The 65520-nt window shown below is 50.8% G+C and overlaps 8 protein-coding genes and 3 non-coding genes across 23 annotated transcripts in view; 7 read left to right on the top strand and 4 right to left on the bottom strand.

Annotated features, from left to right (window-relative positions):
• The window catches only part of RPL3L (ribosomal protein L3 like), a 10776-nt gene extending 2078 nt beyond the window's left edge, over positions 1-8698 (bottom strand). The window contains 6 exon segments of the mRNA XM_066379996.1: positions 1-59; positions 2121-2256; positions 4792-4960; positions 7883-8075; positions 8569-8647; positions 8649-8698. The exon segment at positions 1-59 is cut by the window's left edge and continues 128 nt beyond it. Of these exon segments, the coding sequence (XP_066236093.1) occupies positions 1-59; positions 2121-2256; positions 4792-4960; positions 7883-8075; positions 8569-8647; positions 8649-8698 (686 nt within the window).
• Positions 8699-19726: 11028 nt separating this feature from the next.
• Positions 19727-19833, top strand: LOC136404597 (U6 spliceosomal RNA). The gene has a single exon (XR_010751319.1). It is a non-coding gene; the product is annotated as a U6 spliceosomal RNA (small nuclear RNA).
• A 1755-nt stretch (positions 19834-21588) lies between these two features.
• On the top strand, positions 21589-23903 carry NDUFB10 (NADH:ubiquinone oxidoreductase subunit B10). The gene is made up of 4 exons (XM_066382916.1): positions 21589-21861; positions 23027-23165; positions 23334-23473; positions 23741-23903. The coding sequence occupies exons 1-4, from the start codon at positions 21714-21716 to the stop codon at positions 23848-23850; spliced, it is 537 nt and encodes a 178-aa protein (XP_066239013.1). The 5' UTR covers positions 21589-21713; the 3' UTR covers positions 23851-23903.
• A 109-nt stretch (positions 23904-24012) lies between these two features.
• Positions 24013-26021, bottom strand: RPS2 (ribosomal protein S2). Its single transcript, XM_066382915.1, has 7 exons — positions 25813-26021; positions 25638-25727; positions 25240-25347; positions 24811-24984; positions 24570-24729; positions 24202-24293; positions 24013-24119 (listed from the first exon to the last, which is right to left on the bottom strand). Exons 1-7 carry the CDS (start codon positions 25987-25989, stop codon positions 24039-24041), a joined length of 882 nt encoding a protein of 293 aa, XP_066239012.1. The 5' UTR covers positions 25990-26021; the 3' UTR covers positions 24013-24038.
• LOC136404680 (small nucleolar RNA SNORA64/SNORA10 family) lies at positions 25051-25184 on the bottom strand. The gene has a single exon (XR_010751393.1). It is a non-coding gene; the product is annotated as a small nucleolar RNA SNORA64/SNORA10 family (small nucleolar RNA).
• A 141-nt stretch (positions 26022-26162) lies between the features above and the next one.
• On the top strand, positions 26163-32509 carry RNF151 (ring finger protein 151). 3 transcript variants are annotated; one of them, XM_066382914.1, is made up of 5 exons: positions 26163-26410; positions 26670-26718; positions 30927-31072; positions 31374-31470; positions 32025-32509. In XM_066382914.1, the coding sequence occupies exons 1-5, from the start codon at positions 26214-26216 to the stop codon at positions 32475-32477; spliced, it is 942 nt and encodes a 313-aa protein (XP_066239011.1). In that variant the 5' UTR covers positions 26163-26213; the 3' UTR covers positions 32478-32509. The 3 variants fall into 3 exon arrangements, 1 of the variants encoding a protein (XP_066239011.1); XR_010751186.1 differs by lacking the exons at positions 30927-31072; positions 31374-31470; positions 32025-32509 and adding an exon at positions 27226-29636 and having other exon boundaries at positions 26338-26410; XR_010751185.1 differs by lacking the exons at positions 30927-31072; positions 31374-31470; positions 32025-32509 and adding an exon at positions 27082-29636 and having other exon boundaries at positions 26346-26410.
• On the top strand, positions 26471-26594 carry LOC136404758 (small nucleolar RNA ACA64). The gene has a single exon (XR_010751452.1). It is a non-coding gene; the product is annotated as a small nucleolar RNA ACA64 (small nucleolar RNA).
• Positions 32510-36573: 4064 nt separating the features above from the next.
• Positions 36574-43255, top strand: TBL3 (transducin beta like 3). 2 transcript variants are annotated; one of them, XM_066382902.1, is made up of 22 exons: positions 36586-36706; positions 38510-38561; positions 38644-38739; positions 38827-38874; positions 39018-39159; positions 39255-39339; positions 39423-39593; positions 39677-39752; positions 39834-39927; positions 40012-40193; positions 40280-40421; positions 40499-40557; positions 40641-40744; positions 41258-41405; positions 41495-41725; positions 41798-41868; positions 41951-42107; positions 42186-42244; positions 42514-42617; positions 42719-42790; positions 42878-43036; positions 43117-43255. In XM_066382902.1, the coding sequence occupies exons 1-22, from the start codon at positions 36666-36668 to the stop codon at positions 43224-43226; spliced, it is 2403 nt and encodes an 800-aa protein (XP_066238999.1). In that variant the 5' UTR covers positions 36586-36665; the 3' UTR covers positions 43227-43255. The 2 variants fall into 2 exon arrangements, with proteins under 2 accessions (XP_066238998.1, XP_066238999.1); XM_066382901.1 differs by having other exon boundaries at positions 36574-36706; positions 38510-38739.
• A 124-nt stretch (positions 43256-43379) lies between these two features.
• On the bottom strand, positions 43380-48595 carry NOXO1 (NADPH oxidase organizer 1). 10 transcript variants are annotated; one of them, XM_066382903.1, is made up of 8 exons: positions 45589-48595; positions 45404-45509; positions 45152-45276; positions 44789-45043; positions 44531-44712; positions 44323-44436; positions 43935-44052; positions 43380-43852 (listed from the first exon to the last, which is right to left on the bottom strand). In XM_066382903.1, exons 1-8 carry the CDS (start codon positions 45960-45962, stop codon positions 43585-43587), a joined length of 1542 nt encoding a protein of 513 aa, XP_066239000.1. In that variant the 5' UTR covers positions 45963-48595; the 3' UTR covers positions 43380-43584. The 10 variants fall into 10 exon arrangements, with proteins under 10 accessions (XP_066239000.1, XP_066239001.1, XP_066239003.1 ...); XM_066382904.1 differs by having other exon boundaries at positions 44329-44436; XM_066382906.1 differs by having other exon boundaries at positions 44863-45043; positions 45152-45227; positions 45589-48590.
• A 4129-nt stretch (positions 48596-52724) lies between these two features.
• On the top strand, positions 52725-56201 carry GFER (growth factor, augmenter of liver regeneration). Its single transcript, XM_066382900.1, has 3 exons — positions 52725-53312; positions 53700-53896; positions 55618-56201. The coding sequence occupies exons 1-3, from the start codon at positions 53049-53051 to the stop codon at positions 55778-55780; spliced, it is 624 nt and encodes a 207-aa protein (XP_066238997.1). The 5' UTR covers positions 52725-53048; the 3' UTR covers positions 55781-56201.
• A 3697-nt stretch (positions 56202-59898) lies between these two features.
• On the top strand, positions 59899-65073 carry SYNGR3 (synaptogyrin 3). The gene is made up of 4 exons (XM_066382899.1): positions 59899-60351; positions 62754-62991; positions 63198-63340; positions 63426-65073. Exons 1-4 carry the CDS (start codon positions 60253-60255, stop codon positions 63633-63635), a joined length of 690 nt encoding a protein of 229 aa, XP_066238996.1. The 5' UTR covers positions 59899-60252; the 3' UTR covers positions 63636-65073.
• Positions 65074-65520: the final 447 nt, after the last annotated feature.

The following is a 65520-nucleotide window of genomic DNA, read 5'->3' as shown; positions in this document are numbered from 1 at the left end:
CCATTCAGCTGGATTTCCATGATGTGGGCCTTCTTCTGCCGGAAGGGCAACAGCTTCATCTGCAGGGCACAGAAAGGCCAGTCAATTTCCAGAGGGTCAAACCCCCATCTGCAGACATGGCATGACCGGCTGGTACCCCTAGCAGGCTTGCATGCATACCTGCATTCATTCAGCATAGGTTCCTGTGTCTGGTCTGGCTATATGCCATGTCCTGGGCTAGGCACTGGGGTAACAGCACAGAATGAAGCAGACAGAGCCCCGGTCCCCAGGGAGCCACCTAATTGGGGCACAGATGCCTAGTAAACCCTTGGAGAGGGTTTAGTTTTCTTTTTTTCTTCTTATCCAAGTGAGAGGAGGGCAGATAGAGAGACAGACTCCCACATGTGCCCCCACCAGGATCCACCTGGCAACCCCCATCTGGGGCCAATGCTCTGCCCATGTGGGGCCATGCTTGCAACCGAGCAATTTTTAGCACCTGAAATGGAGGCTCCACAGAGCCATCCTCAACACCCGGGGCTTATGTGCTCAAATCAATCAAGCCATGCTGCAGGACAAGAAGGGAGAGAGAGAGAGAAGGGGGAGGGGTGGAAAAGCAGATGGTCGCTTCTCCTGTGTGCCCTGACTGGGAATTGAACCCAGGACATCCACAGGTCAGGCCAATGCTCTACCACTGAGCCAACCTACCAGGGCTGAGAGGGGTAAACTTTCTGATAATTACACACAGGATGGTCTGGGATGGCCTCTCTGAGGAGGTGACACCAGTAAAAAGAAGGAGCCACTAGGTGAAGATCTGAGAGCTTTTGAGGCAGAGGGAACCACGAGTGCAATGGTCCTGAGACAGGGAAGATCCTAGGAAGTTGGAGGGGCAAAAAGGAGACCAGTGTGTCCAGACCATGGGGAGCAAGGAGGAGTAAGTGCGGAACGGAGTCAGATGTTAGCAGGGCCCTGATCAGGCAGTCTTATAGGGAAGAACTCGGGGTTTTGTTTTTTTTGTGTGTGGGATTTATTTTATTATTATTCTTTTTCTGAATTGAGAAGCGGAGAGGCAGAGAGACAGACTCCTGCATGCACCTGACCAGGATACACCCGGCATGCCCACCAGGGAGGGGGCGATGCTCTGCCCATCTGGGGCATTGCTCTGTTGCAACTGGAGCCATTCCAGAGCCTGAAGTGGAGGCCATGGAGCCATCCTCAGTGCCCAGGCCAACTTTGCTCCAATGGAGCCTTGGCTGCAGGAGGGGAAGAGAGAGATAGAGAGGAAGGAGAGGGGGAGGGGTGGAGAAGCAGATGGGTGCTTCTCCTGTGTGCCCTGGCCGGGAATCAAACCCGGGACTTCTACACGCCAGGCTGACGCTCTACCACTGAGCCAATCAGCCAGGGCGGAACTCGGGTTTTATTGCAAGTGCATGGTCTGATGCAATCTGATTCATGTTTTTAAACATCTCTACCTGCTGCTCTGTGAGGCACAGGTGGAAGCAGGAACACCATTAGGTCACAGCATAGTGCTCAACAACGAGTACTTATGGCACACCTACTGTATACAAGGCTCTTTGTGGGTTCCGGGAACACAGCACTGAACAGGTAGCCATGGTCCTTGCCCCCATGGAGCTCAAATGACATGGACATTAACCAATGACACAAGTAAGCAGGAACTGCAAGTGTGAGAGTAAATGGGCGGGAGAAGGGGAGCTGTCCCTGAGGCTTCCTTACAAAAGCCTTCCCCAAGGAATGTTCTAGAATAAGCCAGAGGGTAACTTTTCAGCCCACATCAAGCCAGACCCCATGTACAAATGTGATTTACGCACACCTTTGTGTCAGAACCCACAGGGAGGCAGCTGGCCTTCTACACCAGACATGTAGCAGGAGAGCCAAACCCTTAAGGGCATTTCAGCGTCTTGACAGACTAAGGGGCGTGGCCAGTGCCCCATGGTCCTCAGAGCACACTGACCCCTGGCATCCCATCCCTGCAGCTGCAGGCAGCCAACCCTTTGGTCCTGTGCCCAGAACTCCTGGTATTTTTAGGCTGACATTTGTCAGGGCTCCTGAAGGCTGGGGTGGGGGAGGGGAAGCCCAGGGGGTGAACTGGCTGATTTGGTGTAGGCTGGGGTTAGGGGGCTGACCTGGGTGTGGACGATGACCCGAATGACCTTGCAGTACTTCTTCATAGCGGCAAAGTCTTTCTGAAGCTGCTTTTTGCCATCGGCATCACGCCACCTCTTACAGGCCTTGGTGAAAGCTTTCTTCTTGCTCTTGTGCCTGAGCCATGCACAGAGGGTGCTCAGAAGGGCCCGCTGGGGTGGTTCCCTGAGCCCCTGCCCACCTGCCACCCACCAAGCATGGGTCTTAGAGCAGTAAATGTCCCCTTCCTTCCTTCCTCCTTTCCTTCCTGGGAGAGGCCACTGCCAGGCCCTCCTTGGAGTCCTGGGGCTGGCTCAAGTCACCACCTTTAAGCACAGCCTGTCCTTCCCTCTCTGGGCCTCGGTTTCCTCCTCTGTAAACTGGGCATTCCCCCTGCCTCCTGGGGCCTGAGGGTGAGCGGCAGATGTGCAGGAGCTCCGGGAAGGAGCATGGTGGCCACCTGCCTCCTGGGGCCTGAGGGTGAGCGGCAGATGTGCAGGAGCTCCGGGAAGGAGCATGGTGGCCACCTGCCTCCTGGGGCCTGAGGGTGAGCGGCAGATGTGCAGGAGCTCCGGGAAGGAGCATGGTGGCCACCTGCCTCCTGGGGCCTGAGGGTGAGCGGCAGATGTGCAGGAGCTCCGGGAAGGAGCATGGTGGCCACCTGCCTCCTGGGGCCTGAGGGTGAGCGGCAGATGTGCAGGAGCTCCGGGAAGGAGCATGGTGGCCACCTGCCTCCTGGGGCCTGAGGGTGAGCGGCAGATGTGCAGGAGCTCCGGGAAGGAGCATGGTGGCCACCTGCCCACACTGACACGGTGCTGACCTCACTTCTGAAGCAAACAACTGAGCGGCACGTTGTTCCTAACCCTCACTGGAACCCCGGGTGGTGAACACTATTACCCTCATTCTACAGATGAAGAAGCCAAGGTTCACAAAGGTCAAAACCCCTGCATGAGGAGCAGGTTGATAACAATAAAAATAGAGAAAAGGCCAGCTGGCATCTGCCAAGCACTTCCTCTGTGCTGAGCCCTTGACCCACTTTGTTCATCTAATCCTCACACAGCCCCAAGATGCAGGGACCACTGCCATCTCCATTTGATGGTGTCTGTGGCATGCCTGAAAGTGAGAGATGACAAAGACTCTAACAGGTCAGCCAGCTGTGCCTCTGCCTACATAAGCAGGGGTGTGTCTGTGAAGTTCCTCAGGTGGGGGGGGGGGGGTTCTTTTAGAACTTGTACCAGGGAAGATATGAGGTCCGAGAATGCCTTTCTGATGACAAGAGCTTGCCAGCCTGACCAGTGGTGGCAGAGTGAATAGAGCAGGGGGTCCCCAAACTTTTTACAAAGGGGGTCAGTTCACTGTCCCTCAGACCGTTGGAGGGCTGAACTATAAAAAAACTATGAACAAATCCCTTTGCACACTGCACATATCTTATTTTAAAGTAAAAAAAACAAAACAGGAACAAATACAATATTTAAAATAAAGAACAAGTAAATTTAAATCAACAAACTGACCAGTATTTCAATGGGAACTATGGGCCTGCTTTTGGCTAATGAGATGGTCAATGTCCAGTTCCATATTTGTCACTGCTAGCTGCTAGCCATAACAAGTGATATGACGTGCTTCCGGAGCCGTGACGTGTGCATCCCGCATCACTGGAAGTAGTACTGTACATGAGCGACGCCGTGCTTTGCGGCACCGCCACATACAGTACTCCAGGAGCACAGGATGCATCCACATCCTGTGCTCCTCCATCCAGGACTCCTCTCACGGACCACCAATGAAAGAGGTGCCCCTTCAGGAAGTGCGGTGGGGGCCGGATAAATGGCCTCAGGGGGCCACATGCAGGTAGTTTGGGGACCCCTGGAATAGAGTGTCAGCCTGGGACAACCCTGAGGTGCCAGGTTCAAAACCTGAAGGTCGCTGGCTTGAGCGTAGGATCATAGACATGATCCTATGGTTGCTGGCTTGAAGGCCAAGGTCACTGGCTTGAGCAAGGGACAACTGACTCGCGCGCACCCCCTCCGGTCAGGCACATATGAGAAAGCAATCAATGAACAACTAAGGTGCCGCAACTATGAGTTGATGTTTCTCATCTCTCTCTTTCTATCTGTCCCTGTCTGTCCCCCTGCCCCACCTTTCTTGCAAAAATAAAATGGTTTTATTTATTGATTTTAGAGAGGAAAGAAAGAGAAAGGGGGTAAGGGAGGAGAGGGAAGGATCAACTCGTGTAGTAGTTACTTCTCATATGTGCCTTAACCAGTGACCTCAACATTCCAGGTCAATGCTCTCTATTCACTGTGCCTCCACAGGTCAGGCCATGAGTTTGTCGATGCTCTTACCCACTGCGCCACCGCAGGTTAGGCTTGAGTTGATGTTTCTCATCTCTCTCTCGCTCTCTCTCTCTCTCTCAAAAAAAAAATACCAGCTTCCTCTTTTTCCTCTATCCAAGTATCCTCTCCAGTCTGTTAAACTTTTACTGAATTGAAGGCATCCCTACCCACAAACACACCCTCACATGCACACACACACACACACTTTCCTGCCTTCCACACACTGTTGACACTTCTCCCGCCCACCCCGCTATTCCAGCACAGAGGTGGGAAGTTAAAGGGGTAGGGCCCGCCCACCCCCAGGGGTCCCGCCCTCACACCGTCCGCCCCGCTGGGCCCTCACCAGTCCTTGTAGAAGCGCCGGCGGCACTCATCACTGAGGTGCTCTGCAAAGACCGTCTTGAAACTCCGCAGGCCTCGAGGGGTGGCCACGTAGCCCACCACACCCACCACCACCAGAGGAGGCGTCTCCACAATCGTCACAGCTTCCACCTCCTCCCGCTTGGAAATTTCTGGATGGAACACAGAGACAGGCATGGAGGAGAGAGCCTCCAGGGCCCACGGGTAGACGTGGGACAGCAGCCCCTCCTGCGTGAGGGAGGACGGAGCAACGCAGGCCCAGGACTGCTGGAACACAGGCCCTCCCCACGAGAGCTCTCACCAACCTCCAAGCCTCAGCCTGCCCCTTCTCTCCCTCCTCTGCCCTGTGCGCAGCCTCACGGGTGGTCTGTGCTCACTCTGAAACTGAAATTCCCCACCAGATCATCGGGATGGGCCAGGAGAGCAACAGCCAGGGCAGCAACCCCCCAAAGGGGAAGGTTGGGCCTTCTTTAGTAGGGCACAAATGATCTTTTCTATTATTATTATTATTATTATTATTATTATTTTAATAGTTATAAATGAGGCCTGACTTGTGGTGGCACAGTGGACAAAGCGTTGACCAGGAATGCTGAGGTCGCTGGTTTGAAACCCCTAGCTTGCGTGGTCAAGGCACACAGGGGAGTTGATGCTTCCTGTTCCTCCCCGCCTTGTCTCTGTCTCTCTCTCTCTTCCCTACCTCTCTAAAATGAATGAATGAATAAATAAATAAATAATTTTAAGCCCTGCCTGGATAGCTCAGTTGGTTAGAGCGTCGTCCAAGAGCACAGAGGTTGTCAGTTCAATCCCAGTCAGGGCACATACAGGAACAGATGAATATTCCTGTCTTGCTCTCTCTCTCTCTCTCTCTCTCTCTCTTTCTATTCCTCTCTCTCAAAAATAAATAAAAAATTTTAAAAAATAGTTATAAATATATGTTGATGAGTTCTAGGAAAAAATCTATAATTTGTCAAAAACCCATGATTTTATGGATGTTATTACTGAGGCTGATACAGAGTAAAAGAAATGTTTTCTTTTTTTTTTTTTTCAAAAAAATTTTTAAGACTTTATTTATTCATTTTAGAGAGGAGAGAAGGAGGAGAGAGAGAGAGAGAGAGAGTGAGAGAGGAGGGGAGGAGCAGGAAGCATCAACTCCCATATGTGCCTTGACCAGGTAATCCCAGGGTTTTGAACCGGCGACCTCAGCATTCCAGGTCGACGCTTTATCCACTGCGCCACCACAGGTCAGGCACAAGAAATGTTTTCTTAAAAAATATATTAGGGGCCCTGGCCGGTTGGCTCAGTGGTAGAGCGTCGGCCTGGCGTGCGGAAGTCCCGGGTTCGATTCCCGGCCAGGGCACACAGGAGAGGCGCCCATCTGCTTCTCCACCCCTTCCCCTCTCCTTCCTCTCTGTCTCTCTCTTCCCCTCCCGCAGCCGAGGCTCCATTGGAGCAAAAGATGGCCCGGGCGCTGGGGATGGCTCCTTGGCCTCTGCCCCAGGCGCTAGAGTGGCTCTGGTCACGACAGAGCGACGCCCTGGATGGGCAGAGCATCGCCCCCTGGTGGGCGTGCCGGGTGGATCTTGGTCGGACTCATGCGGGAGTCTGTCTGACTGCCTCCCCGTTTCCAGCTTCAGAAAGATGCAAAAAAAAAAAAAAAAAAAATATATATATATATATATATATATATATATATATATATATATATATCCCAGTCTGATGCCAAGGACCCAGGTTCGAGACCCCGAGGTCACCAGCTTGAGCACGAGCTCATCTGGTTTGAGCAAAAAGCTCACCAGCTTGGACCCAAGGTCACTGGCTCGAGCAAGGGGTTACTTGTTCTGATGAAGGCCCGTGGTCAAGGCACATATGAGAAAGCAGTCAATGAACAACTAAGGTGTCGCAATGTGCAACAAAAAACTAATGATTGATGCTTCTCATCTCTCTTCGTTCCTGTCTGTCTGTCCCTGTCTATCCCTCTCTCTGACTCTCTCTCTGTCTTTGTAAAAAAAAAAAAATATATATATATATATATATATATATATATATATATATATATATATATATATTAGGAGAAATGAAAAACAGGTGAGTGGTTGTCAAAAGGTTGGGGGAACTGTGGCTATAAAAGGGTACCAGGAGGACCCATGTGGGGGTGGAATATTCCGAGGTAATGGATACACACACGTACACATGACAGAACCATGTAGAACTAAATACACATGCGTGCATGCAAACACAACTAGGGAAACATGGATCAACAAACACCCTGTTGTGATGTATAGCTTCACAGGAGGTTCCCATTGGGGGAAACCGGGTGAGGGGTTCACAGAATCTCTCTGTATTGCCTCTTTCAACCACACGTGAATAACAGCAATCTCAAAACAGTAAGTATAACTGTATAACTGGGTGCCTGCCTTTGACTTCTGGCTTCTCCATTTACTAACTGGGCCACCAGCATGTTTTATAGCTGCTCCATGTCCTCATCTGTAAATTGGGGGCAATGACAGAAACTACCTCGCCTGACCAAGCGGTGGCGCAGTGGATAGAGCATCGGACTGGGATGCGGAGGACCCAGGTTCGAGACTCCGAGGTCGCCACCTTGAGCGCGGGCTCATCTGGTTTGAACAACAACAACAAAAAAAGCTCACCAGCTTGGACCCAAGGTCGCTGGCTCAAGTAAGAGGTTACTCGGTCTGCTGAAGGCCCACAGTCAAGGCACATATGAGAAAGCAATCAATGAACAACTAAAGTGCCACAACAAAAAACTGATGATTGATGCTTCTCATCTCTCTCCATTCCTGTCTGTCTGTCCCTATCTATCTCTCTCTCTGACTCTCTGTCCCTGGAAAAAAAAAAAAAAAGAAACTACTCAAGGGCCAGCCAGTGGCCAGTAGGCAGAGGGTCATCTTTCTGACTGCCCTTCTCACAGGCGGGGCCTCGCCCTTTCCCGGGCTCTTTCCCCTCTTGAAGTCCAGTTCTGATTCCTAACCTTTGGAAGTTTTTCCAGATCTCTGACAGTCAGGGGTGCTCTGTCCAAAACCCCCCGCCCTGTGTGTCCCTCTGTGGCCACTCACTGAGGCCCGGCCGGTGCACCTCTCTCAGAGTGTGTGTCATGCCGGCCTTGTAACCCAGGAAAGCCGTGAGGTGCACAGGCCTGCTGGGGTCATCCCGAGGCCATGTCTTCACTTTGCCTCGGTGCCGGCGACTCCTCTTGTGGGGCAAGAAGCCCAGATGTCCGTGCCGAGGGGCAGAGAACTTCCGGTGGGACTGGGGACAGGAGAAGATGGAAGTTAGAGCTGAAGTCACCCTGGTAAAAATGGCTGGGTGGTCCCAGAGCCCAACCCAGAGCTAGAGACCCTGGATTGAGGCTCCGTGGTTTTCAGTGCCCCTGTCTGCAGGCAAGCAGTGGAGGGCTTGCCCAAGGGCAGAGTCTTACCAATGAAGCCAATGTCAGGCCCTCCTAACCCACAGGCTTTCTGCTTCAGTGGGCTCAGCCTGGCTGGGCCCAGGAGAGGTGAGCCTACATCGTGGCCAGGGCTACGGAGACAGGTAGCTGCTACCAGTCACCCATAGCTGCTACCAGTCACCTATCTCCTTGTCTGTTCTAGGCCTGGCAGTCTGAGCTCTGGCCCCTGTGGTCCCCTCCAATCCCCTACTCCTTCACAGGCCCAAGGACTGTCCCTGCTGGGGGAGACTCCAGCCCGCCTGCCCCTCCCCAGGTGGCCAGCTTGCTCCAGCTCTCGCCCCCCAGCCCACTGACCATGGCAGCGGGTCCCAGCAGGTCAGGAAATAAAGAGGCCTCCCTGCCAGGTGCTGGAAGTCGAGTGGCAGGGCCAGGACACACAGCCGCCAGATCCCAGATTTAGCCCCTGGCAGGGGAGCTTGGCCATCTCCCGTGGCAGGCATGGGCTCTGGTTCTTGTCGGGAGCCGATCCACTAATGCTGGCTAACTAGGTCACAGCAGAAGAAGATCCACAACTGCTGGTTGACAAAGTCACAGCAAAAGAAGATAGAGTCACCGCAGTAAAGACCAACAGCTGCGGGTTGACAAAGTCACCGCAAGGAAAGGCACGATACTTCCCCCTTTGACTTTTTGAATTAATCTGGCCTTATATCCCCCCTTTTTCTGGGTGTGTGCTATTATTTGTGGCACAGGGATAATAGTACCGTACTTTCCCTGTAGATTTGTAGTAATTTCTTTGGAAATGAGACAGAGGGTGTGAGTTCCACAGAAAAGCCTGTAAGCCCCTTGAACTGGGCTCATAGACATAAGAGGCTGGCTATGATATCCCTCATAAAGGGTTAAGTTTGTAGGAGAATTCCTTCTTAATCATGTTAGAAAGAATAGATTGTGACTTGTGACTAGGTAGGAGGCAGTGGCTGTGTACAGAGCACCTCTCGGCCTTCACTTAATTCAACATTTTTCCTCCTAGCCTTTTCATGTAATAGAGTAAAGAAACATTCCTTTCTTCTTGCTTATTTGATCTGCAGATAGTGATACACTCTGAGAAGAATAGAGGTAGAACTTAACTAGTGTTTAAATATAATAAATAAGTAATATTTGACTAGACAATAGTATCTTAGGTAAGGTATAATAAAATGGCCCATTGTGTGGCCTAGGATGAAAGCGCAGTCAGCAAGAAAAGAGTGTTTTACTAAGAGAATTGTCTTTTGACTAAAGGCAATTGCTAGGCTTTCTCAATGAGATGTTCTCATAAGATTTACATACTTTCCAAAATTCTTTAATAATGAGAGATATGTAGGGAAATCCATAGAAGTAATAACAATTAATGTCTTATGTTGCTACTAGGCTATCTTGCAAGTGCACTCTGTATATCTTTGGGTGAAAGCTATTCTTAATGTTCTGTCAATTTCTTTATAGGCAAGCCTTTTAGAATCTTGTGAGAAAAAGTAGGACACTGCTTAAACTCAAAGCCATTTATCTGAGCAAACGGTTGTCCATTGTTAGTCCTTAATAATCTCGTCTGCTAATCTCTCTCTGCCCCTTAACTCACAACAGCAGTAAAGTTAGTTAACTTTTAGTACTAATACCTTAAAAGCTTTTACCGATGTTGTTATCACTATTCAAGTTATTTTGTATTTTGAATGATTTGCTACCTGGTTTGTAATTTATAGATATAAATTAACTGTTATCCAGAAACTTGTAAACATAGTGAAACAGAAGCAATGATTAACACCATGTAATTGTAACTCAGTGTGTGTGTATAAAAAGGGAGCTATACTAGCATTGAGCAGAGATGCCTGGCAGTAAATGCTAACTAGAGAATAAAGAGAAAGAAAAGAATTCGGCTCTCTCACTCGATTTCGCCGACGCCGTCTCTTCCTGTGGGACCCCTGGATCCCCCCCGGGGCTGGACCCCGGCATTTGGCGCCCGATACAGGGACCTACAGGTAATCCCCCCTCGTTGTCTCGGGACGGCTAGGACTCCACTCAGGGTGCTGCAGACCCCCCTGTAAGAAAGACAGGGTGAGGATAGGTGGAGAATTTCAGAACTTAAGATTTTGAGAAGTCATGGGCCATACTGAGTCTAAAGAAAGAAGACTCTTTATAAAAGTCATTAAGTATACACTTTCTAAAAAAGGAGTTAATGTTTCCACTAAACAAGTAGCTCGTTTTATGAAATTCGTACAAAAATGTTCTCCATGGTTTCCAGATGAGGGAACGCTTGATTTTGAGAAATGGGTTCAAGTTGGAGAAGATTTAAAACTTTATTATGAGGTACATGGACCAGAAAAGGTTCCAGTTGATACATTTGCTTTATGGAGCTTGATTAAAGATGCCTTAAATCCAGAACATGAAATGCATAAACTTTCTAAGGCAACTGCTCCTCCAAAAGAAGAGACTCCGTTAATTAGAAGTAAAAGGCAGTCTCAAGATACTACAAATCATGCTATGGCCTCTTTAAAATTAAGTAAACATCAGGATGATAGTGAAAATCATTTATCTCCAAAAGATGAGGCTGAATTAGAAGATGAGGCAGCTAAATATAATAGGGATAATGAGGATTGGAAGTCAAAAACAGTCTTGCCCATATTATATCCCTCCAAGACTGACAAAAAGGATGAAAATAAGGCTATTAAAATGTCTTTGCCTCTACCAGTACAATCACCAGATGTTAATGAAAAGAAAAAATCATCAGGGTTAACAGGGTTGCAGAAGGCAATTCAAGCTTCTTGCGACCAAGGGGAAACTGATTTGGCATTATGTTTCCCTGTGGCTGTGGCTGGTGAATTTGATGAGGAGGATCCTACATGGGAGCCGCTTTCTTATAAATTATTGAAAGAGTTGAAAATGGCTTGCAGTCAATATGGACCCACCTCTCCTTATACTATGTCTTTGATGGAAACAGTTTCTCATAATTGGATGACTCCTTATGATTGGGAACAAGTGGCTAAAGCTTGTTTATCTGGAGGAAATTATCTCCTTTGGAGAGCTGAATATGAGGAGCAAGCTAAACAACAGGCAGTTAGGAACAGGAGGACTCATGATCCTGTGATTAGAGAAATGATTACGGGAGAAGGAGAATTTGCTGATGTTAGTGAACAGTTAAAACTTTCTAAACCAGCTTTGATACAAGTGAATAATTGTGCTATATCAGCTTGGAGAAAGTTGCCAGCTTTGTCTGGTGGAGATGTTACTGTGGTAGGAGTAAAACAGAAAGGTGATGAACCTTATGAGGAGTTTGTTGCTCGGTTGATTCAAGCAGTAAGAAGAGTTATTTCAAATGAGGCGGCAGGAGATATTATAATTAAACAGTTGGCTTATGAAAATGCTAATTCCACTTGCCAGGCTATGTTGCGGTCAGTGAGGAGAGAAGGAACGATAGGAGATTTCATCAAAGCCTGTCAGGATGTAAATCCTGCTTTTGTTCAGGGAGTAACTATTGCTGCAGCTTTAAAAGGAGAAACGTATCCTCAATTTATTAAGACCATGTATCAAGGAAAAATGCCTTCTGTCAATGAAGCTTCCTCTAAGGGAAGTCTTACTTGCTTTACTTGTAATCAAACGGGCCACTTTAGCCGACAATGCCCTAACAAGAGTGGGCAAGCAGGCCCAGGAGTGCAAGGGACAGCTCCCGTAATTAATAATGCTAATAATAATGTCCCATTGCCTAAGACTTTGTGTCCACGCTGTCAAAAAGGATATCATTGGGCAAAGCAGTGCCGTTCTAAATTTCACAAAAACGGACAGCCATTAGGACCAAATTTAGGAATAGAATGGCAGCCCCCACATAATTCAAATCTGACAAGTAATCAAAGTAGCAATCAGGGAAACTGGCAAGGGGGCCAGCCTCAGGCCCCGATAACAATTGGGGCCAGCCTGAATCCATTTGTCAACTCCGGTCTGTCTCAGACCTCACCCGGGCCTCCCGCGTGGCAGGCGGGAGTTCTACCACTGAACCACCCATGCCTCCATGCAAAATATGAGAAGCAAGCCTCTTGTGGGGGTTGAAATGGAGGGATTCCGGCTGCCGGTTGCAGCAGCTATTAGAAGTAAAGAATGATTAGAAAACTGAGATGAGTTTTAAAGTTGTGTTATTATCTGATTTTCTTTAGTAAAATAGAAGGACTTAAGAGTTTGGAAAAATTACAGTTTTTTTTTTGTTCTCCTCTTTCTCTCAACTCATTTTATTTCTTTCCTGTTCTATGCCTGAAAAGAGGGCAAAGGGAACACCTGTTTGGATATGGCTAAACAGAATCTCATAAACGGCCGTTCTTGAAACTTTTCAAGAGAGAGTTCTGTTTAGTTTCTATCCAGTATGTTCCAATCAAAATTGCCCTGTGTAAAAATCAAGCAGGCCATACTCTAATCTCTAAAATCCCGGGTTTCTCTCTAATTTGTCTGATTTGTCTACTTTGTCTGATTCTTGTTTGTGTTTGGTCTTTGTTTAATGTTGTCTAAATGTGATTTTTTAAGTTCTTGCATGCAAAAATTGAATATGCCGGCTCTAATATTATAAAAATATCATCCCTACAAATTTATAATTTTAATTGAAACAAGTAAAGCGCGCTCATTTAAATTTAAATAATATAAAATATGAATCCTAAAGACTTGTTGATTTTGACTAAACCGCTTCAAGCTTCAGGCTGCTTGCTGCCACTGCAGAGCATGAAGCAGAGTAGGTTTGCCTAACAAAGGTGTAGATTTTTTTAATATAGAAAAATAATGAAAGCCACACTAGAATTTTCCAGCTTTAACGTGTTCTTTAAATTGCCTGTTAATTAATGGAGTAGAAATGTTTTTATGAATACAGAAAACTCATATACTGGAACTCCTGCAAATCTTCTTTATCATGCTTTTTACTTTAAAAAATTTCTTTTGAATACTAATATACAGGATTATTCAACACCTGAGACACTGGAATCTGGATCTGGATAAGCCTAAACCAATGGCAAAGTGGAAGGATTTATTGACAGGTCAATGGAAAGGTCCAGATGTAATTTTAACTCAAGGGAGAGGGTATGCTTGTATATTTCCACAGGACGCTGACTCGCCTCTTTGGATCCCAGACCGGCTGATTCGCCATGCCTCGCCGGAGGTCTCCGCTGCCGCCCTCTCCTTATCTCCCTCCTCCTCCTCCTTATACACCATCCAGTCCGGAGGAGACTTCTGTGCCACCCGCGTCATCAGTGACTTCCCAGCAGAGGTCATCAAGGAGCTCTCCGTATGATCCTGTTACTCGAGGGATACAGCGATTGTCACTACAGGAAGCTAGACGACCTCCCTATCAACGGATGGCTCGCTCTACTCGAACTGTCAACCCACCAACCTGGGGCCAGTTGAAGGCGTTGTCTGAAAGGGCTGATTCAATTTGTCGTCAACAAAATATAGAGCGTAACCCTGTTAATATGTTTATTGCTATGCTAGCTGTACTTTCAATTCAGGTACTTAATGTTGAGGCTACTGAACAAAACAAATCTTATTGGGCTTATATTCCAAATCCACCATTAGTTAAGCCTGTTACTTGGGGAGGAGATGATATACCTGTGTTTAATAATCATACTAAGTTTTTAGGAGGATCATGTAGTTCTTTTATTATGCATAAAACTAATTCAAATTTCTCATTTCATGGGAAAACGGATAAGGTACCTATATGTTTTATGTTTAATAATACTCACAAGATTTCTGGATGTTTTCCTACTACACTTAAGACTATTTTGACTGACTCTCCTAAAAGTAATAAACCTGGACACCCAACAAGAGACTTATGGTCTCTCACAATTTTAATGCCTGGAGGCCCTGACACCCATGAGTATAATCCTGTTACATTGCCTCCTAAGGGATTTCACCCATGTGAACTTTATCCTCCAAAAAAGGCAACTCAAGAGCCTTACTGGTGGTCTGTAGAGAATAGATTTGGTTTTCCCCCATGGCAAGAATGTGCATATTACAATTATATGAATTATACTGCATATGCTGTTAATTTCACTGTACAAGATTGGTCTAGTCCTTATTATAGAAAATTAGTGCAGAAAATGAAAGACGATTACAGTTGGTCAGATAAATATAATCCTTTAAATAAAATCGTCACACGTTGGCAGTCTGCTGGATGGATACCTGCACAGCTGACTTATCAGGATGAATTAACCACCAGGTATCAAACAAAGCTTTGGCAGCTAATTGCAGCTGCTGCACCAGCATATTTGGTTAGGCCTTACCCTTATCCTGCTCAGAATATTTTTGTTCAGGCTTGTGTACAGGCTCCTTATGTACTCTTGATTGCTACAATGGACAGTAATCTTTCTGTTAGTACTTATAATTCTATATTTAGCATTTCCTGCTCTCGCTGTGTTTTAACAAACTGTCTATCTTATGACACCAAAGCTCAAGTTATGTTTATTTTGCGGCAGCCACCTTATGTGATGTTACCTGTTAGTCTGTCTCAGCCTTGGTATGATGACCCAGGGTTGCATGCACTACAGGCTGCTTCTGAAGCGCTTGCTCGCCATCGAGGAAAGCGATTTGTTGCCGAATTGATTTTGGGAATTACTGCTCTTATTGCTATTATAGGATCTGTAGCTGCTTCCACCACTGCTTTAGCTCAATCAGTTCACACTGCAAATCATGTGGATAGTTTATCTCGTAATATATCTCTTACATTAGCAGTACAGGAGACTATAGATAGGAAGTTAGAATTGAAAGTGAATGCTTTAGAAGAGGCTTTTATTCACATATGTAATGAGTTGTTAGCTATGAAAGCTAGAATGACTCTTAGATGCCATGCAGGATTCAGGTGGATATGTGTGACTCCTTTAGAATACAATCAGTCTATCATAGCATGGAATAATGTACAGAATCATTTGTTAGGTGTATGGAATAATAGTGATATTAGTTTAGATTTGAGGGAATTACATCAGCAGATACAAAACTTAGGACATTCAGGCTCTTTAGTCTCTGCCTCAGAAGTAGCTGATCAATTTGTTGAAAACATTAAAAGTATGTTTTCTATGCATGGCCTGACCTCTCTGGCTACTGATATAGGCATAATAATAGCTGTGGCAATTATCACTCTTCTTGTCCTTCCAGTCATGTTCCGACTTTTAAACAACAATCACAGGGAAATAGCGGTGAAAATACAAAAGCTTTATTTAAATAATAAAAAAGGGGGAGATGTCGGGAGCCGATCCACTAATGCTGGCTAACTAGGTCACAGCAGAAGAAGATCCACAACTGCTGGTTGACAAAGTCACAGCAAAAGAAGATAGAGTCACCGCAGTAAAGACCAACAGCTGCGGGTTGACAAAGTCACCGCAAGGAAAGGCACGATACTTCCCCCTTTGACTTTTTGAATTAATCTGGCCTTATATCCCCCCTTTTCTGGGTGTGTGCTATTATTTGTGGCACAGGGATAATAGTACCGTACTTTCCCTGTAGATTTGTAGTAATTTCTTTGGAAATGAGACAGAGGGTGTGAGTTCCACAGAAAAGCCTGTAAGCCCCTTGAACTGGGCTCATAGACATAAGAGGCTGGCTATGATATCCCTCATAAAGGGTTAAGTTTGTAGGAGAATTCCTTCTTAATCATGTTAGAAAGAATAGATTGTGACTTGTGACTAGGTAGGAGGCAGTGGCTGTGTACAGAGCACCTCTCGGCCTTCACTTAATTCAACATTTTTCCTCCTAGCCTTTTCATGTAATAGAGTAAAGAAACATTCCTTTCTTCTTGCTTATTTGATCTGCAGATAGTGATACACTTTGAGAAGAATAGCGGTAGAACTTAACTAGTGTTTAAATATAATAAATAAGTAATATTTGACTAGACAATAGTATCTTAGGTAAGGTATAATAAAATGGCCCATTGTGTGGCCTAGGATGAAAGCGCAGTCAGCAAGAAAAGAGTGTTTTACTAAGAGAATTGTCTTTTGACTAAAGGCAATTGCTAGGCTTTCTCAATGAGATGTTCTCATAAGATTTACATACTTTCCAAAATTCTTTAATAATGAGAGATATGTAGGGAAATCCATAGAAGTAATAACAATTAATGTCTTATGTTGCTACTAGGCTATCTTGCAAGTGCACTCTGTATATCTTTGGGTGAAAGCTATTCTTAATGTTCTGTCAATTTCTTTATAGGCAAGCCTTTTAGAATCTTGTGAGAAAAAGTAGGACACTGCTTAAACTCAAAGCCATTTATCTGAGCAAACGGTTGTCCATTGTTAGTCCTTAATAATCTCGTCTGCTAATCTCTCTCTGCCCCTTAACTCACAACAGCAGTAAAGTTAGTTAACTTTTAGTACTAATACCTTAAAAGCTTTTACCGATGTTGTTATCACTATTCAAGTTATTTTGTATTTTGAATGATTTGCTACCTGGTTTGTAATTTATAGATATAAATTAACTGTTATCCAGAAACTTGTAAACATAGTGAAACAGAAGCAATGATTAACACCATGTAATTGTAACTCAGTGTGTGTGTATAAAAAGGGAGCTATACTAGCATTGAGCAGAGATGCCTGGCAGTAAATGCTAACTAGAGAATAAAGAGAAAGAAAAGAATTCGGCTCTCTCACTCGATTTCGCCGACGCCGTCTCTTCCTGTGGGACCCCTGGATCCCCCCCGGGGCTGGACCCCGGCAGGTTCTAGGAGCAGGCTTGGCCTGGGGTGGGGCGGTGAGGGGGCATGAAATGGGCAGCCTGGGGTGCGGACACTTGGACACAGGGCTGGCACTCCTTTCCCCACGGGCCCTGGGAGTGGGTCGCACCCACTTTGTTTTCTTTCTTGTGAGACCCACCCTCACGACAGGAACTACTTGGCCTGGTGGGAGGCAAGGAATCCTGGCTGGGGCTTCTCTCTTGCAGTTGCCTGAGAGGAGGGTTGGAGTCCAGTTCACTGGCATTGAAGCCTAGGGGACTCCTGTCCCGTCTTCAGAAGTGCTGGGCGCCTGAGGCGGGGGAGAGAGGGAGAGTTGACTCTGCGTCCAGAGAATCGCCAGGGCCCTGATTCAATATCAGAACCCCTCAACTATAAATAACTGTGATCCAAGTTCATTTATATACTTTTATGAACTAAAGTTTTGAATGAAAGGGAGATTGAAATCTCTTATTTTTTGCCTCAAAGATTTTATGGTTATAAAGTTCTGTAGCTGCTTTGGACAGGTAGCTCAGTTGGTTAGGGCATTGTCCCAATATGCCAAGGTTGTGGGTTCGATCCCAGGTCAGGGTACATACAAGAACAAACCAGGCCTGACCTGTGGTGGCGCAGTGGATAAAGCGTCAACCTGGAAATGCTGAGGTCACCGGTTCAAAACCCTGGGCTTGCCTGGTCAAGGCACATATGGGAGTTGATGCTTCCAGCTCCTCCTCACCTTCTCTCTCTCTGTCTCTTCTCTCTCTCTGTCTCTGTCTCTCCCTCTCCTCTCTAAAATGACTAAATAAATAAATAAAAATTAAAAAAAGAACAAACCAGTAAATGCATACATAACTGAAACAACAAATCAATGTTTCTCTCTCTCTCTCTCTTGCTGTCTCTTTAAAATCAATTAATAAATTTAAAAAATATTTAACTTTGGCTCTGACCAGTTGGCTCAGTGGATGGAGCATTGGCAGAGAGTATGGACATCCCAGGTTTGATTCCTGGTCAGGGCACATAGGAGAAGCAACCATCTGCTTCTCTCCCCTTACTGCTTCCTCTTCTCTCCCTCTTCCCCTCCCACAGCCAGTGGGTCAATGGGTTCGAGCGTCTATCGCCCTGGGCACTGAGGATAGCGCGGTTGGTCCTAGCCGTCAGCCTCAGGCACTAAAAATAGCTCAGTTGATTTGCGTTGCCAGGTGGATCCCAGTCAGGATGTATGTAGGAGTCTGTCTCACTATCTCCCCGCTTCTCACTTAACAAATAAATAAATAAATACATTTTTTAACTTTATAAAAACAATAAAGTTCTGTAGCTGTAGAACCAGAGTTTTATATGCCTAAGATGTCTCTGAGGGTCTTAGCATTACTCAGTGCTAAGATTCTATGCTACTAAAATGTCACAATTTGGGGGGGGTTCTTAAAATTTATTGATTTGAGAAAGAGAGGAAGGGAGAGAGAGAAAGAGACAGAAATATTTATCTGTTCCTGTATGTGCCCTGCCTGGGAATTGAACTGGTGACCTCTGTGCATTGGGACAGTGCTCCAAACAAAGTATCAGGCCAGGGCCACCATTCTTTGTTTTTAAATTACAAAACTACTTTGAATACTTCGGGCTGAGCCCCTTGGGAATAAGATCACTGGGAAGGGGTGACCCTTCCACCAGAGGAGGGGGCCAGGGAGCGAGGCTACCTGAGGAAGGGAAGTGCAGAAGAGGCCGCTGCTGACTCAGGGCAGCGGGAAGAGCACTGGTGCTAGAGTGCTACGGGACACTCAGCCATGGCGGGACAGGCTCCAGGCACTCGGGCTCAGGGCTGGGGGGTGGGACATCCTTGCTTGCCTTTTTCTGCGTCTGCTACATGGTCTTCAAGACCCTCTGTTGGCCCTAGCCAGTTGGCTCAGTGATAGAGCATCTGCTCGGCATGTGGATGTCCTGGGTTCAATTCCAGTCACTGAGGATGGCTCTGTGGCCTTCGCTTAAGTTGCTAAGGAGAGCTCCGCTGCTGAGGGAGAAACACCCCAGATGGACAGAGCATCACCCCCTAGTGGACTTGCCAGGTGGATCCCGGTCCGGGCGCATGTGAGAGTCTGTCTCTGCCTCCTGTCTTCTCACTGAATAAAAAAAAAAATCCTTCTGCTCCCAGGCAGCAACAGAAAGCCAGCACCTCATCACTATTAGGGAATCATGGCCATGGCAGCAGTTCAGCCTGCCTCCACTGGGTCCTCTCATTCAGTCCAATGTTGCAGACTAGTGTCAGGATGCTTTGCATCTGACAGTATGTGTTTCTAAGAGTTTATATGATTTGAAGAGTTGACATTTCTGTGTTTCCAGATTCTGTGTGTCCAAAGAGTTGATGGCTCTGTGTTTCTGGTCCAGAGGCCATGCTGAAGGAGTAGAAACCAGAATAGTGCAGAGGAGAGGAGGGCCTGCAATGTCTGGGGTCTTACGTTCCAGCCTGTGACCTCAGTGTTCAGGATGACGGAGCAAGGGCAGACAGAAGTTTGAAAAATAATAAAACACAGCTATGGACCTTGCTTGTTAACAGTTCCTTAAAATGAACTTGCAGCTCCAGAGAGAAGAATAAGTAATAAGGCAAGGACAGACCCTCCAGCCTCCTCTCTTACCTCCTCCCATCCCCCCTCCCGGAGACACGAAAGTCACATAGGCCTGCAAACAAAGAAGTCATAGAAATCAGGCATTTGTCACGTGAAAGCTAAAGCTGTAAAGGTGTATAAGATGTAAGAAATCTAGCCTGACCTGTGGTGGTGCAGTGGATAAAGCGTCGACCTGGAAATGCTGAGGTCACTGGTTCGAAACCCTAGGCTTGTGCTCGCTTCGGCAGCACATATACTAAAATTGGAACGATACAGAGAAGATTAGCATGGCCCCTGCGCAAGGATGACACGCAAATTCGTGAAGCGTTCCATATTTAAAAAAAAACAACAACAACAAAAAAACAAACCCTAGGCTTGCCTGGTCAAGGCACATATGGGAGTTGATGCTTCCAGCTCTTCCCCACCCCACCTTCTCTCTCTGTCTCTTACTCCTCTCTCTCCCCCCCTCCCTCTCTCCCTTTCTCTCTCCTCTCTAAAATGAATTAAAAAAAAAAAAAAGATGTAAGAAATCTAACTTCAGAGAGCACGTGTTTTGTTGCCTCTTTTGGGGTCATGCTACTCTGCCGGCTAATAAACCTTTCTTCCTTCTTGTCTGAGTGTCTTATCCTCCTTTGATTCCTGCAACAATGGCAGGTGTGGAGATCAGAGAGGTCAGCCAGCAGGGTCCTGGTCAGTGAAGGTGCCGCAGGGGCACAACAGCACTCACTCAGGGCCAGGATGAGAGACCATCAGAACCAGGCCAGAGCACCCTGCACCCAGCACAGAAGTCATCTCTCCTTGTTAGTGGGGGCTCCAAGGGTCAAGCCTGCCTCTTGTTCTGCCCCAGGCAGGCCCCCCAAGCCCACTGGCAGGCACAGTGGAGCCCAGAGAGGGCTGTAGGGAATGGGCAATCCAAGATAGTGTACTGGAAGAGTAGTTGGTGTTAATTTGTTGAGTTTGTGGTGTTATGTGTTTGCTCTACCATCCTGAGTTCTTCAGAAGAGCCAGCTGTGTTCATCTTGTTCCTTGCTGCATTGGCATGGGCCTGAACTCCCACAGAACTTAATAGCTCTCTTGTTCCTGTGTCAGTCCCCTTTATAAGGTGACCAATCGTCCTCCTTTAGGGAGGACAGTCCTTCTTTTGTAAGTTCCATCCTTCCTCGAAGTGTCCTCCTACATGTCTCCCTTTTTGATATTGGAAGACTAATCTATAAATGTCCATATTCGATGGACGCAAAGTCGATCCATCGCACGTGATGTGACGTATTTGTATTTGACATGACGATTCGTCAAGGATCAGTACAGTGCGGCGAGACGCAATTATGAGACGCATGTGCTCCGCACAGGAGACCTTGAAAGAGCACACGATATACCGAGCGCGCAAATAGCTTTGTGTACTTCTTACTGAAACATGACACAGCACATATGACATTGTAGACTCACGATTATTTCTTTCTCAGTGAATATTCAATCATAGACAGGTAAGCACAATTCATGTTTTATTAATTCATTATCTATTTAATAATTTCCACATACGTATATAATTTTATTTACCAGTATTTTCCCGAAATTCGAGTTTTAATGTGGAAATCTAACCTCAAACCATATCTATTAATAACGCATTTTGATTAAATAGTTGCATAAAACACGTTTTTAAATTAGAAAATGATAAATACACCCAAATATCACTCCAAATTAGTGGTTTTGTTTGATATTTAGTTTTACTAAATGAGTACTTTTTTTTACAATTATTATTAAAAATTAATAGGCATATAAGCATAATTACAATATAAAATACTACAAATGTTTTTATTATGCATTTATCATATTATAGTGTATTATTGTTGCAATGAATAAAATGTTTCTTTTATTTACAATATTGTTTTCTTCCATTTATTTTTGTCCTTTTCATTGTAAAAAAGTTGGTCACCTCACCTTTTAGAATGTGAGCAGGGACGCTCTATTGAGACCCAGGGGGTGAGGCCATATGTGTAATGACGCTTCGGTACCACGAGAGGGCGCCCAGGCTGTGAGACGTTGTCCCAGCCCACACGTGGGCGTGTCGGGAGAACAAGTCCCATGGTGCCTTGCGGGCGCCGCCAATCCTACGCAGCCGCAACCGCCTTTGGGCGTCCTCTGCTGGGGGCGAACTAGGCCACGGGGCGGACACGGAGGTAGGGACAGCGCGTCTGAGCTTGATCCCGCCGTAAGCCGCCGGCATGCCCGACAGCTGGGACAAGGACGTGTACCCCGTGCCCCCGCGCCGCACGCCGGCGCCCTCGCCGCAGACCTCTCTGCCCAACCCCATCACCTACTTAACGAAGGCCTTCGACCTCCTCGTGGACCGACCTGTGACCCTTGTGAGAGGTACGGTTTCACTCGGCCTCGCCGCTCCCCGGGGCTCCCGTGACCCAGCCTGGACACCCCGCTCCTCGCCCTCGTGACTATCCCCGGCCGCAACCTGGACATTTGCGAGCCTTGTCGCCTACTTGGACCCCCCACTGATCTCAGGCCTTGCTTCGGGGGGCGCTCCCCTCTTGTACCAGGACCCTTCAGTGCTCCCCGGCCCCGCCGCTTGGGTGACTCTCCACGCACTCCTGTCTCCCACCTCGCCCAAATATTAGGGGTTGTTTGTCTATCGCAGTCATCTGTGCACTGGGAGTTAGACCCCAGGCTCCCTGCACGCCTTGCATCCTGCGTTGTACACAGTAGGCGTCAGCAAACAGGTGTTGAAATGGAGGGGTTCTCCGCTCACTGTGCATGCCTGCAAAAATGACCGGGGTGGTCAGGTGATGGCTAACCCCTCAACCTATACGTGCTGCTGTCCCAATTCCCCCACCACGGGTCCGAACCAGGGGGAAGGTTTAAAACAGCATTTTGTTGCAGCCAGCCGCGTAGGGCAGCAGCAAGAACTTCCTCTGCCCTCAGCCACTAGTGCCAGGCGATCCATCCATGTATTTAACTAATTTTATTAATTTACCCAACATTTGGGATGCATGGCATACTGCCATGACTCTTAGGGTCAAGTCAGCGAACCCGACTCCCAGTCTGGAAAAGGCACTGCAGTGGACCCACTCCTTTTTGCTGGAATTTCTTAGAAAGTGTTTCACAAGTCTAGATTTCACTGGGTCCAACTTGCTTTCCCAGTGGAGTTTAGGCAAGGTCAGCAGTGGCAGAAATGGGACTACACCACCATGCTGGTGGCTCCATCAGAGCCTCGGCCTACACAGTAGGACCCCTGTGATGGGGGTTGGTCGGCAAGTGGAGTGTATAGCAGGGTATGGGACACCCTGGATTCTGAATCTTGCCTTCCCTCTGTGCCTCATTCCAGTCTTAATCAGGATCTGCCCTCTCCATAACCCTGGACATTCGTAGCCCAGTCCTCCCCAGGACTGTCTTGTAAAAACTGGGAACATATGGGAAATCTGCCCCTCCCATGGCATGGCTTATGAGAAATAAAGCTAAGAGCTCATCTAAACTGTGTTCTGTCCAAACCAATGGAGACTTTGAATCTGGGGTTTTCTCTCTGCAGAGTTCATAGAGCAGCAGCACGCAAAGAACAAGTATTACTACTACCACCGGGAGTTCCGCCGGGTGCCCGACATTACGGAGTGCAAAGAAAAGGATGTCTTATGCATGTTTGAAGCAGAAATGCAATGGAGAAGAGACTAGTATGTCCTGCCCTTGACCAGGAAATCCTGAGTCCTGCACAGCAGCTATCCCATACTAGGCCCTCATGCCCTGAGGGAGGTGGGGCACAGGATGGTGATCAGCTAAGATCTTGGGGTAGAAGGGTTCCACATCTTTCAGTCTTTGTAGACTTTCCTTTTTTCTTTCAGCAAAGTTGATCAAGAAATCGTCAACATCATCCAGGAAAGGCTGAAGGCCTGTCAGCAGAGGGAAGGTGAAAGCTACCAGCAGAATTGTGCCAAGGAGGTGGAGCAGTTCGCGCAGGTGGCCAAGGCCTACCAGGACCGTTGTGAGTTTCATCCCAGCCTGACCCCTCTTGCTAGCCAAAGTCCCCAACCCTCTATTCCAGTGTCCACTGCTGTGGGCTGAAAGTTGCCAGAACAGTGGTTCTGAAATCTATGTACCTGTGATTTCTACAAACATTTCCCAAAGGCTGATTCAGTCAGCCTTGCAGAGTGTAATAATTATCACTGTTCTTCAGATTGCTTTTCTGCTCAGTAGCCTTCTTGGCTGCTTACTTTCGTGGCTCATGACTCCCTTCCCCCATCTCTCTTAGATCACGACTTAGGAGCCCATTATTCTGCCAGGAAGTGCCTGGCAAAACAGAAGCAGAGGATGCTTGCAGAGAGAAAAGCTGCTAAAGAGGCTGCTGCTGCTGCTTCCTGAGTCCCTCTCACATGACTGCCACCGTTGCTAAAATAAAAGAGTAATGAAACCTGTTTCTCTTGTCACTTTCAGCCTTCACCCTTGACAGATTCATGAGCCCCTGTTGTGCCCACCTATTCACAATTTCAACCAACAGAGAGAAAACAACTATTAACAGGCATAATTCACTTTATTTTCCTTATATAAAATCATGTGGTGGCCACAGCAGGAGCCTGGGTCCTCTGCACAGAAACTCGGGTGTGGGTCTTTACAAGATGGTCAGTGAATTCCTAGAAAGACAGACAAGGCTTTTAGCTGTAGCCAGACACAATGAACTTGCATTAAATTAACAAGGTGGTGGGTGGGCAGTACCTGATAGGGAGACTTAGTGAACACAGTCTCCTTCCAGAGGTCAGGGGTGAGATAGCTATAGGTCTTGGAGATGGCATCAAAGGTGGCCTTGGCTAGAAAAGTGAAAAGCATTTGGTGGATTTACCCAAACTGTCCGGTGCATTCATACTATAACAATATGTTAGTAAACAAAAGACATAATCCATGCTCTCCTAGAATATACTCTAGTGGAAACAAGTAACAGAATAATACTCCTAGGAGGAGAAGCCACCTTGGCTAATCTCCTGTGCACTTAGGCCTTTCTGCTCTCTGAAAATGCGCCACCAATCACACCCAGACTGATTAAGCAGAGCGGAGAGGCTATCATAGCTCATGTGCAGGCCACCTACCAAAGTTGCCCAGGGTAGCAGTGCAGCCCCTAGCCGAGGTATAGCAGTCGTCAATACCAGCCATCATCAGCAATTTCTTGGGCACAGGGGCAGACACAATGCCAGTGCCTCTGGGGGCAGGGATGAGGCGCACCAGCACAGAGCCACAGCGGCCTGTCACCTGGAAGAGTTGAGGGGTCAGAACACGTGCAGGAGGGAACCTGCCACTGAAGGTCCCACCAATTACTACCATCCAGCTTACCTTGCAAGGGACAGTGTGGGGCTTGCCGATCTTGTTCCCCCAGTAGCCTCGCCGAACAGGAACAATAGAGAGCTTGGCCAGGATAATGGCCCCACGGATTGCAGTGGCTACTTCTTTTGAGCACTTAACACCCAGACCAACATGTCCATTGTAGTCTCCAATGGCAACAAATGCCTGTAAAGAGACTTAAGTGACTGGTGGTCTACTGCCCTGCACAGCCAGCAGTAACCACTACCCAGTGCCTGTTGCACCCCTCAAGGAAAGAGTGGCCACTGTGAGGCCAGCCTGATGTCCTGAGGAGGTCCTTTCTCTCTCTCCCCATTACGAAAGTCACACATGTGCAGACCAGTGTAACTATGCAGAGCTGAGAGAGTCACACAAAACCCTCTGGCAGAGACAAAACAGGAAGACACAAGATGACTAAGATACCTTGAACCGGGTCCTCTGGCCAGCGCGTGTCTGCTTTTGCACAGGCATAATCTTCAAAACTTCGTCCTTAAGGGATGCCCCCAAGAAAAAGTCAATAATCTCCGACTCCTGCAAGAAGTGAGGTTTGTGACTAAAATATTTCAAATCAACATCACCTATGAACATTCCTCACTGGAAAACCACATGGTATGCAGGTCTGGTGGTATTCTGGTTGGTTGTCCAATCTGGTTTCCTCTCCAAGTTGATAACCCAACGTTAGAGACAGGACACTCACAGCCACACCTCTCAAATATAAAGCAGGGGGCCCCTCAACTGCCCTGAAATAAATCTCATTCCTCCACCTCAGGCCTAATGGGACTCCCCAAGGCTGCACCAAGGAAAAAGGGTCCACGCGTTACCTTGATAGGCAGGGAGAAGAGATAGATCTCCTCCAGAGACTTGATCTTCATGTCCTTGACCAGGCGCCCCAGCTTGGTGACCGGAATCCACTGGAGAAAAAATGGTCCCGATGACAAGAACAGACTGCCGCGTGCCGTACACGGCCCGTCTCGCGCGCGCATAACCCGGACCTACCTCCTTGTCCTCCGCCTTGCCTCCGCGAGCCCCGCGGCCTCGGCCCCGGCCTCGACCCCGGCCGCGACCCCGACCCCGGATGCCGCTGCCAAATCCTCCACGGAAGCCGCCGCGGCTTCCCATTCCAGGGCCCCCCGGGCCTCCGGGCCCTCCCGCAGCACCGGCGTCATCCGCCATTTGCTAAAGGAAGCGACAAAAAAACAGCCAACCAGTGAGGCCCTGGCATTCGCGGTCGTCTGGGTTGGGGCTCCCGCCTGACACTACGATCCAGCCCGGGTCCAGCCCCATGCTCGTGAAGTCCCGCCGCTAAAAATGCCAAGCCCAGGGGCCAAAAGGATACTCACGTGTCTCCTCTGAAAAGGGGAAGAAAGCGCTGGGTGGGAGTTTTTATATGGCGCCAAATGCCGCGAGAACGAGACTGCACCGCGCGGATCGCGAGTGTTACAAAGGCCTATAAGACAGCCTGTGATTGGCTTTGTGGGGCCTTCGCCGCGGAACCTCGCGCGCGCTTGCGCGTTTGCAGCTCTGCCGCCCCAGAATCGGACTGCAGAGCTGCTATAAATTCCGACCGCGCGGCGCCCGCGCCCTCGTATTGCAGGTAGGTTCTCTTAAGTAGGCTTTGGTCCCTACACGTCGCTGGGTGGTGGTCGGAACCGGCGTTGGTTGAAAATCACCTGCGGCTTTGGCCGTAAGCGTGGGTGAGATTCGGCGCCCAGAGCCACCAGGGGCCTTAGCTCACCGCCCACTCGATGTGGAAAGGTGAAACCCAGGCCCCGACACGCGCCCCTGCTCGGGGCCGCGATGCTGCCTATCGCGTGCGCAGCAATCAGATCTCTGACCCCATTTTCTGCCTGCAGGACGCCCGGATGGCCCACACCTGAGACCGAGGAGGCCAGGAGAGTGAGGGTAGGGATTACTACTCTCCGTGTGTTTTGTCAGTGTGTGTGTTTCACTGGGGAACAATTTTTGTTTTCATTTTCTGTTGCATGACGTTTTAGAACTTTTCCTATATATTTCTGCATCACTGATTCCAAATCTGAAATCCATTTTTTGGTGCATGCTCTAGTTTTTATGCAATTTTAATTTCTTTTTGTTACAGTTAATGGCATGCATTGGTTTTTAAATTGGAGTTAAAGGGCAACGACTCTTGGATTGAACATAATCACAAGGCAGTTAATGTTTTACAAACATCACTTTTACATAATTGTAGTTGTTTTTAAATGTAAAAAATTATTATCTTATAAAAACACCTTCTTATTTTGTTTTAAGATTGAATCATGGCTTCTTTGGGTAGGCGTAAATGTAAGAATAGTCCTGACACCTTCTGTTATATATGTGGCTGTTACACACTTCAACGTCAAAGGCGCAATATTTCATCATTTGTGACACGTGCATATATTGCCTATTTTCAAGTTCCTCTTAGCAATCAAGACAAGAATTGGGCTCCTCATATTGTGTGTCATAGTTGTGAGGAAATGCTTCGTGACTGGACAAAAGGAAAACGCAAAGGAATGCCTTTTGGTATTCCCATGGTTTGGGGTGAACCTAAGGACCACAGCAGTGACTGTTATTTCTGTCTGATCCATACAAAGGGCATCGGCAAGAAAAAACGGCATATGATCGCATATCCTAATATTCCTTCAGCAATACGACCTATCCCACACTCTGAGACACTCCCGGTTCCAGTTTTCAATGGTTTTATTTCTTATAAGGACGAAGAAAGTGAACATGGTGATCAAGTGTATTTTGATAAGATGCATGAGGAAATGGTTGTAGAATCTGAAGGGTCTTCTGATGTCAAGCGGTCATTAACCCCTCAGCAGTTTAGCCAACCTGAATTGAATGACTTAGTAAGAGATTTGGGCCTATCAAAGAAAGCTGCTGAGTTATTAGCCTCCAAGCTTCAAGAAAAGAACATACTTCACCAGTCAGCTAAAGTATCCCGTTTCAGGAAGCGTGAACAAATTTTTGTGGACCTTTTTTGCGAAGACAAACACTTTGTTTACTGTCATGATATCAGTAGTCTTCTCAGCCAGCTAGGTGTTACCACTTACAGTCCAACAGAATGGCGGCTATTTCTTGACAGCTCTAAACGGAGTCTGAAATGTGTTCTCCTACACAGCAGTAATGTTTATGCAGCGGTTCCAATTGGTTATTCAACTCATCTGCGAGAAGAGTATAATGACATAAAAATTGTCCTTGACTTACTGAAGTATGAGGAGCATAACTGGATCATTTGTGTGGATCTTAAAATGGTAAATTTCCTGTTAGGACAACAGAGAGGTTTCACGAAGTATCCTTGCTTTCTGTGTTTGTGGGACAGCCAAGCTCGGGAGAAACACTGGACACAGAAGGAGTGGCCAAAACGTGAAGCTCTGGAAGTAGGGATGCAAAATATTGTGAATGAACCTGTAGTTAATCGAGACAGGATCATTTTCCCCCTACTTTACATCAGACTTGGCTTAATGAAGCAGTTTGTTCAGGCTTTGAATAGAGAAAGTGAATGCTTTCAACATATTATTTCTGCTTTTCCTGCCTTGTCTTTCGAGAAGATAAAAGCAGGTGTATTTGATGGACCTCAAATTCGAACTCTCATACGTGACAAAGAATTTGCTAGGAAGATGAATAAGGAGGAGAAAGCAGCATGGCAGTCTTTTGTGGCAGTTACAAAGAACTTCCTTGGCAACAAAAAAGCAGAAAACTATGAACTTCTGGTTCAAAGGATGCTGTTGGCGTTCCGCAACATTGGATGTAACATGAGCGTTAAGATTCACTTCCTGAACAGTCACCTTGATAAGTTTCCTCAAAATCTTGGAGCTGTTAGTGATGAGCAGGGAGAACGCTTTCATCAAGATCTGAAAACGATGGATGAGTGTTATCAGGGGCGATGGGACAGAAATATGATGGCAGACTACTGCTGGAACATCAAACGAGATTGTCCTCAAGAAGTACACAAATGCAAGAGCTACAAACGCAAATTTTTGCCTGAATAGGATTTAAATGTTTTGCGCAAATTTTTTGATTAAAATAAGTGTTTTAATATGTTCTATTTCACCTGACCAGGCAGTGGCGCAGTGGATAGAGTGTTGGACTGGAATGTGGAGGACCCAGGTTTGAGACCCCAAGGTCACCAGCTTGAGCGCAGGCTCATCTGGTTTGAGCAAAGCTCACCAGCTTGGACCCAAGGTTGCTGGCTCGAGCAAGGGGTTACTCAATCTGCTGTAGCCCTTCGGTCAAGGCACATATGAGAAAGCAATCAATGAACTGAGGTGTTGCAACGAAAAACTAATGATTGATGCTTCTTGTCTCTCTCTGTTCCTGTCTGTCTGTCCCTATCTATCCCTCTCTCTGTCTCTGTAAAAAAAAAATATATATATATATATATGTTCTATTTCAAAATTGTAAACAAATTCTGATACAGTCATATCTTTTAGTGTATTTACTGCATTATGTAAATTATTATATCTTCACAAAGATGATGCCCAAGAAGACATTCTACTTCATTATGTTAAACTAAAGTTGAAAATTTTACAGTAAGATGAAAACTTAAAATCTTGAATTGCAAAAAACCTGTAGCTTACAGAGAAAAACTAATGTCAGATTTGAGATCAGCACACTCGAATTAGGTAAGAACAAGTGTTTTTGTGGATGCAACAAAAATTTTGTTCCCCAGTGATAGAAAGGAAGTCAGACATTGACTTGACTTGTTCCTGTATATATCCTGACCTGGGATGGCACCTGCAGCCTTGGCGATTAGGGACGACTAACCAACCGAGCTACCTGGACAGGGCCTCATCCTTCAATAAAGTTGTTGGTCTAACTTATGTGCGTGTGTTGGGTGTTTTTGTCCCCTGCTCGTGAACATGAAAAATACATCTGTTTGCGCTGGTATCATTGTTTGCTGTGGAGAGACTTGTGTGGGATGCCACACGGGTAGAACTTGGCATCTCTAGGGTTGGGTGACTCCTAAGGTCTCACAACCCATACCTGCCTTCCACATCAGCAGATTTTGATGATCTTGATGGGAGTCAGGTTGGGCCTGCTAACCAATAGCAAGGATAGGGGTGTGAGAGTCACAGTTCAAACTGGCTCCCTGTTGCCCGCAGTACAGGGTTAGGATTTTTGGATTTAATGATTCCCCACTCTGTGGTATGGAATCACAGTTCGCTCTTCTGTGCCTTACATATGGGAACAGGCTGGTCTTGCAAGTTGGAATTGACTTCCCCATTCCTTTAGCATAGGCCTTCCCAGATGGTTGAAGCCTACCTACTCTGGAAGTCTTTCCCACAGGCTAGCTCTTCCTAATGTAGCACTGCAGGTTGCATGGGAACCCAGTCATTTCCCTGCCTAGAGCATCATAGGGCTTAGATCCTAAAGCCCTTGAACTCTTGGAGAACGAGGCACTTGGGCAACACTACTTGAAGAGGGAGAGGAAAACAATTCCTACTGAATAAAGCCTCAGTCTTGGGACAACTATCCTCAGAAGCTTGGTTCCTGGGCTAGTGCTGTTTGAATATCAGCTGTCAACCAACATCAGAGAAGGTTCTCCAGGGATCTGTCCCAGGTCTGGGCTATTCCCTCATCTGTGCCACTTTAGAGAAAGGACCAAGAGCCAAGTGGGTGCAGGATCCCAGAGGGCCCTGGACCAGCGCTGTGATTGGCCTAAGTTGGACAATGCCACTGTGATGTCAGTCCATTCCTGATGTGAACTGGAGAGTCCTCAGCCCCAGAGGTCAGGAGCTGCCCTCCAGACACAGATCATGGTGAGCCCAAAACCCGCTGGCCTCCAGCTCTTAGATATGTACTTAACTCGAGACTTGCCTAGAATTGGACCCCAATTCTCATGTTGAGAAAGAGTGGAAAGTGGGTTCCAAGCTCCCAAATGGGACAAAGAAACTTTTCAGAGGACTCTGGCCCATAGTAACTCCTGTTGGGGGTTAGTATTCAAGGATCTTGACCCTCTAGCTTCAAAGTGGGTGCTGATCCTACCCTCCACTTGGGTCTCTCATGTGACCCACCTCTCTACCCAAAGCTTGCTGGGGTCTCTGAGCGTATGGAGTGGGTGACCTGATCCTGGTCCAAGCCAGGCCCTGATCCCAGCCTGGTCTTTGCAGAGTGGCGGGTATGATCTCAATCTCTTCACCAGCCCTCCCAACAGCAGCTTTCTGTGCTCTGTCTGCCACGGGGTTCTCAGGAGGCCAGTGAGGTTACCATGCAGCCACATCTTCTGCAAGAAGTGCATCCTCCGGTGGCTGGCCAGGTGCTACAGGGTTACTTAGAGGCTGGGAAGGCAGGGGTGGGGATAAGGGCATTCTGTAACCCAGAACAAAGAGGAAGGTCTGCAAAGCACAGAGCCCCAGTGGCCATAAGATTCAGCTGCTAAATTTTCTGGGACAAATATGCGGGTCCCCTCACCCTGTGGTATCTGCAGATCCTGGCCTCAGAGTTGAGAGCTCCCTGTCAAGCCCTCGTGCCTCTTCCAGTTAGAGAAGGGACCAACTTGTTTCTGCCACTTGCTCCCTTTCCAGTCCCAACACTCACCCCCACCTCATGCCTCCTAGACAAAAGACCTGTCCGTGCTGCAGGAAAGAGGTGAAGCGGAAAGCGATGGTCCATATGAATAAACTCCAAAAGACCATTGGCCATCTGGAAGTTAAGGTAGCTCCAAGTACCCACTGCCACCACCCTCCTTGCCCCTGGTGCTGGGGGCAGGGCCAGGGTTTCTGCTCCAGCAACACAGACTGCAGACTTGGTGTCATCAGATCTGTTGTCTCATTTCCAGCATTTTACTTACTGTGTTACTTTGGGCAAGTTAGATAATCTCTCTGAGCACCTGGGGTCTCATGTAAAACGAGGATCATAGAAAATTTTTAGAGGCTAGTGTCTTCTGTGATGGCCATTAACCTTCCAGCCCCTTAATTTAATAGATGGGACCCTGAGGTCCCGTAAGTATGCCAAGTGCCTGGCGTACCTGACTATACCAACTCAGCCATTAACCTCCCTGTTTTCCAGGCCTCGGGGTCTGACTCCCTCCTCTCAGAAACCTAGATTCTTCTCACCTCCAAGCATTTGTCCAACTGCTCCCCTCTCCACATCATTGGTGCCATAAGAGCTTCTGTGGCTCCCGGTTCACTGGTTTCTAGTCAGTAGATGGGGGATTCTTTGGGGATGGGTGCTCCGAAGCTTCACACGGTGCTCTCCCCCACCCTCAGTGCAAGAACGCCGAAACTGGCTGCTTGGTGACCTGCCCCCTGGCCCATCGCAGGGGACACCAGAACTCATGCCCTTTTGAGCTAATAGTCTGCCCCAACGAGGACTGCATGACACGGATGCCACGTGGAGCCTTGGCAGAGCACCGGCAGCACTGCCAGCGCGATACCCGCCAGCGCTGCGCCCTGGGCTGCGGGGCCACCCTGGGCCCAGCAGAGCGTGTGCATCACAACTGCCACCGCGAGCTGCTCGAGGCCTGGGGCCAGCGCCAGGAGCGCGGCCGGACCCTGGTGCGGTGCCTACTGCGGCACATGCGCAAGGTGTACCGCACCACCAACTTCATCCGCCGGCAGCTGGCTCAGCTAGGAGACTTGCTAGAGGACGATGCACTGCTTGTGGGCTCCCAGCAACAGAATGCTGAGGTGGGGGCGGTCCAAGCCCAAAGTACCTTGTAATTCAGTGGTAAATAAATGCGAGCCTGACTTGGCTACCCCAGCATCTCTGTGCTTGCCACCCCCACATCGCCAGGCATTCCTCCCTTCACCCTGCAGGGACACTGGCCTCTTCCCCTCGACCCCTCCCAAGTTCTTTCCCACCTCTGGGTCTTTTTTTGTTAGTTTGTTTATGTTTGTTTTATTGACTTGAGAGAGACAGAGATGGAAACATTGATCTGCTCCTGTATGTGCCCTGACTAGGGATCGAATCGGCAACCTCTGTGCGTTGGGGTGACACTCTAACCTGGCTGAGCTATCTGGCCAGGGTGGGGAAGGGGTGGGGGGTGGGCAGGAACATTTACCTGTTCCTGTATGTGCTCTGACCGGGGATCTTATTACATGGAAGTGATTGATGCTTTAACCAACTGAACTATCTGGCCAGAGCTCCACCTCTGGGTCTTAACGTTGGTTATTCTTCTTGTCCAAAGTCTCTTTCCCTCACTCTCATTTGCCTGGCTTCTTTCCACTCATGAATATCTCCTGGTAAAGGTTTTCCACCTCCCCTGCAACAAAAAGGTTTTTCAGAGTCTTCGCAGTAATTTTCTACCAATCTGCTTACCAGCTTCATAGTCAATAGTATTGATACAAAGGACTCAAATTCCTGAGCTCAGAGTAAAAGCCACTTCATCACAACTCACAAGGAACCCCCTGTATCTCTGACCTCCTCTTATATTCCCCTCTTACTCCCTGCAGCCACATGGGCTCCTGTTGCTCATCCTAATGCTAGGCCTGTGCACTGGCTGTTCCTTATCCTGAAGCACTGTTCCCCTAGATAACCACAGGGATCCCTGCTTCACCTACTTCAGATTTTTGCTCAGGTGTCACCTCCATGAAGCCTCTGCCACCACCCTGAGAAAGCAATTGTGTCACTGAGAAGACCGGCATCCCTAGGGCTTCTCCTCAGTTCTTATCACGTTCATGAGAAAGAATTCAGGTGACAGGATGCAGTGTTCAAGCAAAGCATCGTGCCTTGTATACCTGGCACTAGGCACAAGTGAGCTAACTCAGCTAGTCTAAGCACCCTGTCTGTTGGGGTCTTAGGAGATAAATACTCATAGTATCAAGGTTTTGTTTTCCTGTTATTGAAATTAATGGCCTGACCAGGATAGAGCATCGACCTAGGGTGCTAAGGACCCAGGTTCAAAACCCCAAGGTTGTTGGCTTAAGTGTGTGCTTATCCAGCTTGAATGTGGGATTATAGATATGACCCCCATGGTTGCTGGTTTGAGCCCAAAGGTCGCTGGCTTACAGCTCAAGGTTGCTGTCTCAGCTGGAGCCCCCAGGTCAAGGCACATATGAAAAAGCAATCAATGAACGTCTAAAGTGCTGCAACTATGAATTGATGCTTCTCATCTCTCTCCTGCCTGTCTGTCCCTCTCTTTCTCTCAAAAAGAAAAAAAGAAAAGAAACTAACATATAGGCTCCTCTTCCCTGATATTAGAACTTATATACAGTGTTTCAAGGCAGTATGAACAGCTGGTGATTTTGTTTTGGCAGATCTTAAGACTGCTGACTCTCGCCTGACCAGGCAGGAACAGACAGACAGGAAGGGAGAGGGATGAGAAGCATCAATTCTTTGCTGCAGCACCTTAGTTGTTCATTGATTTCTTTCTCATACATGCCTTGACTGGAGGGCTGCAGCCAAGCCAGTGACCCCTTGTTCAGTCCAGCAACCTTGGGCTTCAAGCCAGCGACCTTTGGGCTCAAGCCTGTGACCATGAGGTCATGTCTGTGATCCCACACTCAAGCCTGTGACCCTGCCCTCAAGCAGGATGAGCCTGCACTCAAGCCAGTGAGTGACCTTGGGGTTTCAAACCTGGGTCCTCAGCATCCCAAGCCAACACTTTATTCACTGCACCACCACCTGGTCAGGCTGTGCTCAAATATTTACGTGACTCTGAAATTACCTGATTTATTCATTTACCCGTGTTATTTCGCATACCAAGATGTAAAACCCCGAGGCAGGACCTGATTCAAAGCTCTAGCTACTCTCAGAGGTGCTCACCACCAAACCCCAGAATGCTGAGGGAACAGCATCCTTAGGATTACTTTAGTAAACATTTCCTTTCTAAATTTCCATTAGGAGGCCAAATATAGCCCTGGCCAAGTATCTCAGTTGGTTAGAGTATTGTCGGGATTCACCAAGGTTGTAGAACCAATCCCTGGTCAGGACACATACAAGACTCAACCAACGAATGCGTAAGTAAATGGAAAACAAATCAGTATCTCTTCTTTCATCTTTCTTTCAAATTGGTAAAATAAAAATTTTTTTAAAGTTGGATATATAGTCTGCCCTGTGTAGCACAATGGATAAAGAATCAACCTGGAATCCTGAGGTCACTGATTCCAAATCCTGAGCTTGCCAGGTCAAGGCATATAGAAGAAGCAACTATGGCCTGACCTGTGGTGGCGCAGTGGATAAAGCATCGACCTGGTAATGCTGAGGTCACCGGTTTGAAACCCTGGGCTTGCCTGGTCAAGGCACATATGAGAGTTGATGCTTCCAGCTCCTCCCCACCTTCTCTCTTTGTCTCTCTTTCCTCTCTCCTTCTTCCTTTCTCTCTCCTTTCTAAAATGAATAAATAAAATTAAATTAAAAATTAAAAAAAATCCTCAAGGGTTGTAACAGTTACAACTCTTAAAAAAAAAAAAAAAAAAAAAAAAAAAAAAAAGCAGGCCCTGGCCGGTTGGCTCAGCGGTAGAGCGTCGGCCTAGCGTGCGGAGGACCCGGGTTCTATTCCCGGCCAGGGCACACAGGAGAAGCGCCCATTTGCTTCTCCACCCCTCCGCCGCACCTTCCTCTCTGTCTCTCTCTTCCCCTCCCGCAGCCAAGGCTCCATTGGAGCAAAAATGGCCCGGGCGCTGGGGTTGGCTCTGTGGCCTCTGCCTCAGGCGCTAGAGTGGCTCTGGTCGCAACATGGCGACGCCCAGGATGGGCAGAGCATCGCCCCCTGGTGGGCAGAGCGTCGCCCCATGGTGGGCGTGCCGGGTGGATCCCGGTCGGGCGCATGCGGGAGTCTGTCTGTCTCTCCCTGTTTCCAGCTTCAGAAAAATGAAAAAAAAAAAAAAAGCAACTATGAGTTGATGCTTCCTGTTCCTCCCCTCTCACCTCTCTCTCTCTCTCTCTCTCTGCCCCCTTTCTAAAATCAATAAATCTTAAAAAAAAAAAAAAAAAAAAAAAAAAAAGGCCAATTAGCTCAGTCAGTTAAGAGCATCATCCCGAAACAAGGTTATGGGTTCCATTCCCCAGTCAGGGCACATAAGAGCAGCTCTATGTTCCTGTCTCATTCTCCCTTCTCTCTCAAAAAAATAAATAAAAAGGCTGAATATACAGGTAACGTATTATAGAATTCTATACCTGAAACCTTATGTAATTTTATTAACCAGTGTCACCTCAATAAATTCAATTAAAGTTTTAAAAATAAGCCTGACCAGGCGGTGGCGCAGTGGACAGGGCTTCGGACTGGGATGCGGAGGACCCAGGTTCGAAACCCCAAGGTCGCCAGCTTGAGCGCGGGCTCATCTGGTTTGAGCAAAAGCCCACCAGCTTGAACCCAAGGTCGCTGGCTTCAGCAAAGGGTTACTCGGTCTGCTTGAAGGCCCGCAGTCAAGGCACATATGAGAAAGCAATCAATGAACAACTAAGGTGCCGCAAGGAAGAACTGATGCTTCTCATCTCTTTCCTATCTGTCCCTATCTGTCGCTCTCTCTCTCTCTCTGTATGTCACACACACACACAATAAATAAAATAAAATAGCCCTGGCCGGATACCGGATGGTTAGGGCATGGACCAGATGTACAAAGGTGCAGGTTCCATCCCGGGTCAGAGTACATACAGGAACAGATCGGTATTTCTGTCTCTCTCTCTCTCTCTCTCTCAAATCAATAATAAGTTTTAAAAATAAAAGACAGGACAGCTAGTGAATCCCACCAGGCTGGAACCCATATACACTCCGACCTCCCGGCAGGAAATTCCTCTGCAACTTCCGCTTCCCATCATAGCTGTCACTGCCCACAGTAAAGATGGCGCCCAACGCGCGGTGACAATGACGTCACAGAGTAGCCGACGATAATGCCACCAAAGCACGTGGGCAGCACGGAGACGCGCATTGGTTTCCCTCACGCTGGGGCGACTGCAGCGGCAGCAACATGGAGGAGGCCGTGGCCGGAGTGGGCCGCTTCAAAGCCAAGTGAGCCGGGGCGCTGGGGCTGTGGGCACCGCAGGGAGAGGGAACCGAGAGTAGCGAATGCGCCCGCCGTGGACCGATGTCCATTTGTGTTTGGGGAGGCCATGAGGATAAGGACCGGGGTCGCGGCAGCTGCAGTTTTATAAGGTGGGAAAGCCGGCAATGACTGCCGGGAAGGGAGACAGTGGAGCCTGGTCGGGCGTAGCCAGCGTGAGTTACTTAACACTAGGAGCCAGTCTGGGGACAGAAACGGGAAATCCCAGAGGAGGAGGAAGGGGCGGGCTGAGCGCAAGGAGGCTGGAACTGGAGTGGGGCCTCTCAACCCTCAGGCAGTTGAGCACAACCTTCTCTGGGGCAGGCAGCTGGGAGCTTTCACCTGCCGTTCCTCTTCTCCGGGGAGCAGGAAGAGACGGGCAGGACAGCAGTGGTCCAGGAAGCCCCGAATCCTGTGCTTATTTAGTCCCCAAGCCTCTGCCAAACAGCTAAGTGTTTAGTGTCTGGAAAGGGACAGGGTCAGTGCAGTCTGATGGGGTAAACTTACTAAGCAAATCCTTTTCATCAGTGTGATCAGTGTGTGACAAGCACTGACCAAAGAAGCTCCGGATAGTGGATTGGGTTTGGGAGTCGGAGGCTTTGTTTCATCTTGGCAATAAGGCTCCCTCCCCTCCAGTGGAATTAGGGGCCACTGAAAACTGTCAAGAGAAGTCCAGGCCAGGTACAGGGTACAAACAGCCTGTTCCAGACAGGAAAGGTCAGCAGTGTCCCCTTCTGGCAGGATCTCAGAAACATGTAAGGAAAAGACAGGACAGTGACATAAACAGAGTTATGTTCTAATAGGCCTTTATGGCAGCAGGGTTTGAGAGAGTGGGTAGGGGCCTGATGAAGAGGCTGGAGCAGCTCTCTGGAGGGGATGGACTAGCCGTGACCTGGACTAGCATGGAGGCAGCTGAGGAGGGACTGTGGCAACCTGGAACTGGGATGCAGACCAGGCTGGGGACAGAGGAAGGAACAAGAGTTTGGGAAGGGTTCATTCAGGCTGGACCTCAGGGATGAAGATATTGAGCATGTTGCCATGGGCTGGTAGCCAGGCCTGGCCTTCCACAGCCAGCAGGAGGCCCCCAAGGCTTGCCCTGATTGGCACTGGGGAAACTGGGTGGTTCAACTGCCTGTGCTGTTGTGGGACCCTCTGTGGATCACCAACCAACTCTGGGTCTCAAATATTCTTTTAACAAGGGGTTAAAGAATCCACCTCACGCCCTGGCCGGTTGGCTCAGTGGTAGAGCGTTGGCCTGGCGTGCAGGAGTCCCAGGTTCAGTTCCCTGCCAGGGCACATAGGAGAAGCACCCATCTGCTTCTCCACCCCTCCCCCTCTCCTTCCTCTCTGTCTCTCTCTTTCCCTCCCGCAGCCAAGGCTCCATTGGAGCAAAGTTGGCCCGGGCGCTGAGGACGGCTCCATGACCTCTGCCTCAGGCACTAGAATGGCTCTGGTTGCAACAGAGCACGTCCCAGATGGGCAGAGCATCGCCCCCTGGTGGGCATGCCTGGTGGATCCCGGTCGGGCGCATGCGGGAGTCCGTCTGAGTGCCTCCCTGTTTCCAACTTCAGAAAAATACAAAAAAAAAAAAAAGAATCCACCTCAGAACAGTGAAAAGAACTCAGCACTATCACCACCCCATTCCTATTGTTGTCCAGGGCCTCAATCATGGGGGTCTATTGGATTGACCTCTGGGAAAGCACCCAGCACAGGGCTTGGCACTGGAGACCAGAGGGTGGGTGATTCACTCTCTCTCTCTGTTCTCCCTCTAGCTATGCTGTCGAGCACAAGATCGAGCCTTTCTACAAGGGCGGGAAGGTGCAGGTACCAGTCCAGGGAAGGGCAGGATGGTGGGGCATGCAGGGACTGCAAAGTGTTACCTTGGCTGACATCCCTCTGTCACCAGCTGGACCAGACTGGGCAGCACCTCTTCTGTGTGTGCGGTACCAAAGTCAACATTCTGGATGTGGCCTCAGGGGCCATTCTGCAGAGCCTGGAGCAGGTGAGGGCAGGGAGAGCCAAGGTTAGGAGCTAGTGTGGAAAGGAAGCCTATTCTCGTGACATTCTGTGTGCCCACTCTCACCCCTAGGAGGACCAGGAGGACATTACTGCCTTTGACCTCAGTCCTGATGATGAGGTATACGGGGCAGGGATAGGAGGTGGGCTACACTACTTCCCAATCAAACTTTGAGTCTATGAGAATGGGTAGCCCTGCCTCTGTCCCTCCCAACCCACCCCAGCTGAGCTGCATCTCCCCCCCCCCCCAATACACACACACAGGTGCTAGTGACAGCCAGCCGGGCGCTGCTCCTGGCTCAGTGGACCTGGCGAGAAGGCAGTGTCTCCCACCTGTGGAAGGCGATACACACAGCCCCTGTGGCCAGCATGGCCTTCGACCCCACCTCCACACTGCTAGCCACAGGTAGGGCCTCACCTGGGTGGGTGGGCCAGCTGACGAGCAGATGGGCAGGGGCTTTTGGGCTCACCAGCCGCCTCAGCACAAACACATTTCCACAGGTGGCTGTGATGGGGCTGTGCGTGTCTGGGACATTGTGCGGCGTTATGGGACACACCACTTTCGAGGCTCGCCAGGTGTCGTGCAGTGAGTAGGGGCAGCAGAGACTGGGTAAGAGGGGCATCATGCTGGGGTTACAAAGCTCACCTGCCCCACCTATCTGCCTGCAGTTTGGTGGCCTTCCACCCGGACCCCGCACACCTGCTGCTCTTCTCCTCAGCCACAGATGCCACCATCCGTATATGGTCGCTACAGGACCAGTCGTGCCTGGCTGTGCTGACTGCCCACTACAGTACTGTCACCTCACTGACCTTTAGTGCCGATGGCCACACCATGCTCAGGTCAGTAGCCAGCGACCTTGGCATTAGCAGGCAGGGGAGGGTCACAGCCGAGCCACAGGAACTGAAGTGACTGTTTCGCACAGCTCGGGCCGGGACAAGATCTGCATTGTTTGGGACTTGCGGAGCCACCAGGCCCTGAGGACCATCCCTGTGTTTGAGGTGGGAGAACCAGGGGGTCGGGGTCAGTGAGTGGAGTGGGGCTTGAGGTGAGGCTGCCCCCTCTGACCTGCTCCTCCGCAGAGTGTGGAGGCCGCGCTGCTATTGCCAGAGGAGCTGGCACCCAAGCTGGGTGTGAAGTCTGCAGGCCTGCACTTCCTGACAGCTGGCAGCCAAGGTGTGTGGGGCCAGGCCAGGGCAGGCGGCAGAGGCTGGGGGTACCCCGTGAACCTGAGTCCCAGCACCCTCTGTCCCCATACAGGCGTACTGCGCGTGTGGGAGGCAGCCTCTGGGCAGTGTGTGTACACACAGCAGCAGTTGTCAGGCCCTGGACGGGAGCTGACCCACTGCACCCTGGTCCGAGCTGCCGGCCTGCTCCTCAGTGTCACTGCTGACCACAACCTTCTGCTCTATGAAGCACATTCCCTACAGCTGCAGAAACAGGTGAGTACCACCCCGGTCAACCTGTGGCCTGTGGACACTGACCCTCTTCTCACATGGACCCTGGCTCCCATCTCTCCACCCTGCAGTTTGCTGGCTACAGTGAGGAGGTTTTGGATGTCCGGTTCCTTGGGTCTGAGGACTCCCACATTGTTGTGGCCTCCAACAGCCCCTGCCTGAAAGTATTTGAGCTACAGACATCAGCCTGCCAGATTCTCCATGGCCACACAGGTGAGGGTGCCAGTCTGATGCCCCTAGGACCCCTTCCTTAATTGATCTCTGACTATTCCCCTTCCACTTTCTCCCAGACATTGTCCTGGCCCTGGATGTATTTCGGAAGGGGTGGCTCTTTGCCAGTGCTGCCAAGGTGAGGTTCCCCAAGGTGTGGAGGTGTGGGTCCCCAGCGGGAAGGCCTGCCCCAGCCTTTGTCCTCACCCCTCCCATCCCCAGGACCAGAGCATTCGCGTCTGGAGGATGAGCAAGGCTGGCGAGGTGACCTGTGTGGCTCAGGGCTCTGGGCACACCCACAGCGTGGGCACCATCTGCTGTTCTAGGTAGTGGGCCAGTGCTGGGGTCCAGTGTGTCACGGATATGGGAGGCCTAGGCCCTGCTGATGGAGCTCCAGCTCAGGGAGACAGGAGTAGAAGGTGGTGGCTTTGGCCTTATTCTCTGAAGCTTCAGCCTAGGAATCTGGAATAAAGAACAAGGGCTGGGGCACTCCAGGCGCTGTTCTTGGGGGTGTCTTCAGAAGTGGCTTTGGGGCTGGGTAGATAAAAGGGGCAGGGTGTTGGGGCAGAGAGAGAATGACAATGAACAGGTTCCAGGTGGGAAGGTGCTTCCTGCATTTAGAGCTGGGAATCCCATTATTGGGACAAAGTCACCTGGTGTGGTGGCACCAAGGGTGGGCAGTGTGGGCTTAAGTATAGGCAAGTCGTTTCAGAGGTATGTTTGGGTGACTCGGGCCATCTGCGTTCTGGGACAGCCCCCTGGTCTGGACCATGGTCCTGTAGGCATGCACTGGTAGGGTCTCATTAGATGTCTTCCCCTCCCCCCCATTTGGACCACAGGTTGAAGGAGACCTTTCTGGTGACGGGCAGCCAGGACTGCACTGTGAAGTTGTGGCCCCTCCCCAAAGCCCTGCTGTCCAAAAGTACAGCCCCAGACAGTGGCCCTGTCCTCCTCCAGGCCCAGGCCACACAGCGCTGCCATGACAAGGTAATCACACACAGCGCACTGGGATGGCGGTGTGGCAAGGTCCTCACTGGGATAGGGGTATCTGAGCTGCTGCCTGTTCCCATCACTAGGACATCAACAGTGTAGCTATTGCCCCCAATGACAAGCTGCTGGCCACAGGCTCACAGGACCGTACAGCCAAGCTCTGGGCCCTGCCACAGTGCCAATTGCTGGGTGTCTTCTCAGGCCACCGGCGTGGCCTCTGGTGTGTCCAGTTCTCACCCATGGACCAGGTGCTGGCCACTGCCTCAGCCGATGGCACTGTCAAACTCTGGGCACTGCAGGACTTCAGCTGCCTTAAGGTAAGCTGCCCCCACCCCAGGCCCAGCCCTTACTTGATGCTTTCTCATGCCCTCCTTATCCTAACCCTGTAGACTTTCGAGGGGCATGATGCTTCTGTGCTGAAGGTGGCCTTTGTGAGCCGTGGTACACAGTTGCTGTCCAGGTGGGTTGGCTGGGGCAGGAAGGGGTTGGGTGAGCTGAGGGACGGGCTCCAGTGCTGAGCCCCATCCCAATCCCAAACCCAGCGGCTCCGACGGGCTCGTGAAACTCTGGACTATCAAGAACAATGAGTGCGTGAGGACACTAGATGCCCACCAGGACAAGGTCTGGGGGCTGCACTGCAGCAAGCTGGATGACCGCGCTCTTACTGGCGCTAGTGACTCCCGGGTCATCATCTGGAAGGTGTGTGGGCTTGGATGGGATCGGTGTGGAGTGGGAAGGGCAGTGTGGGCTTTTCCTCTGACCCTAATCTGTCCCTAGGATGTTACTGAGATGGAGCAGGCAGAGGAGCAGGCCAAGCAGGAGGAACAGGTAGTCAAGTAAGTCGGAAGGGTCCCCATCTGGCTTCCTGTGAGTGTCACCCATGTGTCTGGCACTTCCCATGCATGATCATCACCCCCCTACCGAGAGGAGGTATATTGGCATCACCCCTATTTTATTGCATGGGGAAACTGAGGCTTGGAGCGGCGACACAGCTCTCCATCAGTGGTTGCTGAGGCCTGGTCTGCTGACTCCTGAGCCAGCCCCTTGATGGCTCTGCCTTCACCTTACCCTGTGGCCCTGTCCTCTTCCCTCCTTCCCCTGCCAGACAGCAAGAACTGGACAACCTGCTCCAGGAGAAGCGGTACCTGCAGGCTCTGGGCCTGGCCATCTCCCTGGACCGGCCCCATACTGTGCTGACTGTTGTCCAGGGTCAGTGCTGCCAAAGGCTCCTGGAAGTGGCAAGGGTGGGGGCACTCTCCCTGGGGTCTGTCCTGCTCTTTCCCTGGAGCTTATCTTTCCTCCTCCCACAGCCATCCGGAGGGACCCTGAGGCCTGTGAGAAACTGGAAGCCACAGTGCTCCGACTGCGGCGAGACCAGAAAGGTTTGGGGTGGGTGGGTAGAGGCTTGACTGGGGCTGATATGAGCGGGGGGACCAACAGGCAGTTCTGAGTGTCCCTGTCACCTGCAGAGGCTTTGCTGCGCTTCTGTGTGACGTGGAACACCAATTCCCGGCATTGCCATGAAGCCCAGGCCGTGCTGGGTGTGCTGCTGCGGCACGAGGCCCCGGAAGAGCTGCTGGCCTACGAGGGTGTTCAGGCCTCACTTGAGGCCCTGCTGCCCTACACTGGTACATGGACATGCCCTGGGTGGGGGTGAGGAATAGCCTGGCCAGACTCTGGATCCCCTGACGACATCTGTCATCCGCAGAGCGGCACTTTCAGCGGCTCAGCCGGACCCTGCAGGCAGCTACCTTCCTAGACTTCCTGTGGCACAACATGAAGCTGCCCACCCTCCCTGCAGCCCCCTCTGCTCTCTGAAACATACAAAGGTGTACTTTTCTATCCAAGTTCCCTGTGTCTGTTTGGGCTTTGTATCAACCCAGGTCTGGTCACAATCTTAGCCAAGTACCATCCCTGTACCTTGACCTGGCTGCAATCCAACAGGCCCTGCCCCTCAGCATGGACACTGGGTGTGGGTTAATCAACTTTATTCAGAGGAAATGGGAGAGTGTGGCCTTTAGGCTCTACCAGTCAGGGAGTCCCATCCTCAGATGCGCCTCCCCCTGCCCTGGGGATGATGTGTCTGCCATCAATCGTCCCTGGGGTCTGGAGCCTCCGGCCAGCTGCTCTAGCAGTGGGGTGCACAGCACAGCCCTCCATGTGGTTCCATTCACCCTCAAGGAGGTCCCTGACCCTGTGGGTCCCTCCTCAGTGCTCTCCGAGTGATGGTGCAGCAGCGGCTCTGAATGGCACTCGGAAGGGGGCGGGCAGGTACCGTAGGGGGAGGAGTCATGGCCTGGGGGTACTCAGAGGAGCTCGGGACCTTCTCTGCCTTGTCCTCCCCCTCTTCGGCCACGAAGTGGAGCCCTGGTGTGCTCAGGAACGCACCCAGCCTGTCTGGCTGCAGTAGCACAGAAGGGAGAAGACCAGTACGGCCACTGAACCTGCAAGGAAGGCAGGGTTTAGTTAGCACTTGGCCCTGCGCCCCCCCTTCCCAGCTAAACTCTCCCCACCAAAGCCCCACACCTGCACAGCCACCAGCCTCGGTCCGACGTTTCCAGCACTTGCACTCTTGCCCCTGCAGGCACTGACAGCTCGTCGGCCTGGCTGCCCTTGTAGGCTTGGGAAGCGCAGAACTGGGACGCTGGGAATGGGCACTTGGGAGGTTACCACAGGGCTCCCATCTCTGTTTCCCCATCAGTCTCACTGAATCCCCACCTCCAGGCTCTCCCTTTCTCTTTAGATCTCTGCTGATATCGAGGACCACTAAAAACCAGTGGGGCTCCTGCCTGCTCTGAGGACCATTCTCACACTAGGGGGCTGCTGTCTAGCCCTCCCCTGGGTCAGGTGCTTCCTGCCACCCAGCCTTGCTACACACTGCCCAGTAGGGGAGGTGGGCATGGGGAGGACATACCACTACCTCCTAAGGGCTGTCCCCTCTCTTGTCCCTGGCCCAGGGCCACCTCCTCCAAGTAGGAAGCAGGAAACCATGCCATCTGTTGGTCTTCATTAGCCACCAGCCACCACCCTGTGTACAAGAGGTGGGTGGGGGTTCAAATCCCCAGGCATGCTGGGGTCTTTGGGGCAGCAGATCAAGTCCCCAAACTCCTGCCCAGCCCCACCTGAGGGGTGGCGGAGCAGCACATCTAGGGATTCCTGGGCCTGTGCGTGGAAAGGTTGGCCCCGTGTGTCTTGAGTGCTGAAGGGCTGCAGGCAGTGCAGGCTCAGAGCCACCAGGCTGCCTGTGGCAAGACTGCCCACAGGGCGAGGCAGGGGCTCTTCCTGGACGGGCAAGATCACCAGGCTGGAAAGGGCGGTGGTTGCAGTGGACAGGTGTGGGGATAAGCAGCCATCCCTCTCAAGTCCACCCAGCACTGTACCTCCTAGGCCCTTTGTCCACGATGGGCCTACCCTCTAGATGCTTCCCGCAGGGAGTTAGAATCAGGTCAGGCACCTGCCAGGTGGCAGCGAGGGCTCCAGGTCTTGGGGCTGTGGCTCGAAGAAGCCAATGAGCACTGGGCCCCTGGAAACGCGCTCTGCCACCAGCAGCATCCGCAAATAGGTCTCCAGCTGCCCCAAGCGCGCTAGGCCACGGCCCGTGCGTCCCCCGCGCACCAACAGCCATGCAGATGAGTCTGTAGGCAGGACACGAAGGGACAGACCATGAGACCCCGCCACAGGGCTTTCACCACAACGCTGCTGCCGCTGCCGCCCCTACCCCTCCCAGGATCCCGCGGCCTGACCCGGAAGCTTGGGGAGAATTCGGTCGGATCTCCGCAGCAGGCCTGCCTCCACCGGGAAGGTCTCCTTGAGAGTCTTCTATGGGCGAGAACCAGCTTATTGGTCTTTGAGAAACCACTGGGTTACCCTGGGAGGTCAGTCCCTTGCTGGTATCGTAGGGGCTGGAAGCCAGCATGGGCATGAGGGCAGGTACTATGGGGATGGGGGGGTGTCGCTCAGTTGGAGGAAGGCAGGGTCACCCCAGGTTCACTCACGTGGAGCCTCCTGAAATCGTCCCAGCTCCTTCGCACGAAGGTGTTGCTGTCATCCGACCAGCACACAGAGAAGGCGAACGTCTGTTGGAGGAAAGACTGGGGGCACCTGGGAGGGACTGGACCATGAATTCCCGCCCTCCCTTCCTCCCTGTTTTCTCCTGAGGTAGGCAGGGACTAGGTCGTACTTGGAGCCTCTTCGTCTGCACCAGAGCTGCTGCATGTACTGACGCAGGGTGCCGAGGGCCTGCCATGGCTGTGGCCTTGTTGCTTCAGGTCCTAGGCTTCTGGGACCAATGTGTGGGCGAGTCTCTTGCCGCCACACGGGGAGTGGAGGTGTCCCTGGGCACCCGGAAGTTGAGGATTGGAATTCCCCTGCCAGGTCCTTGAAGTACTTGTCAGCTTCCTCAGTGATCCCCAAACTGAAGATCTGGGTGGAGCAGGAGCATGGGGGTGGGGAGTGGGGTGTAGGAGGGGGAGCACAAAAGCAGTGGAAGGTCTGGGACTGCTGCCTGAGGCCCTTCTGCCCAGATATGACCGAGGGAGGAGAAGGAAGAGCCATCAAAGTGCCGCCGGGCCTGGCTCACCCTTGCAGCAATGGCACGCCCTGTGTAATGCTGGGATTGGTGAATGCCTCCTGCTAGGGTGTGCCCCACTGCACTGTCTTTGAACCTGCCTGGAGAGCTGATATGCAGTTGTCACCAGGAAAAGCTTAATCCTCACATTAGATGAAAGATCTCTTAAATTCCCAAAGTCACAAGGAGGAAGTTTGTGTTAAGTGGAAATGTCAGTTTTCCTGTGTGTTGAGGGTTGGGCTTCACAGGCTCAACCAAGAGGGTTTCCCTCTGTGGTGGTCCATCTCTATAGTCACTGGCATTTGGGGGTGTCAGTGACTAGGTCTGTTTTGAGAGCTGCCTCTTAATTTACAATTTATTACAAGTCGAGGCTCCAGTGGCACAATTAAGCAGTTAGCGTGCGGTACTTATACAGCAATTTATTACAAGTTACTACAAATGCAGCTTCTGAGATCAGGAGTGACCATTTCCCCACTAGAGTGTTGAGAAGACCCTAGAATCTCCAGAGGATGTGCCCCACAATTCTGGGATGTTTCCTTATAGGGGAGACTAATGGAGCCCCATATAACCTTGGCACACAGTGGTTCCTCCTGCCTGTTGTGGCCACCCGTTCTGTGTTGGGACCCTCATCCTATTCCAAGTCCTTCAGGGAGGGGTCAGTCTGGAGGGCATCTGTAAAGCCAGTAGCCAGGGCCACCATCACAGCAGCCTGGCCCATGCAGGTTCGCATTGGATTCGGACAGTCGGTAAAGAAACAATGGAGCCAAAAACTGATGAGCCATCATTTTTAATCCTAGCTTGCACCCGGCGGGCAAGTAAAAACACACACTGGGCTCCAAAACCCACTCACATTCAGTGCTCACAAAGCTACTGACTTATCCGAGTTTCCTAGAATCAAAGGTTTCTAGCTCACCAGACTTATTCACCTCTGTTCCCCATTTCCTTCCTTCTCCCTACACAACCTCTGCACAAACTGGCTTCTCACTCAACACTCTGCCATCTTGGCTGCTTCTCCTGGCCTCTTCCACGTGGCCTTTCTCTGCTCTCTGCTCTCTAATGCTAATCTCAGGAACCAAGAGCAAGCTTCCGTTCTGCCCCCACTTTATTGTGTAGAAATCCAAACCTTTAATCCAATACACAAAATAGGGAAGTCTCTAATACAAAGTCACTTATCATAGACATGATGGGATTGCACCACCCCACATCAAAAAGAGTGGGAAAGGCTTAGTCCTAAAACCAAGCCCCAGGCTAAAAAGGCCCTGTCTGCCCACAGCCCGCCCCCAACACACATTAATATCACCTGGGCAACAGCTTCCATGTGGGCAGCTTTCGGGAGCTGATCAAGGACTGCTGGCTGACAAGGTCACACAGCAGAGAAGACCCACAACTGCTGGCTGACAAGGTCACAGCAGAAGAAGATCAAAAACTGCTGATTGACAAAGTCACAGCAGAGAAGACCAACGGCTGCTGGTTGACAAAGTCACCGCAAAGGAAAGGCACAACGATACTTCCCCCTTTGACCTTTTGAATTAATCTGGCCTTATACCCCCCTTTTTCTAGGTGTGTGCTATTATTTATGGCACAGGGATAATAGTACCATGCTTTCCCTGTAGATTTGTAGTAATTTCTTTGGAAATGAGACAGAAGGTGTAAATTCCACAGAAAAGCCTGTAAGCCCCTTGAACTGGGCTCATAAACATAAGAGGCTGGCTATGATATCCCTCGTAAAGGGTTAAGTTTGTAGGAGAATTTCTTCTTATTAATCATGTTAGAAAGAATAAAGTTAGAACTTAACTAGTGTATGAATATAGTAAATAAATAAAATTTGACTAGACAATAGAATCTTAGGTAAGGTGTAGTGAAGTGGCCCGTTGCGTGGCCTTGGATGGGAGCGCAGCTGGCAAGAAAAGAATGTTTTGCTAAGAGACTTGTTTTGTGACTGAAGGCAGTTGCTGGGCTTTTCTCAGTGAAACATTCTCAAGAGATTTTTGTATTTTCCAAGGATAAGGAGAGGAATGTGGTGGGATCCATAGAAGCAATAGCAATTAATGCCTTCTGATATTATGTTGCTACTAAGCTATCTTGCAGGTGCACTCTATGTATCTTTAAGCAAAAGTTACTCTTGATGTTATGCCAATTTCTCAGTAAAACAAGCTTTTTGTAGTCTTGTGAAAAAATTAGGACAATGCATGAACTCAAGGCCATTTGCCTGAGCAAGCAGTGGTCCTTTGCTAGTCCTTGATGATTTCATCTGTTAATCTCTCTCTCTGCGCCCTTTACTCACAACAGTAGAGTTATTAATTAGTACTGATCTTTTAGAAGTTTGTACCAATATTGTTATTGCTATTGTATAACTGTACTTTGAATGACTTACCACCTGATTTATAGCTTATAGATATGAATTAACTGTTATCTGGAAATATGTAACCATAGTGAAACAAAATACCATGTGATTGTAACTTAGTGTGTGTGCATAAAAAGAAAGCTAGACCAGCATTTGGCAGAGAAGCCTGGCAGTAAATGCTAACTAGAGAATAAAGAGAAAGAAAAGAATTCGGCTCTCTCACTCGATTTCGCCGACGCCGTCTCTTCCTGTGGGACCCCTGGATTCCCCCCGGGGCTGGACCCCGGCAGGCAGCACTACCTTTAACAAAGTGAGCATAATATATTTTATCTGCCCAACAGCATCCTTCCAGGAAACCACCTTGGACAAAGAGCATTTGTGTGTGCTTCCAGCGGCTCTCTCTGAAGCTTTCAGACCCGCCCTGGTTTTGGCCTAGGCGATGAACACCTGATGGCATAGGCCTGATTTGCAGAATGCCTTTAGCCCACCTGTTGTACTCGCCCCAACCTCGGTGGGGGCCATGTTGAGGGAACCTGGCCTGGCAGAGTCTAGGTTGGAACAGGCCCCTCTCCTCTAGAAGACTAAGGCTAGAAGCTAAGGAACGGTCAATTTACTAACAGCCAGGGTCCTAGAAGGGTACTGAGGCCCCCTCAACTACCTCAACTGACAACTCCTGCTCCACACTCCCTGCAACCCTGGATCCTTTCTATTCTTTCCCTTTGCAACGCCCCTACCCTTATCTCTTACCTGGACAACTACAACGGTCCCCCAAACCAGTGCCCATGGTCCCTCACTTGTTCCCAGAAATTTGACTCTCTAGAGAAATCTTTGCAAAACAGAAATGGGATCAGGTTGCCCTACCCAAATCTGTTCAGTACTTTCCCATGGTCCTTAGAATAATTTCCCAGTTCCCATATCTGCTGACAAGGGCCTTGCCCACCTCTGGATCTATCCTCCCCAGGTCCTGTTCCACTGGCTTTATTTTTTTAAAGACTTTATTTATTTATTCATTTTAGAGAGGAGAGAGAGAGAGAAGGGGAGGAGCAGGAAGCATCAACTCCCATATGTGCCTTGACCAGGCAAGCCCAGGGTTTTGAACCAGCGACCTCAGCGTTCCAGGTTGATGCTTTATCCACTGCGCCACCACACGTCAGGCTGGCTTTTTTTTTTTTTTTTTTTTAAAGAGAGTGAGAGAGGGAGAGAGATGGACAGGAAAGGAGAGAGGATGAGAAGCATCAACTCAGTTGCTTTCATTTCACTATGTATTGATTGTGTCAGAGGCAGAGCCAGTATCCTCTTGCTCAAGCCAGCAACCTTTGGGCTCAGGCTGGCAAGCTTTGTGATCATGTGGATGATCTCCGGCTCTAGCCAGCAAACCCTGTGTTTACGAGCCTGCACTCAGAGCCAACAACCTTGGAGCTTTGAACTGGCAACCTCAGCCTTCCATACTGACAGTTTATCCATTGCGCCACTACCAATCAGGCCCCACTGGACTTTCTGCCTATGCAAGCGGCTAAGACCCTCTAACCTCAGCCTTGTCCTTTATTGCCCTCCTCAGCTGATTCCTCATCCTTCAGGTCTTTGCCTAAGGATCCCCTTCTCAAGGAGGTCACCTAAATTTACTATGCCCTATTATGGCAGCCACCCTAGTTTGTAAGTGAATGTTTATTAATGTACTTCCTTTTTATGTTTTTGGTTTTTCCATCTGGTCGGTGAGCTGGAGGTCAGGTTGGATCTTGTTCTCTGCCCTGCCCAGCATCTGGAACAGTGCCTGCAACAGATTAAGTATTGCACAAATATTTGCAGAATGAATGAGTGCTCCTATGGAAGCAGAGGTATCCCTTAGGCCAGTGGTCCCCAACCTACTTTGGGCCACGAACCGGTTTAATGTCAGAAAATATTTTCACGGACTGGCCTTTAGGGTGGGACGGATAAATGTATCACATGACCGAGACAAGCGTCAAGAGTGAGTCTTAGATGGATGTAACAGAGGGAATCTGGTCATTTTTTTTTTTTTTCAGAGACAGTGAGTCAGAGAGAGGGACAGACAGGAATGGAGAGAGATGAGAAGCATCAATCATTAGTTTTCATTGCGCGTTGCAACACCTTAGTTGTTCATTGATTGCTTTCTCATATGTGCCTTGACCGTGGACCTTCAGCAGGATGAGTAACGCCCCGCTGGAGCCAGCGACCTTGGGTTCATGCTGGTGGGCTTTTTTTTTTGTTCAAACCAGATGAGCCCGCACTTAAGCTGGCGACCTCGGGGTCTCGAACCTGGGTCCTCCGCATCCCAGTCTGACGCTCTATCCACTGCGAATCTGGTCATTTTTTAAACATCGTTCAGACTTAAATATAAATAAAACTGAAATAATGTAAGTTATTTATTCTTTCTCTGCGGCCTGGGGGTTGGGGACCAATGCCTTAGGCCATTCCTGATGTGTGTTTTTTGTTTTTGTTTTGTTTTTCACAACGACAGAGAGAGAGAGAAAGTCAGAGAGAGGGATAGATAGGGACAGACAGACAGGAACGAAGAGAGATGAGAAGCATCAATCATCAGTTTTTCGTTGCGACACCTTAGTTCATTGATTGCTTTCTCATATGTGCCTGCAGCAGACCGAATAACCCCTTGCTCGAGCCAGAGACCTCGGGTCCAAGCTGGTGAGCTTTTGCTCAAACCAGATGAGCCAGAGCCCCAACTGGTGACCTCAGGGTCTCGAACCTGGGTCCTCGGCATCCCAGTCCGATGCTCTATCCACTGCGCCACTGCCTGGTCAGGCTGATGTGTAGTTTTTAAAAAAATGTTTGTTTTAGGCCCTGGCCGTTTGGCTCAGTGGTAGAGCTTCAGCCTGGCGTGCAGGAGTCCCGGGTTCGATTCCCAGGGCACACAGGAGAAGCGCCCATCTGCTTCTCCATCCTCCCCTCCTTCTTCTCTGTCTCTCTCTTCCCCTTCCGCAGCCGAGGCTCCATTGGAGCAAAAAGATGGTCTGGGCGCTGGGGATGGCTCCTTGGCCTCTGCCCCAGGCGCTGGAGTGGCTCTGGTCGCGACAGAGCGACGCCCTGGATGGGCAGAGCGTCGCCCCCTGGTGGGCGTGCCGGGTGGATCCCGGTCGGGCGCATGCGGGAGTCTGTCTGGCTGCCTCCCGGTTTCCAGCTTCAAGAAAAAAAAAAAAAAGTAACATATTAGTTACTTTAAAAAAAAAATGTTTGTTTTAGCCTGACCAGCTAAACATTCTTTAAAAAAAAATTTATTTTAGGGGCCCTAGCCTGTTGGCTCAGCGTTAGAGCGTCAGTCGGGCATGTGGAAGTCCCAGGTTCAATTCCCAGCCAAGGCACACAGGAGAGGCGCCCATCTGCTTCTCCACTCTTCCCCCTCTCCTTCCTCTCTGTCTCTCTCTTCCCCTCCCGCAGCCAAGGCTCCATTGGAGCAAAGTTGGCCCAGGCGCTAGAATGGCTCCGATTGCAGTGGAGGAACGCCCCAGAGGGACAGAGCATCACCCCCTGGTGGGCATGCCAGGTGGATCCCTGTTGGGCGCATGTGGGAGTCTGTCTGCCTCCTCCCCACCTCACTTCTCACTCACTTTGGAAAAAATATGTATAAAAAAAAGTAGAAAAAAATGTTTATTTTGTTGATCTGAGAGAGGAGAGACAGGAACATCAATCTGTTCCTGTATGTGCCCTGACTGGGGAATCCAACCAGCAATCTCTGTGCTTTGGGATGATGCTGTAACCAACTGAGCTATCTGGCCAGGGCAAATGTTTTGTTTTTTCCTGTTTTTTAAAATTGATTTTAGAGACAGAGGAAGGGCGAGAGAAACATCAATTTGTTGTTCCACTTATTTATGCATTCACTGGTTGATTCCTGTATGTGCCCTGACGGACTGTAACCTTGGCATCTGGTACAAGGCTCTAACCAACTGGGCTACCTGGCCAAGGCTGCTGATGTGGGTTAAACTTCTTCATGCAGGCTGGAGGATCAGGGACAACGGCTTTGCGTAGAAGCCCAGAGAAGTCTGCGCCTCCTACCTAGCTTTGCCTAGCTTTCACTGTCATGGCATCCGCCTTGGGGGGCGGACCCAGGACCAGGCCCTAGCGCGCTCGGGCCTCTATGTGCTCATGGCCCCGCCCTACGTTGCCATGGCGCCGCGCAGCGGGTTTGGGGGCGTGCCCCCAGCTGATGGTACAGAGCCTGGCCTCAGGTACGCGAGATTGCCAGAGCTGATCAATGAGGGCCTCCAGGACTGCAACACAGACTTCACCTCAGCCGCAGCCCGATTCCACGGCGCGGCCACGGCGCAGCTTCCGCAACACGCTGGTTTTCTACTGGAGGAAGCGGGAGCATCGCCATGGACGACGCAAACTGGTCTCGGGCCGGGGAACTAGACCCAGGGGCGTGGCTAGGACCCGGGCCTTCGGCCCCGCCTTTGTCCCAGCCCGTGCCTCGGGCGCGTCCGTGGCCAGAACCCCGGCCTCCGGCTCAGCTTCCTCGCGGGTGCCTACCCCGACACCTAGCCCCGCCCCCACGCCTAACCCCGCCCCCATTCCGGACTCCGCCCCCACTCCCGACTCCAACCCCAGCCCCACCTCGGGCCAGGTCTCCAAGCCCGAAGCAGCGGCGCGCGCGCCAGGTGTCCTGGCGGCGGCGCGTGCGCTGGCCTGGAGGCCGACCTGGAGGCCGATCTGGAGCCACTTCTGGAGACCGAGCTGGCCCGGCAGGCACTGCGCGGGCAATATGGCGGCACCCAGCGAACGGGGACGCTTCGGCGGCGGGAACCTCTTCTCCTTCCTGCCCGGCGGCGCGCGCTCCGAAGCAATGGAGGACCTGGTGACGGACGCGCGCGGCCGGGGCGCGGGGCGGAGAGATGCTGCCGCAGCCTTGGCCCCGACTCCAACCGTGGCGCCGACCCCCGACTCTCAGGTCGCGGAGGACATATCCCGGAGACGCCCCTGCCGTGCCTGCGTGGATTTCAGGTCATGGATGAGGACGCAGCAGAAGGTGCAAATGACAGGGGAGCGCCACTTCCCCGCAGAAGCCCGCGAGCCCTGCTCACCCCTACCCGCGGCACGCACACGATTCCCCAGCCCCCAACCCGCGGTGCCCACATCTTGTTCTCAGGCTCCCGGGACAGACTTCCCAACGCTTAGGCCAAGCGGTCACACAGGTCCCATCCCTGACAGGCTTATGTCCGTCAGGGTTAGCTGTTCCTGAACTTTATAGCCAAGGTAGTCCGGCCTTTTGGCTTTCAGCCTCATGTGGGCCCGCTCCGCTGCAGGACTAATGTCTGGGGATAGTTGACTTCGTACTGGGGAGGAAAAAAGGGGAGCTTTGTAGGCTTCTGGTCCGGGGTGACTGAACTGATTCTTGGTCGGCCTCCTTCCGCAGCGGGACAGCAAACTTAGGGAAGATTGCCCTCAGGATCGTGAGGAACTGGGCCGCCACAGCTGGTCTGTGCTCCACACCCTGGCTGCCTACTACCCTGACCTGCCTACCCCAGAACAGCAGCAAGACATGGCCCAACTCATACATTTATTTTCCAAGTTTTACCCCTGTGAGGAGTGTGCAGAAGACATAAGGGAGAGGTAAGTTTCACAGCACCATCTCCAGGCAACAGAGCCATCCCGCCTGGGCCTGGGGCCCCTGACTGACTGATATAAAAGAAAGCCTAGAGAAATAGGCCCAAAGGTGGCAGAGGGTTGCCAAGAGCAGGGACCAACAGAGTGGGGATTGGATCATATGAGCCATCTTTCTACTCAAAGGTCATGCAGCCCACAAGGAGGGTTTCCCTCATGAAGTCCCTTGATTAGTACTGATGGAGGATATACCACAGGTTAAGGAGGACTCCACTTTGCCTGATTTCTAGAGCAGGACTGCCGATTTCAGGACCTTGAGAAGTCACTGCTTTTTGCTTACAAAAGCCACGTTCTCGTTAGGTAGTCCAAGAGCCATTGTTCGGCACCCATAGGCATTTCTGGGCTGGATATGGGGGGCAGAGCAGCCCTTGCTGTTTGAAGCCTGGAAGGTTAGAAGGAGGCCTCTTTTTTTAAAAAAAGATTTCATTTATCATTTGAGAGAGGGGGGAGAGAGAAAGAGACAAGGAATGGCAGAGCAGGAAGATTCAACTCCCATGTGTGCCTTGACCAGACAAGCCCATGATTTCAAACCAGCAACCTCAGTGTTCCAGGTCGATGCTTTATCCACTGCACCACCACAGGTCAGGCAGAAGGAGGCCTCTTGCTGAGCTAAGGCACTAGGGCCCCATGTGCTAAGAAACAGGTCTGAATTTTAGTTATGCATGCCCCACCCTCTTCCACACACTGCTTGGGGCAAGGGAAGCTGGGGTGAGACTTTATGATTGTTATGAGGTTGTAAAGTTGCCTGGTCCATGTTAATGTCTTGCCCTAGGTTCTTTTCAGTGTTTACCAAGCTCCCCAAGTGGGGTTTTGAGCAAGTCTAGGAGTCCACCATGCCTGGATGCTACAGGGTCAACCCTGCTCTGGGAATTACTCTCAGAACATAAGGGCATACCCATCTTTGCCTGAATTGAGCAGGCAAAGTGGAGCAGGGGAAGTGGAACTCCCTGCCTGCCTTTATTCTCTCTTTTTTTTTTACAGAGACAGAGTGAGTCAGAGAGAGGGATAGACAGGGACAGACAGACAGGAACAGAGAGATGAGAAGCATCAATCATTAGTTTTTCATTGCGCGATACAACACCTTAGCTGTTCATTGATTGCTTTCTCATATGTGCCTTGGCCGTGGGCCTTCAGCAGACCGAGTAACCCCTTGCTGGAGCCAGCAACCTTGGGTTCAAGCTGGTGGGCTTTTTGCTCAAACCAGGTGAGCCCGCGCTCAAGCTGGCGACCTCGGGGTCTCGAATCTGGGTCTTCAGCATCCCAGTCCGACGCTCTATCCACTGCGTCACCACCTGGTCAGGCTCTCTTTTTTTTTTTTTTTTTACAGAGACAGTCAGAGAGGGATAGACAGGGACAGACAGACAGGAACGGAGAGAGATGAGAAGCATCAATCATCAGTTTTTCATTGCAATACCTTAGTTGTCCATTGATTGCTTTCTCATATGTGCCTTGACAGTGGGGCTACAGCAGAGAGAGTAACCCCTTGCTCGAGTCAATGACCTTGGGTCCAAACTGGTGAGCTTTGCTCAAACCAGATGAGCCCATGCTCAAGCTGGCGACCTCGGGGCCTCAAACCCGGGTCCTCCGTGTCCCAGTCCAATGCTCTATCCACTGCGCCACCACCTGGTCAGGTCCTGCCTGCCCTTATTCTTGTGTTTCCCCCTATGCAGGATATGTAGGAACCAGCCTGACACGCGCACAAGGACATGTTTAACGCAATGGCTGTGCCGCCTGCACAACGAGGTGAACCGCAAGCTAGGCAAGCCGGACTTCGACTGCTCTAAAGTGGACGAGCGCTGGCGTGATGGCTGGAAGGATGGCTCCTGTGACTAGAGGGTGGCCAGCCGGAGCCCATGAGGCTCCCTGGCTTGAGCGGGGCAGGGCGTTCATTAAAGTGCACCAGAGCACTCATGAGACTGCAGCTGAGCCAGAGCCTGTTGTGTTTCAGTCTGGTGATCCCCAGACACTGCCCATGGGGCCCCTTCCTTCTCAGGTTTGGAGTTGAAGGGAAGGTGCCTGCTGCAGACACCCCAATGGCCTCCTCCTTAGCTGCGGCCCTGTGGGGCTGCCTGTGAAAGAGTAGGAACAGCCTAGGCTGTCCCTTTTGTCCAGGATGCGGCCTCCCGCCCACCTCACACCTTGGTGCCCAATTCCCCACACAGGAAGGTGATAGGCTTGGCTGGGCTCCCCTGTTCCACAAAACCCTCAAGATCAGGCCATCATCTCCCTACTGTGAAGTTAGGGACAGCCACAATGACTGTGGCCTAGAGGTGGGTGCTGTCTGCACTTCAAGAAAGAGGCATGGGGACTAAGTTGAATTCACCCTGGTCAGTCCCTTGGGGAGAGAAAGTACAGGTTCTTTTCTGAGAGTCCACTGACCCTGCAGCCCATTTTCTGCCCAGCACATGGCCTCTGGCCTTCTATAGCTGTATCAGGCCTGTCGGAGGCTTCCTGGGGCAAGCTTCCTTGGAATTTCAGACAAAAATAAAATGCTGAAGTGACTGAGAATCTGACTTCCGTGTATTTTGTGCTGGGACTTGCAGCAATGGACAGGGCCTGCCCTCACCCCTCTGTGGTCAGCTGTTTCTTCCTGTCCAGGTTCTGTCTCCATTGGAGAAAGGAGAGGTCCCAAGGCAAGAGTGGGCCCGGATATTCCAGGAACAGCAGGGAGTCTGAGTTCTTAGAGCTGGGGGAGGGTCAGAGAGAGGGGGGGAGTCAGCATGAAGTCTTCAAGGCTGCAGTAAAGGTGTGGTTTTAGTATTCAGCTTCTGTGACAGGAAAGTCTTGGAGGAACTGAGGCTAAGGAATGTTCATTTATTTTATAGCTTTTTATTGAAAAACAGCACAAATCAGAGTGTGAATTTTCTCAAGCTGAACACACCCCCATGATGGCCCAGCACCCAGATCAAGAATCAGAATTTCACTCGCCCCCAGAAGTCCTCTTAGAATGCCAACCTAGTCATTAGCCTTCCCCAACCCAAGGGTCACTGCTCTTGTTACTGGATAGGAACCAGACCCGAGTGGATCTGCCTTGAGCTGGCCAGTAGTGTGTAGGTTGATTTCATACAGGAAGGGTTTCACAGTACGAGTCCAGGTGATTTTGAGAGGATGCTTATTAAACCTGGAGACAGTGAAACAAGGAAGGCTTAGGATAGAAGTAACAGGAGAGAGCCTAGGTGCACCTGCTTTGGCTCATTGGAAAGTAAGAGAAAAGGGGCCTTTGTGGACAGGTTCAGGGGGTTAGCCCAGGATAAGTTGCTGCTGCCCATTACTCCCCTAGTTGCAAGTCTCACATGAGGACCCTTAGAGTTTAGGAGATAACACGCCTGAGAGGGAAGAAAGGCATGGGCACACCGAGATGTGATTTTGGAAAGGTTCCTCTGAGCTGGGATGAGGCAGGCACCCGTGTGGCAACTGAGGGGGAAGCTGGCCCTATGGTTGATGGGAGAGGATGCTGGATATACTCTGAGTTGTAGCCAAGAGGAAGAGCCAAAGGGGTTTGGGTTCTGGCCCAAGAAGCTGGAAGGATAGAGTTGCTCTGTGATTCAGTGTGATAGAGAAAGGCTGTGAGTGGAGCAGGTCTGGGGGTGACCTAGCCCCATCTTTGGAGCCTTTCTAATCTGCTCAGCCAGACCTGCTCCCTGCCAGGATGGCCCAGCAACAATGTGCTTCATTTCTGGGGCCATAAAGCCCTGGTCACCTCTATTCCCATGGTCTTTCAGTCTCTTCCTAGGCCAGCCTTTGCCACAGCCTCCTCAGCACCTTCACTTGACAATTCTTGCAGGGGTTCTGGCTTCCACAAGGTGCTACCCAAGGGGCCAGGCGCCACAAAGAATTGGGTGGGGAGCTGCCAGCAGATAAGCTGTGCCTCCCCCAGATGGGCTGTCCCCAGCACAAATCTTCTTTCTCTCTGACCTTTCCTGAGTAGCCTGTGAGCCTTTGTGGTCAGCTCAGGAAAACACCACCTATACTTGCTCTCTCTTCCTTGCTTCACTTCCCTTATTTCCTAACTTTGGCTTCCCTGAAGTTTCACTCCCCATAAAACTCAGATTTCACTGCAGACTGTTTTCCAGGGCAGCCAGGCTAAGAGAAGTGAGATTTCTAGTTCAGGGGAAGGTTCTGGCTGGAGCTGTTAGCGTAGTCCAATGTACAGTGAGCATAGACAGGAAAAGAGCCATGACCATGTCCTGGGGCCTGTAAGGCTTAATGGTCACAGGTTGGACAAGAGGAGGGAACCTGAAAGGGGTGACAAGAAAGGGCCTATGACGTAAGATAAACAGGAGTGGGTGACATCTAGAAGCCTTTCCAGGAGGGTCTGGACTTGTGTCTGAATTGCTCCTGGGATAAAAGGGAGCAGTGATGACAGACAACTGGAGGGCGATTGGAGTCAAGAGTGAATGTTTAAGACAGAAGAAGGTGTAGCATGTTTGGGTGTTGATGTAAGTGATTAAAATGAGGTAAGTGGATAATGCAAGAGACCAAGATGGGGAACAGTTGCTGACAGGTGAGATGTGGTAGGGCTAGATGCAGTGTAATGCACTTGCCAGAAGACTGCTGGGCAGCACCTCTGGCCACATGTGCCCTGGGATGGGTTCCCTCTGTCCACACAGATGCCATGGCAGGGACCTGGATCTGAGTCACAGCTCTTCACTTTCTATGATCTAGGAACTCATCAGGCCTGCCTATTTACCACCTGAGAAATGGGGGTGATAATAGTTCCTTCTCCGGCAGGTCATTGTGAAGTACTTGCTCAACAAATGCAGACTTGTCTTCGAGTCCTGGATAGAAACACAGGAGTCATCCGGGCTCCTGCTGGAAGGAACCCTGAAGGGACACTGTCTAACTGGGGGCTAGGGGTTCTGTAGAAAAGACCCAGCAGTCACATGGGGCTAGTAAGCCCTAGTTCAGCCAAACTCCCATCTCCTTTCTTTTTTTTTTTAATTTTTTTATTTTTCTGAAGTTGGAAACGGGAAGGCAGTCAGACAGACTCCCGCATGCGCCCGACCGGGATCCACCCGGCATGCCCACCAGGGGGCGATGCTCTGCCCATTTGGGGCGTTGCTCTGTTGCAACCAGTCATTATAGTGCCTGAGGCAGAGGCCATGGAGCCATCCTCAGCGCCCGGGCCAACTTTGCTCCAACGGAGCCTCAGCTGCGGGAGGGGAAGAGAGAGACAGAGGAAGAGGGGTGGAGTAGCAGATGGGCGCTTCTGTGTGCCCTGGCCGGGAATCAAACCCAGGACTCCTGCACACCAGGCCAACGCTCTACCATTGAGCCAACTGGCCAGGGCCTCCATCTCCTTTCTTAAAAATTTTTATTAATTTCAACAAAGGGGGGGGGGGGAGAGACAGGAACATCAAGTTGTTCCTGTATGTGTCCTGACCAGGGATCGAACTAGCAACCTCAGTGCTCTGGGGTGATGCTAGTCTAACCAACCAAACTATCCAGCCAGGGCTAAACTATCTCTGATGCTTCTCCCCTCTCCCTGGCCCCAAACTAAATGTCAGCCACAAGTCAGTCCAGGAAACGCAGGAGTGTGGAAGGTTTATTCACCCTGGGAATGACAGCTGTCTTACCTACAGGAAAGGAGCAGAGATGCCCCAACTCCTACCCATACTGGCCTGCGGTCTCTGCTCACCTGGACAAGTGCCCCTGGGCTAGAACTCCTTGAAGGAAAAGCGAGGGTGCAGTGAGCGGTCATGGGGAAAAAGGCCCCAGTGACCAATCTCTGGTCTGCAAAGGACCAGAACCAGGGAGCCGGGCTCCCTTTCCTGAGCGCCGGGGGTGGGGTGGGAGGGTGGATTCTGGAGATCTAGAGCCTCGGTTACACATTCATGACAGAGCCCTGCTTGTTGGAGGAGCGGGGTCAGGTCCCCTCTGTCCACCCACCTGGATACAGCAAAGGCGGGGCCCAGTGTCAGCCTGTACCGCTGACTCCTCTTGGTGAGGAGCGGTGGAAGCCCCAGCCCCTTGGCCCTGCCCCCTGATGGTGAACTGGCGAGTCCACCTCGGAAACGGGTCCTGCCGCTGACGACTGGGAGTGGAAGGAGGGCGGGGCGGAAGGACCGCGGGCTCCAGCCGCGCGCGTGGACCGGGGGGGGGGGGGGGGGGGTTTGAGGCGGGAGGGGGCTCGGCCCCGCCCCGCGCGCCCCCGCCGCGGCCAGCGCGCGTTCCCGGGAGGCGGCAGAGGCAGCGGCAGCACCAGCAGCTTCCACAGCAGCCCCGGGAGGTCTCGAGCTGAGCTGGCCAGCCGGCCAGACAGACGGATAGAGGACACCAGGAGCGCGCGGCCCGGTGGGCCGGCCATGGAAGGAGCTTCGTTCGGCGCGGGCCGCGCGGGGGCCGCCCTGGACCCCGTGAGCTTCGTGCGGCGGCCTCAGACACTGCTGCGAGTCGTGTCCTGGGTAAGTGGCCCGTGCCCGGATACCTGATCGCGTCTCACCTTGCATCCCTCATCCCTGCCCCCTGCCCCTCTACCCCATCCTCTTCCTCGCGGGTCCCACCCGTCGGCCGCAGGTTGGGGTGACGTCAACCGGCCGGGCGCGCCCACCTGCGGGCGGGGGAGGGGCCGGTGGCGACAGCCTGGGACCTTGAGAGGTCACCGCCCGCCGTCCCCCACCCCCAATTGCTTGCTCTTGAGGTCTAACAGTTCCCTTCCTCAACCCTCGCTCCGTTCTTCCTGTTCTCGTGACCTGGAAGCAGGCATCGGGGTGGGGACGGGATTCGCGGAGGGCCTCGGGCACTCAGCCTCAGCCTGAGGAGGGGCTACGGGAGCCGAGAAGATCAGGCAGAGCGTTCCTCTGCTTTCTGGCACACACAACCTCCAGGCTCCTTTGAAGGGAGCTGGCCTTTCCCAGGCAGGTCTCCTCAGTTGCATCTGTGAGTTGGAGGGCGCGGTGCTCAGAGATCCTTCTGGGTGGGGCAGCCAGCCAGATAGGACTCTGCTTTGGGAGGGCTGACTGGAGGTGGTGTGGGAGGGGCAGATTTTGGGACATCCTAGCTTACTGGGGCATCCCTAGGCAGGGTGGCCTGTCCTTCCCACTCTTCTCCCAGGTAGGGGAGATGGGAGATGGGGTGCCAAACTGGGTTTTGTTCAGCCGGTAACGGTAGGTGGTAGCTGTACCTACTCTCTGGTCTTCAAGCAGGACGGTGCCCAGGGTGGGGCAGGGGGCCTGCACTGTCCTGTGCAGCGACTCTGGCTGGACCAGGCTGTAGCAACCCTCCCTTCTGGTCCCAGCTCTGGTTCGATTTGTGGACCATTCTTGGGGGTGTGAGTCCACATCCTGGGCCTCAGTCTACCTCTTGACTAGATCTCTAGGAGCTGGGGTGGGAAAGGAGAGAAAAACTGGAAGTTTCTTTATTTTTTTTAGATTTTTTTGTTGATTTTAGAGAGAGGATATATATATATATGTATGTGTGTGTGTGTGTGTGTGTGTATATATATATATATATATATAGAGAGAGAGAGAGAGAGAGAGAGAGAGAGAAAGGCAGTGGGTGGAGCGGGAAGCATAAATTCATAGTTGCTGCTTCTCATATGTACCTTGACCAGGCAAGCCCAGGGTTTCGAACCAGGGACCTCTGCATGCCAGGCCAACGTTTTATCCACTGCATCACCACAGGTCTGGAAGTATTTTTTTATAAAAGCGTTGACTTGCCCAGAGCTGTTGCCTTTTTTTTTTTTTTTTTTTAATTTTTTTTTACAGAAACAGAGAGTCAGAGTGAGGGACAGACAGACAGGAACGGAGAGATGGGAAGCATCAACCATTAGTTCTTCGTTGCATATTGCGACACCTTAGTTGTTCGTTGATTGCTTTCTCGTATGTGCCTTGACCATGGGCCTTCGGCAGACCAAGCAACCCCTTGCTTGAGCCAGCGACCTTGGGTCCAAGCTGGTGAATTTTTGCTCAAACCAGATGAGCCCACGCTCAAGCTGGTGACCTCAGGGTCTCGAACCTGGGTCTTCCGCATCCCAGTCTGACGCTCTATCCACTGCGCACCACCTGGTCAGGCTAGCTGTTGCCTTTTAAGCCCAAACACTTGTGAGTGGTATTAATAATTAATCATAGTCACACGGGGTCATCATCCCCTGAGTGCCCATCAAGTATAGGATGTTGGGTGGGCATTATTTCTGTCCCAACACCCATGAGCTGAGCCTGTTACTACACATGACATGCTAGAAAACAGGGCCACACAACTCCTAAATGCTGAGGGCAGGTTCCATATAGGACCTGACCCACAGTTCTGTGCAGCTGTCCCTCTGTTTTGGCTGTACTCTGTGGCCTCTCTCCTGGCTCCACACCTGCCTCCCCCAGCACCCTTGCAAGCCTGGAATCATGGGTGCCGTAAAGGCTCCTGTGCGTACACTCTTGAGTGTGGGAACATGAAGTGACCTACTCAGTGTGGAAGATCCAGCTCAAATGTCATCCCTGGCTCTTATCAGCAGTGTGACTTCAAACAAATCACTTCACCCGTTGGAGCTCTAATTTCCTCATCTGTAAAGGGAATAAGAACAACGAATGGCACCTTCCTGGTTTTCTGGGAGGATTATATGAGCGAACACCTGTAAAGTAGCTTGAGCATATGAGATGCTCACTAAATGGTACTTGTCCATAACTACTAAATGCCTGAGGGAGGTATTGAGGGAAAGGTGCCTGAAGACCCTCACCCAGAAACTGGTCCTGTTTCGCAAGGGAACGCACAGACAGACCCGAGGGTGTGGCCGCACGCGATGGACCCTGGAGACTGCAGTCGTTGGCAGGGCAGGCGCCACCGCCAGGCCCTGAGCAACACCCGCTGCCCGTAGGTGTTCTCCATTGCCGTCTTCGGGCCCATCGTTAATGAGGGCTACGTGAACAACGACAGCGGTCCGGAGCTGCGCTGTGTCTTCAATGGGAACGCAGGTGCCTGTCGCTTCGGCATCGCGCTCGGCCTCGGGGCCTTCCTCGCCTGCGCCGCTTTCCTGCTGCTCGACGTGCGCTTCCAGCAGATCAGCAGCGTCCGCGACCGCCGTCGCGCGGTGCTGCTAGACCTGGGCTTCTCAGGTGGGCATGGCCGGGCCGAGAGAGGCGGGCCCGGGAGGGGAATGCGCGGGGCTTCTAGTGGACCGTGCGGTGGAGGTCATTGTGATTACGAGGTGGATGGGATAGGTGCAGCCCTGGGCGGGGCCTCTGTGTATCCAGGCGCCCGTTGCCAGCTTGGTTAAGCGGAGTCTTCCAGAGGAGCGTCTCTATAACCTTCCCACCCGCAGGGCTCTGGTCCTTCTTGTGGTTCGTGGGCTTCTGCTTCCTCACCAACCAGTGGCAGCGCACAGCGCCGGGACCAGGCACCATGCAGGCGGGAGACGCAGCGCGGGCCGCCATCGCCTTCAGCTTCTTCTCCATCCTCAGTTGGGTGAGTGCGGTCTGTGGGTGAGGGCCAGGTAGGGCTGGGCCAGGCCAGGCTGTGGCTGCTCTGGCTGACTCCGGCTCCTCTTTAGGTGGCGCTCACCGTGAAGGCCCTGCAGCGGTTCCGCCTAGGCACCGACATGTCCCTCTTTGCCACGGAACAGCTGGGCACCGGGGCAGGCCAGACTTATCCCAGCTACCCAGTGGGCAGCGGTGTGGAGTGCACTGAGACCTACCAGAGCCCGCCCTTCACCGAGACCCTGGACACCAGCCCCAGAGGGTACCAGGTGCCTGCCTACTAAGGGCTGGTGGGCCCAGCCCAGGGCTGGAAGGTTACCCCACCAGTGCAGGGCCTAAGGCCCCCTGGGACCTCCCTCATGTCCTCCTGGCCCAGCACCAGGGATGGAGAAGTGGCCACTATGAGCTCTATGGGGCCAAGAGAGGGTGGCCCCCAGGTTGCCTGGGCTATACCCCCCAAGTCCCCCAGTACCGTTACTTTTTAAAACTTATTTATTGATTTTAGAGAGAGAGGAAGGGAAAGAGGTAGAGAGAAACATCGCTTTGTTGTTCCACTTATTTATGCATTCGTTGGTTGATTTCTTGTGTGTGCCCTGACGGACTCAAACTGGCAACCGTGGTGTATCTGGATGATGTTTTAACCAAATGAGCTACCCGCCAGTGCTCCCCAGTACCTTTAATCCCCAGCCCCAGGCCTGAAGTCTTGAGGAGGGGACAGCACAGCCCTGGACATGTGTCCTCAAGCCTCCAGTGGATCAGACTGGGCAGGGCTCATTCCCCTCATGAGGCAGCCTGCCTGGGGCTCACTGGTCCACACTGGCATCAGGGATCCAGCTACCCTCAATAGCCAGGTGCAGGGAGCAGGAATACTGCTTCCACCTCCATACTATGTCCCAGGGAGCATGGTCATTGTTCCCCATCCCATGTCCCCGTGGGTAGTCACAGTGCTTGTACTTGTCACGGTGGTTCATCCTGTTGGGGCACGTGCTCTGCTGGAGCCTCCCTTCATTTCCTCTCACCTGCTCGCTAGAGTAGCCTGGCCCTGTCGGTGTTGTGATTGTGGTCAAGTCTTCAAGTTTCACCTAGTAGTTTCCCACAGCAGCCCCTCTGTGGCCCCTGCTCCGGCCCCTCCATGCCTTGGCCCAAGCCTCTGCTTTGGGTGTGGGTGTTCCTGGCCAGGAAGGCACTACATGGCTGTAGGTCTGAGCACTAGCCCTCTTCCTGTCCTTCCGTAAGAAATTACTCAAGGGAGTCTTGGGACACCTGCGTGCCTGGCAAGACAAGCCCTTCATGTGGAGAGAGGCTCCATCTGCCCATGGTGCCCTTGAGACAGCCATTCCATGCAAACCCCTTTACCTTTGCTTCCTGGACCCGTTCTTCAGCTCCCCAGCCTGCACCCCATTTTAAGGCCCAGTTCAGGGTTGGGATCCCTCTGCATAGCTGACTATTCATGCATTGCTTGAAACTGGCTTTTCATATTATACCAGTGAGGTTGCCACATTTTATTCTTAGAAATGCCTCCCTCTGGAGTTGCAGTTGAGTGACAACCCTGTACATTGTAGCATAGGTCAGTTATTAAGTGGATATTTAAGTGAACATGTTTACAATTTTTGTATATATGGATCTTTCCTTCCCGCCTCTGAAAGAACAATCCGTGATTGTGTATTTTCAGTGTCCCATATTCCAACTGCAACTTCTTTACAATAAAGACTGTAAATGAGATTACTGTGGCCTAGATACTCTGGCACTCATTTCTACCGCTGCCCTCCCAGTGGCAATGGCTGGGATCTGAGCACCAGGGTCCAGAATCTAGGAAGCGCAGGGAGGTGGAAGCCAGGCTGGTCTCCATGTTCTGGACGTTCCAGGTCCACCAGCCTCCCCCCACACGTCACACGGGTCTGGAACTGGATTGCTCAGATGAGCAGGCTCTCGGAAATGCTGGAGATCTCCATCTCTTAACTCTTTCATAATAGCAGGAATACTAAATATTTCTTGTGGGTGTATATTTTTAGTAGTTGATTAGTCAATGGATGTAAACTTTGAGACTTTATATTATTTCCCTTTTCTTGATAAGTTTTAAAAATTATTTATTTTTAAATAAGAGTGAGGAAGAAGAGAGAAAAACATCGATTTATTGTTCTACTTATTTATGCATTCATTGGTTGATTC

The sequence above is a fragment of the Saccopteryx leptura genome, chromosome 4, assembly GCF_036850995.1.
Source record: "Saccopteryx leptura isolate mSacLep1 chromosome 4, mSacLep1_pri_phased_curated, whole genome shotgun sequence".
Lineage (NCBI taxonomy): Eukaryota > Metazoa > Chordata > Mammalia > Chiroptera > Emballonuridae > Saccopteryx > Saccopteryx leptura.
The sequence above is the reverse complement of the archived record's forward strand: the minus strand, read 5'-3'. Positions and strand labels throughout refer to the sequence as shown.

Bases quoted from the DNA above. Each gene is read 5' to 3' on its own strand.
- SYNGR3 (XM_066382899.1), top strand. From the start codon at position 60,253: ATGGAAGGAGCTTCGTTCGGCGCGGGCCGCGCGGGGGCCGCCCTGGAC. The intron at 62,992-63,197 runs GTGGGCATGGCC...TCCCACCCGCAG, and splicing joins GCTAGACCTGGGCTTCTCAG to GGCTCTGGTCCTTCTTGTGG. The intron at 63,341-63,425 runs GTGAGTGCGGTC...GCTCCTCTTTAG, and splicing joins TCTTCTCCATCCTCAGTTGG to GTGGCGCTCACCGTGAAGGC.
- GFER (XM_066382900.1), top strand. From the start codon at position 53,049: ATGGCGGCACCCAGCGAACGGGGACGCTTCGGCGGCGGGAACCTCTTC. The intron at 53,313-53,699 runs GTGCAAATGACA...CTCCTTCCGCAG, and splicing joins GGATGAGGACGCAGCAGAAG to CGGGACAGCAAACTTAGGGA. The intron at 53,897-55,617 runs GTAAGTTTCACA...CCCCCTATGCAG, and splicing joins GCAGAAGACATAAGGGAGAG to GATATGTAGGAACCAGCCTG.
- TBL3 (XM_066382901.1), top strand. From the start codon at position 36,589: ATGCCACCAAAGCACGTGGGCAGCACGGAGACGCGCATTGGTTTCCCT. The intron at 36,707-38,509 runs GTGAGCCGGGGC...TTCTCCCTCTAG, and splicing joins GTGGGCCGCTTCAAAGCCAA to CTATGCTGTCGAGCACAAGA. The intron at 41,406-41,494 runs GTAATCACACAC...TCCCATCACTAG, and splicing joins CACAGCGCTGCCATGACAAG to GACATCAACAGTGTAGCTAT.
- RNF151 (XM_066382914.1), top strand. From the start codon at position 26,214: ATGCCGCGAGAACGAGACTGCACCGCGCGGATCGCGAGTGTTACAAAG. The intron at 26,411-26,669 runs GTAGGTTCTCTT...TTCTGCCTGCAG, and splicing joins CCCGCGCCCTCGTATTGCAG to GACGCCCGGATGGCCCACAC. The intron at 26,719-30,926 runs GTAGGGATTACT...TGGTCTTTGCAG, and splicing joins AGGAGGCCAGGAGAGTGAGG to AGTGGCGGGTATGATCTCAA.
- NOXO1 (XM_066382903.1), bottom strand. From the start codon at position 45,962: ATGGCTCTTCCTTCTCCTCCCTCGGTCATATCTGGGCAGAAGGGCCTC. The intron at 45,277-45,403 runs GTGAGTGAACCT...CTGACCTCCCAG, and splicing joins ACGATTTCAGGAGGCTCCAC to GGTAACCCAGTGGTTTCTCA. The intron at 43,853-43,934 runs GTGTGGGGCTTT...CCTTCCTTGCAG, and splicing joins CGAGGCTGGTGGCTGTGCAG to GTTCAGTGGCCGTACTGGTC.
- NDUFB10 (XM_066382916.1), top strand. From the start codon at position 21,714: ATGCCCGACAGCTGGGACAAGGACGTGTACCCCGTGCCCCCGCGCCGC. The intron at 21,862-23,026 runs GTACGGTTTCAC...TTCTCTCTGCAG, and splicing joins ACCTGTGACCCTTGTGAGAG to AGTTCATAGAGCAGCAGCAC. The intron at 23,474-23,740 runs GTGAGTTTCATC...CATCTCTCTTAG, and splicing joins CAAGGCCTACCAGGACCGTT to ATCACGACTTAGGAGCCCAT.
- RPS2 (XM_066382915.1), bottom strand. From the start codon at position 25,989: ATGGCGGATGACGCCGGTGCTGCGGGAGGGCCCGGAGGCCCGGGGGGC. The intron at 24,985-25,239 runs GTATCTTAGTCA...GTCTCTTTACAG, and splicing joins GCCAGAGGACCCGGTTCAAG to GCATTTGTTGCCATTGGAGA. The intron at 24,294-24,569 runs GTAGGTGGCCTG...TCACTTTTCTAG, and splicing joins TGCTACCCTGGGCAACTTTG to CCAAGGCCACCTTTGATGCC.